Consider the following 72,089-nt stretch of genomic DNA (forward strand, 5'->3'; position numbering starts at 1 on the left):
CAAAGGGTCAAATGGTCAATATTTTGCCTTTGCAAGCCATAAGGTCTTTGTGGATACGACTCAGCTCTGCTATAGTAGCCCCAAAGAAGCCGTAGACAGTATGGAAATGAACAGTCAGGACTGATTTGCCCCGAGGGCTATTGTTTGCTGACCCCTGCTCTAGCACAAGAAACAGACATTACTCAAATAATCACGAAAAGAAATATGTGCATATAGACTATATTAGCTACTGTGCAGCCAATGCTCATCATGCTATTAGAAAGAATAATTGGAGGACCTGTCCCAAGCTGGTCATTCATTTACAGTGTCTTAGTTAGATTTCCCCAGAAGCAAACCCCGAGATAAGGATTTGAGTGTAACAGTCTGTTTGGGAGGTGACCCCAGGAAACACGATAGGAGAGTGGAGGCACGAGATAAAGAAGAAAGCCATTATGAAGCAAGTTAATGGGCAAGTTAACCCACTGGCAAGTGAGGCTTAGTCTGCTGGGGCCTCTGAGAGATGCCCTAGGTCACCGTGGGTTGAGGAAGCTGGGCTGTCTATTCTCCACTGTCCCACCCATCATTGTTGGAGGGTAGCTCCTGGAGGGCTTCACTCTCTGACGTTCTGGCCACAAGAGCACTTGGGCCGAGAGTAGCAGTTCACAGGAAGAGGTGGACCTGGTAGCGAGGCATGCCAAGGGCTGTGGGTGGACTCCAAGAGTGACTGCTGCAGAAGGCTTCCCTGTGGGAGCCAGGACTGAGTTAAGCTCTGGAAGGAAAGATTAACAGCCACAGCTGAAGCGTAGATGTAGAGAAGGTCCCCTAGGGAGGAGGCTATGCAGAGAAATAAAAAGAAGCCTAGAACTAAGTGTTTAGGAAAACCTACATCAAATGGAGGATGAGCTGGAAAGGGGACATTAGTTTCTCAGGCTACCATAACAAAGTACTGCAAACTCAGTGGCTTTAAGCAACAGAAAGTTATTCTCTCGCAGCTCTGTAGGCCAAAAGTCCAAAGTCAATGTGTCAGCAGGGACATACTTTTTCTGAAGGCTCTAGGGGAGGGTCCCTCCTTGCCTCTTAGTTTCTGGTGACTCCTGGCAACGCTTGGGAGTCCTTGATTTGTGGGTGTATCACTGAAATCTCTTCCTTCATCATCACATGGCCATCTTCCCTCTGTTCGTATCTTTGTCCAAATTTCCCTCTTCTTTTTTTTTTTTTTTTTTTTTTTGCGGTATGCAGACCTCTCACTGTTGTGGCCTCTCCCATTGTGGAGCACAGGCTCTGGACGCGCAGGCTCAGCGGCCATGACTCACGGGCCCAGCCGCTCCGCGGCATATGGGATCTTCCCGGACCAGAGCACAAACCCGTGTCCCCTGCCTCGGCAGGCAGACTCTCAACCACTGCGCCACCAGGGAAGCCCTCCCTCTTCTTAATAAGGACGTAAGTCATTGGACTAGAACCCACCCTAATGACCTCATTAATTTGATTGCATGTGTAAAGACCCTATTTGCAAACAAGGTCATGTTCTGTGGAAGTTAGGACATGAATATATCTTTTGAGGGAACATAATTCAACCCATGACAGAGACCGACCAGCAGCCACAGAGAGGAAGAAAATCCGGAGAGGACGCGTTCATGCATAGCCACAAGAAAGCAGCGCTTTGCGGAGGAGGGAGAGAGTGTCATAAATAAGGTGAAGACCGCTCATTGCATTTAGAAATGCAGACAGCATGGTTCTTACCAAGGGCTGATCCTGTGGAAAAATGGAAGAATAACAGCAGTGAATGCGAGATGAGGAAATGGAACTAGCATTCAAATCTATCAAAATGCTGGACAGTGAAAGGGAAGAAATAGACAGAAGCAAAGATTTACGGGGCTGAGGGAGGATATTTTTTAAGATGGCAGAGATGGGAAGGACCGAGTGTGGAGGGAGATATTGAATGTGGAATAGACCAGCAAAACGCAGGATCCTGAGGAGACAGGAAGGGATGGGTTCCTGGGACCAGGCGTCTCTGTTGTAAGAGGCGGGGACAAGTGGAGACGTGCAAGCCCCAGAATGATCCCCTCTATGCTTTACGCCCTCGTTCTTCCCACCTAATGGCCTCATTTGCCAGTCTTAGGACAATCCGCTTGGTAACAACTACCAACTGATCTGCCCCCAGGGAAATCTGTTTTTCCACATTTTCCTGGTATTTCCCTTCCGCGTGATCCTTTACCAATGTTTGTCAATAACTGTCTTTTGGGTCTACCAAGGCTCTGTCTAAAAGGATTATCCTGAGAGGAGTGAGCATAAGGGTGCAGGGCTTTGGTAGATGTGTGCATTATTCATTCATCTTGAAAACAGCCCCAGCAGGTAGGCAGGACGGCGTAGTTATTTTCACTTTACACAAGAGGAAACTTGACTCCAAGATGTCAAGGGTTTTAGACAAGATCACGTGGATTTAAACCCCCCATCCTTAGATATCTTGTTGGAGCTTTTTCCACTGCAGAGAGCTGCCTCCCTCCACGTGATGTCAATAGTGGTTTAAAAATTACATCAGAGGGCTTCCCTGGTGGCACAGTGGTTGGGAATCCGCCTGCCAATGCAGGGAACGCGGGTTCGTGCCGCGGTCCGGGAAGATCCCACATGCCGCGGAGCGGCTGGGCCCGTGAGCCATGGCCGCTGAGCCTGCGAGTCCGGAGCCTGTGCTCCACAATGGGAGAGGCCACAACAGTGAGAGGCCCGCGTACCCAAAAAAAAAAAAAAAAATTACATCAGAAAAGGAATATTATGGCCTCCAGAAGGAAATGGAATATATTTTTCTCCAAGATTTGTAGAGTAACAGGAAATATTTATGGCCTTGTTTTCTTGGGAATAATGAAGCAGGCTGGCATCTTGGGAACTAAATTTGCCTTCCTTGAGAAGGCCATATACCCGCATGATCCAGATGAAAGTACACAAGAACTATTTTCCCATCATCTTTGAGCATTATCTATCCAGCACACATTTACTGAGATCTACTATGGGCCAGGGATTATTCTAGGGACTAAGGAATAAAAATGAATTGGGCATCATCTCTGTTCTCAGAGACCTCAGAATCCGGGGAATAGGCAGGCACATTTGTGGGCAGGCTACCCTGATCACGTGGAACGGTGATCCTTAGGAATATACTCCAGTGTCTGGGGAATGATGATACTTCAAGGAAGTTGGGGGGGGACACAAACTCTGTGAGAAGAGAGGGGAGGGAGGAGAGCAGGCCCCAGGAGATCAGGCCAGGGAGGCAATAATAATAGCAATAATAAAATACACTTGTGTGGCATTTACAGTTTTATATAATTTTTTTCATTTAGTTTTTACAGCAACCCTTTGAGAAGTAAACAGTAAAGCACTCTCTCCCCCATACAGGTAGCTCTGGGAAATGCGCTTTCCCTAAGCAGCAATGTATTCAAAATGAATAAAGTAAGAAATCTGCCCATATTATGCCACAAATTCATTAGACTTGTCTTCCTGAGTTTCAATTGACAGATATTGCCTAGTTTGGGGGGCTCTCATTGATCATGTGTAGCCCAAGCGGGGCTCCACAATGTCATCTCTTAAAGGTTCCTAATTCTGCCAGCTAAACTCTGAAAGCTGGTTAAAGTCTCAAGCCCTGTCTTCCCCACGTTCTGCTTCCTCAGCCATGCGTTATCTGCCATGACACAGCTGCAGTCCTTCCTGGTATTTTGTTAACTGATCACCAGTGTGAGCGCCAAGAATGGACAGCTTCAACTGGAACACTCACTTAGGTGGAGTTCTAGACAAGTCTGTTAACGATGAACTCCCTTCTTAAGGAAGTGATTCATACCCCACAGTTCATCCATCCATCCTTCCATTCACCAAATGTATTGAATGCCCGCTCTGTGCAAGACACACACTGATAGACTATGCAAAGGACTCAAATAGCAAGACATGTATTTGGAATCTATTGGGAGGAATAGGATCAGAACACAAATAAATAACTAATGTGCAAATCCAAGTGAGGTAAGTGAGAAAAGGGAGCTAGGATCATCTGTTCTTTTATTTCTTCAGCAATCATTTATTAAGCCCCAATTATGGGAAAGGAACTATGCCAGGTTCTCTCCCATATGTTGCCTTATATAATCTTCACAACAAGGAGACAGAAGCTCTTAGCTCCATTTTATAGATGAGGAAACCGAGGCTCTCCTTCCTTCCTTCCTTCTATGGAAGGGCTTCATGGGAGAAGTTTTTTCTTTCTCTGTTTGGGAGTTTCTTTGCTTGTTTTGTTTATTGTTGTTGCTGTTGTTCAAGTTTGAGGTTTGCACATGATTTTAACATTTGAATCTAGGAGGATTTAACAGGAAGCTGAAGAAGCTTGGCCTTCAAGGACCCAACTTTTCATGGGTTCCTTTCAAGGACTCCTATGAGGAGCCATAGACAAGTGTTCACATTTTCAGATGTTTCTGAAAAATTTGCCGAAGTAATGTATTTTAGCATTCTTTTTAGAGAGGCTGTCCCAAAATGTGTACACTTCAGGTCCCACAAAATCTGGACACACTATTGCATTTAAAGAGAGAATGAAGGGCACGTGAAAAAAAGGAAGCTGCTGACAAATGCAGTGAAGTGGAGAAAGGTCGATCGGGGCACACATGGGAGGAGTGTGTGTGGCCCACTCTGCGCAGGACCAATTCAAGGCAAGCCTAGAAAGGATGATATAATGGCTTCCTCAACCTTGCATCTGCCCCCTCCTGTCCTCCCCTTGGCAACACTGAAAGAAGGACCTTTCCTCCACAGGGCTGATCTCTCCACCCAGGCTCAGATTCCTACTGAGGGAGGGAAGGAAGGGAGGGGAGGAAGGAAAGAAAACCTCTTTGAAAGATTTTTCCTCTCCAGACTCAGTCCTTTCTTTTTCTCTCCATTCTTGGCCGAAGTTCTTGACAGAAATCATCTTCACTTAACTGTTTCCATCATCTCAGCTCGGATGACTTCTCAGCCCACTGCAGTCTGTATTCTTCCCCCACCAGCACCATCTCCTCCTGCAAGGAAACTGCTCCTGTCAATGTCATCAGCAACCTCCTTGCTGAGACAACAACCAGCTCGTGCTCTGTGGTCCTCATTTTCCTTGGCATCCTGACTTTGAGGACCAACTCCCAGGATTTCCTCCTGCCTCTAGGCCTCCTCCCTGTCTGTCTCTGTGGCAGGCTCTCCTTCCCACGTCCAGCCTTGACCACTGCTGTTCCCTGCTTGTCCCCAGTCACGATAAATATTTCTCCTGCGTGTCACAGGCACTGACTCTCATCATGTCTGAAGCTGAGCTCAGCACCTCACACCCCAACCCGGCCCTGCCCAGACCTGACAGCTGCCCATCCGATGCTCCGGCCCAGGAAAGGCACCACTGTCCACAAGCTGCCCAGGCCAGAAACCTGTGGAAGGGACTTGTCACCTCCCTCTCTCTCACCCGCTACCTCAAATCATTGCCCAGACTTGCCCTCAACATCTCACGTCTGTCCCCTTCCATCCACCCCCACTGCCACGATTCTTGCCTGGGTTCCTGGACACACCCCGCCACTCGTCCCCCTGCCTCTCTTCCGTCTTCTCACCGACCATTTCTCCAAACTGCAGACAGAATGGACTTTCTAAAACACAAGTCTGTTCACATTACTCTTCTGTTTGCACCCCTCAGTGGCCTCCCGCTGCTCTCAGGACTGGGTCTGAACCCCTGCCAGGGTTTTCAAGCCTTTTATAGTTGGGACGACCTCCATCCTGCTGTCATGCTGCTCTCATGGACTACAGCCCAACTGCACTGCTCATATGCTCGGGCCTCTGGCCTTTCACCGCCCTGCGCCTCCTACATTTTCCTGCCCCCCACTCCCACCCCCCAGCCTGGTCCTTATCTGGATCCCTCCTGTGCATTCAGGTGACGGCAAATGATTTTAGACAGGAAGCCTTCCCTGACGTCCTAGGGATCAGGCTACGTAGCTCCACAACACTTCCCCCATGGACCCTACCATACTCTCAGGTCCTCAAGAGAGGCACCAGGACTTTGTCATTTTGCATCCACAGTGGCGGCCCCAGTGCCTGGTGCATGGAGAAACAAACATGTGTTGAGCGAGTCATGAATGAAAGATTGGAGGAAACTAGGTGCCCGTGTGCACTGAATGAATGCCAGGCTGGAGAGCTTGGGTTTTATTTTGTGCGGGAAGTGGAGCCAATACAGGGTTTGGACCAAGGGAGAGCGATGACCTGACCTGTGCCTTAGAAAGTTCGCTGTGGTGGCACAGTGGTTGGGGGCTTCATAAAGACAGACAACTCCTAAAGCAGGAAGCCCAGTTAGCAGGCCCTTGGGAAAGTCCAGGCAGGAGGTAGCCAAGCACGGGTGCAGGCAGGGAGACGGCAGCAGGGAGGAGAAACAATGCAAAAATCACATTGACGGACCCCATCAACTGATTAGCCTGGGGCTGGGGGAGTCCAGGTGACCAGGGATGGTCTTAGACTTGTTCTCTTTGTCCCCCGAAGTTTCAGGCTCTGAGACTTTGAGCCTCTGCCCCAAACCCTTATGTGGAGAGCAGATACTTGCATAGCACTTTTTATTATTACCTACCCAAACAGGACTTGAATGATGAAATCGACAGCAGCTTGCACTGGTGTCTCTTTACACAGAGAGCATGTCCCCGACCCCACTGGGGCTGTAAAGAATATCTACGGCAGAGGATTGCGGGTTTGGCGTTCTGCTTTGTTTTTCAACCTTTAAATGCTCTGCTCAGCGCTCCGCAGTGGAGCTTCCCCCGTGCGCCCTTCGCGGGCAGCGGCAGCAATCATCAGAGCGTGTGCCACTACGGCACAGCCAGCCTGGGGACAGCCCCCACCACGCCCCCTAGAGACCAGAGCACAGCCAGAGGCCCAGCAGCCGGCTCTCCACGGGGTGGGACTGGCAAGGAGCTCATGTCTTCTCTGCTTCCCACAAATGAAAACTTCAGGGCACAAGGTTCATTGGAACATGATTTATCATCATCCGGCGTAGCCTCACTGGGGTTCAGGTGTTCAGCAGTTTCACCAAGCTCAATATTTCTGAAACACTTATCCCTGTTGGACAGGCTATTACTGATGAAAGCAGGAAGGCTAAAGACAGGAATGTTTTCACTGAGTTCAACGGCACTGTGCTACACTCACAGATCACAGCACAGGACACACAGGTCTATGATGTTGGCAGTGAAGAGTGTGGACCTGGAGGTCCGACCACTTGGAATCAAAGCCCAGCTTTGCCATTTACTGGCATCGGGACCTTGGGCAAGTCTTTCAAGCTCTCTCACCTTAGTATTCTTCTCTGTGAAATGGGTGTGGTAAAAGTAACAATGCCCAGGGCTATTACAAGCATTAGAAGAAACGATCCCCATAAAGCACTTAGATAGTATGATTTCTCAACCTGCAGACACCTTCAGCAGAGTAAGTAATTCTAATGGCCGTGTGGTTCCCTTTCCAGGTCTGTATGGTTCCCCATCCCCAAGGGCTTCTTCTTATTCTTTTTTTTTTTTTTAATTCATGATATTATATCCCTCCTTAAAAAGAGCTTCCAAAATGTAATTGCCCCCAGAAATGATTAGTAACAGTTTTTTCTTTTCTTGTCTTTTTTTTTTGCATTCTTAAAAATTGTGGTAAAATTACAAATATAAAATTTACCATTAGTGGGACTTCCCTGGTGGCGCAGTGGCTAAGAATCCACCTGCCAATGCAGCGTGCACGGTTTCGAGCCCTGGTCCGGGAAGATCCCACATGCCGTGGAGCAACTAAGCCCGTGCGCCACAACTACTGAGCCTGTGCTCTAGAGCCCGTGAACCACAACTACTGAAGCCCTCGCGCCCTAGACCCCGTGCTCCGCAACAAAGAGTAGCCCCCGCTTGCTGCAACTAGAGAAAGCCCACACGCAGCAACGGCAAGGCAGCCAAAAATTAAAATTAATTAATTAAAAAAAAATGACCATTAGTGACTGTTAGTACATTTACAATGTTGTGCAACCATCACCGCTATCAAGTTCCAGAGCATTTCATCACCCAAAAGGAAACCCCGTACCCATAAGCAGTCATTTCCTATCCATCACCCCCACCCCAGCCCCTGGCAACCACTAATCTGCTTTCTGTTTCTATGGATTTGCCTATTCTGGGCATCTCATATTAAATGGAATGCTTCTTTTATTCCTAAGACAAAGTTTCATTTCTCCTTGGAAGCAGTAAGTAAGCTCTGTCAGGCAGGGACTTTTGACTGTGCAACTGTGGGCGAGTTACTTAACATTTCCACAACTTGGCTTCCTCCCCTAGAAAGCAAGGATGACAGTCATGGGACCCCTACCCAGGGCTGTGTGAGGAACGAATGGGATGGCATATGCCCAGTGCTTAGTAAGTACTCTCGACTATCACTCATGTTATTTTCGATGACACAAGTAATGCAGGTTCTTTGGAAAACAGAAGTGTACACATAAGAAAAGAAAACTGCCCCCGTCCCCCAGCTACACTGGCGGTTGAAGGTCAGTGGCCACATCCTACCTTAGTGTGAGCAGTGGCAGCCCCAATAGCCGGTACTGGGGTAAGTGGACCTCAGCCTGCCTCTCTGCACTGTGACAACATGGGTGACCTTGGACAAGTCACTTAGCTCCTGTGAACCCTATTTCCTCATCTGTCACCATGGGGAAACATCCACTGCAGGAGGCCAACGTGAGAAGCAAAAGAGATGTTCAAGGCCAAGGGCCTGACACATAGTAGGGTCTCAGCAGCCAAGGGCACGCTTGGGCGCCAGAGAAGGCAGCAAGTGAGGAGAGGACTCGGTTACAGGCACTGCACACAGAGGTCATGCAGATCCGGGGAGAAGGTGGGGGTCTGAGGGGCCGTCAGGATTTGCAGAGGCAGAGACACGAGGAAGGACCGTGCAGGCGGGGGGACGGAGCTGAGCATGGCAGGGCTGGGGGCTGTTTTACTCCCTCACCTTCACGCTCGTCGCTTCCATCCCTCTATCCCGTTCACTCTTCTCCGGGTCCCTGCATTCCCAGGAAAGTGGGCACTGGGTGGTGCAGAAGACATGGAAGTCGTGGGTAGCAGCAACTACAGCAGTAGTAAGGGCTGGATTCATAGGGAGGGTTCCCGTGGGCCAGGCGCCAAGCCCATTGCCCTTTCTCACTTCATCCTCAACTCCAAGAGAGGGAGGGATGAGAAAGCTCCTGCTGTAACAGCTCTTGAGGACGGAGACAGAGACAGCAGAGGGTCTGCCAAAGGGCTGAAGTGGAGGCACCCGGTCTCCACAGGCCTCGGCTCTCCCAGCCACACCTCCTTGGAATCTGAGGAACCATAGCTTCTGAGAAGGGAACAACAAAGAAGAAGGCAAACACGCAGACTTATGTTCAATTCAGAAAGACCCTAGAAAGTAATAGGCCAGTTGCCTCAGGTATTGGAAACTGCCATATGAAACTCAGAGTGCCAGGCCAAAGTCACATGCTTCTTTCAGAAAGCCAAAGCAAGGCCACCTGGGCTCAGAATATGCCAAACGTCAATTAAACGTAAACTGATCCCTCAATGCACAGCCGACCTGAAACAGGGCCAAGGTTGTTCACTGGGTTTTGCCCACATGGCACCAAGGAAGTCTGACTCCTGGCAGAGGGTACGCGTAGATTGGCCGTGAGTAGAGCCACGTAAACTGTTGTAACAATTGCACTGCAGTTCGCTCCATCAACTAAGAGATGACTGTGATCATTCCCAGCACTTCCATGGGCCCCAGATGACTAGGGTGGAGCCACCTCCTTTACCGTGCTGAGTAGCTCAGATGGTGAAAGGAACGCCAGGCAAAACCAAGTTTTATCTCCACACCACAAACCAGCTGTGTGACCTTAGGCCAGTCACTTAACCTCTCTGGGTCTCAATTTCCATACTTGATAGTGAAGGATTTGACTGAAAGAATCTAAGTTCCCTTCTGGTTCTAAATTCCTTTTTTGGGCCTTCTTGCATTGACTTTTGGAATCAGCAACTGAGGCCAAAAGAAGCTGTGGCTACATACACTTCCAGATTGAGCAACAAACTCCTCAGCCAGCAAGGCCTCCTGCAGCCCGCTGTGGGTGTTCCTAAAACTGTGGAGGTAAGTCAGATGAGTGAAAACTGTATCATAAAAGTTCTAGAATCACTCAAAATTAAAAAGAATTAAGAATTCTTTTGCAAAAGGAAGAATACTTCTGTAATGCCTCTAATTCCCTTTCCTCTGCATTTTAATTTGAATTTTCACAAGTGGATTTAGTGGACTTTGGAGTCAACAGAACTGGGGTGGAACCCTGGTTCCTGGAGGAGTTACTCTCTGAACTTCAGCTTCCTCATCTGTAAAATGGGTGTTTATACCTTTCTGGAAACATTGTTGGAGAGATAAGCAGGGATTTATATTGAGTGATACAGAATGTGTAAAACATGAGGTGCCCATTAAATGTGTTTTTGTGCCAGTCCTAAAGCAAGACACGTGGCATGTGTATTCACTTTTTTCCCCCCAGTCTCTTTTAGGTCCTCCAGGATAGGGACAAATTCCTTCTCCTCCTTGGTAAAGCCCACAGTGTTTTGCATGGCACTGAGCAGAATAAATGAATTCATCAATTAATGAAATTACTCTTTTGTTCTTCCCTAAGGTTCTGCCTTCCTTCCCAGAGTTCACACCATTTCGCCCTTCCTCTTTGAGGTGGCAGGTTTAACGTCTCTCCTGACCTTGGCAAGTCTTAGAGACTGTCCTTTTATGAAGAGGACTCCTGGCGTTTGCACATCACAGCAGAACACGTGTCCACTGAGAACCACGAGGCCCCAGGCAGCCTGAAGGTGGAAAGCAGAGATCTCCTCAGTACCCCAAAGAGCAAGCCCAGCCCCCTCAGTGGGGTGAAATGGGGTGGACCCTTTACACTTTGTGCTTTTCCAGTCCCAGGAAACCACACAGGTCTTTATGTTCATATGCTCCTACAACATCTTTGTAGGTACATACAGTTTCAGCCCCGCCCTCTCCATTTCCCAGACTAAGAGCAAGGGGTAGGAATGGGAAGGAGGTGGCAGAAGACGGGGTGGGGAAACATGTTGCAAGTAAGACTGGAAATATGCCTGAGAGGTAGGGCAGGAAGGCTGCGCTCTCCAAGGGGAGCCCCATTCCACCTCCTGGGACTTGGGTAGCATTTCTGTGTCCCCTTATCCCCAGGTTAGACTGGAGAAGCTAACTCATGCTCCTCCTCAGTTTAGCTGCAGAGATTACCACACCAGAAGGAAACCAGGAAACCAGTGGATCAGGAACATCCATGAGCAGAGGGGAGGTTGGCTGCTGCTGGGATCAGCAAACAGGAGCTGGGAACCACAGTTACCATCAGTTACCACGTTCCCAGTGCTAGCTCGGTGCCTGGCCCGCTCGAAATGTTTGTTGAGTGAGCAGATGCATAAATACAAGAAGAAATGAGCAAATGAATGAATTGCAGCCGGCACTAAATTCAACAAGTACTTCAGGTCCCTTTTCAAGGGGCTAAGACCACCATTTCATACCTTGCGCTTCTTAGGAGGGTAAGTGAGAGAATATTTGTTGAAGGCTCCGGGGCAGTGGAGAGGGTAACTTGTGTGCAGGTCCCAGGAGAGAAGAGCTGCAGGTGGGGGGAGCCAGCTGCCCAGGAAGCAGATGGGGAAGAAGGAAGAGGTGGGCGCAGCTGAAGCCTGGGGGGGAAGTCCTGGGGGGAAGTGGTGGTCGAGCAGTGAGAGGAGGGGAAGCCCACGCACTGGGGGCGCCCACATGGTGTAGGTCGTCATCTAGTCTCCCCAGAGCCCTGTGAAGTCAGTATATCATCTCCTTTTTTTTTTTTTTTTTTTTTTTTTTTTTTAACTGTTGTGGCCTCTCCCATTGCGGAGCACAGGTTCCGAACGCGCAGGCTCAGCGGCCATGGTTCACGGACCCAGCCGCTCCGCGGCACGTGGGATCGTCCCGGACCGGGCCACGAACCCGCGCCCCCCGCATCGGCAGGCGGACTCTCAACCACTGCGCCACCAGGGAAGCCCTATCATCTCCATTTTATTGAGGAGAAGACTGAGGCTCAGAGAAAATAAGAAACATAACTAAAGTCAAGAAGCTGGAAAGTGGAAGTGTTGGGATTTGAACCCAGGTTTAGCCAATTCCAAAGCCAAGATTCTTTCCCTCTCCCAGTGCTGTCTCCTGGAGAACACAGAGCATAACGATGTGCACTGTCCACGAGGCTCCCTCGCCTCCATCCTGCTGTCCCTCACTCAGCCACTGAGGGACTGTAAGTAAGTGTGTTCCTACTTACCATATACTTCTCTTTGATACTTTGATCTCTTATGATACTTTACCATAATTTTTTGTTTAATTGTTTCATTAACCAGTAAGTTCTATGAGGGCAGGAACGTTGTACCCTCATGCGTACAGCTGTCACTTCATAAAGCACCACAGCAAGTCTCCTGACAGACCCCGCCAGCTTCTATCTCACTGCCCAGGCACAGCCCACTTTCACAGAAGAAGCAGAGGGTTTTCCAGAATGCAGATGGAAATGTCACTGGTCTGCTCTAGGATGCATCTAGATTCCTAGGACCCAGCATCGCCTGTCAGTCCAAACTATCCCTCCTCACTCTCCCCTCTGTACTGGACTCCATGGTACCCCCCAAAAAGGTGCCACACCCACATCCAAACACCCCGACTCTGTGAATGTTAACATCTTTGCAGATGTAGTCCAGTTAAGGATCCTGAGATGAGGAGATCATCCTGGATTACCCAGGTGGGCCCTAAATCCAAGTACAAGTGTCCTTATAAGAAGAAGCACAAGAGGATGGGCTTCCCTGGTGGTGCAGTGGTTAAGAATCCGCCTGCCAATGCAGGGGACACAAGTTCGAGCCCTGGTCCGGGAAGATCCCGCATGCCGCAGAGCAACTAAGCTGGTGTGCCACAGCTACTGAGACCGCGTACCACAATTATGGAAGCCCGCGCGCCTAGAGCCCGTGCTTCGCAACGAGAGAAGCCACCGCGGTGAGACGCCCGCACACCACAACTAGAGAAAGTCCACACGCAGCAACGAAGACCCAACGCAGCCATAAATAAATTAATTAATTAATTAGTTAATTTTTAAAAAGCACAAGAGGAGAAGACACAGACATGGAGTAGAAAGCCATGTGCAGATGGAGGCAGAGATTGGAGCATGTAGCCACAGGGAATCCCTAGATCCACCAGAAGCTGGAATTTAAGAGTGAAGGAAGGAGTGAGGCCCCGCTGACATCTTGACTTTGGACTCCCAGCCTCCAGAACTATGACAGAATAAATTTCTATTGTTTTAAGCTGCCCAGTTTGTGGTAATTTGTTATGGCAGCCCTAGGAAACTCATTCATCTTCCCCCCACGTTGCTCTAGCCATACTCACTGGCCTGAGAAAGAACTAACAAGCTCCTGAATGCTGCCTGGTTCTCTTTCTGGGCCTTTCACATACTGATCCCTCTGCCCAAAACAATCTTCCACCCCCTTATTGTGTGACTAACTCCTACTCTCCTATCACTTCTTATGAAAACGCTTCTGTGACACATCAGCCGGGCTGGGTGTCCCTTACCATGTGTTCCTACTTACTATATACTTCTCTTTTCACAACGCTTATGATACTTTACCATAACTTTTTGTTTAATTGTTTCATTAACCAGTAAGTTCTATGAGGGCAGGAACGCTGTACCCTCATGTGCACAGTTGTCACTGCATAAGTAGTTGCCCTCTACCGTATCACTTTTTCCTCCCCTCCCACACCCAACTCAAATTAGTCTTCCTAGGCAGGAACCCATGAATAGAAATTATCCTTTATCCTTGTTGCCCTGGTACAGTCTTTCTCTCCTGTGTTTGGGCCCCTCAAAATTTTCTGCAGTTCTACTTCCGGCTCTGGCAGGCTTGAATTAAGGCTCATCCAGCGGCTATAAAGAGCCATTGGGAACTCCCTGATGGCCTAGTGGTTAGGATTCCGGGCTTTCACTGCCGTGGCTTGGGTTCAATCCCTGGTCAGGGTACTGGGATCTCACAAGCTATGCAGCGTGGCCAAAAAAAAAGCCATTATATGGCCCCAAGCCTACCCAAGCATAGTACCCCCTTTATCGGGTCACAGTGATTGTCTTGTGGATAAGCCCACCATCTAGGTCAGGTTAGAGTTCTTTTATTAGGATTTAAATACAGATGTTCAGAGGATGCCATCCTCTTCCTTTTGGGGTCACTGGCTGGGACAAGGCCAGCTAGGACCATCTTTGTCTATGTCCAATTCCCCCATCGTGTGAGGAAAGCCCATTTTCAGGTATAAATACAGAAGTAAACCCAAGAGTGGGTGGGAAGGGAAAGAGAGCTAAATGTCACTGTCACCTGAGTCCTTGTACCCAGTCATCCCTGAGGCCACTGCCACCTCCAGACCTCCCCAGATGTGAGTTAGTGAATTCTCTTCTTTTGTCAAGCTAGTCTATTTCCGGTCACCTGTGACTGAAACGGTCCTGGCAGATGCAGTGCCTATGCTACTTGAAAGGTACCGTATCACCAGTCCACGTGGCCCTTCTAAAGGGGAGCTGCAGAAACTTCTGTTTTGGTGAGTCAGCACCTGCCTGAGCTCAAAGCACAAACTCTTCTCCTCTCCTGGCTTCCCAGGTGCCTTCATAGGCAGGCAGGAGGGGGAGGTCAACAAAAGCTGGAAATAAGATAACATCTTCTATCAGTCCCCAAAGTTCCCCCGATGCAGGCCACAATAATATGAGCAAAAATAGCAACAATGAAACCCAAGGTGCCTAAAATACTCATATCTGTTTTCTACTGAGTCTGTGACACCCTGAATCAATTAGCCTTATGCTTCTCCACCTTGGCATTGAGGACCTAACTCTAACCAGGAGCCTCCTTCAAACTCTGATTGTTTTGCATCTTTAGGGAGGGGGCAGTGAGTACCCAAGGAGTGACGAGCCACACGTCCAAACAGCCTGTGTCTGCCGTATAAAACAATCTCAGGCTGGGGAGCCACATCTCCCTGAGGCTCACTCTCTCCTTCCAACAGGCAGATGCACTTCTCAACTGCAACACTTTGACACTGTGACTGGGGAAGCACCTGAGAGGGCTAACGCAGCTTTGAGAGAAGCCAGCACCCTGGCTTGGAGGACCTCTTTCGCAGCAACCAACATTGCCGCCCCTACCCTTACCCTGGCCCCTCCGTACTCTGCACCCATGGATTCCTGTGTCCCAGGTTGAGAACACATGGCTCTTGCCTGCTGTAGAGCTCTTCATTGCACCGTCTCTTTCCTACATCCCAAACAAGAGGAAAGGGAGAAGCATCTTCTCTGTCCACAGTGCTCTGTTAACCGATCGCCCCTCTGCCGTGCCCATGGGGCACATGGATCACTGTTAAATCGCTGAGAGGCGAGGCCAGCAATTGAGTTCTGTGGCCTCAACAGGATGAGGCAGGTAAGGATTTCTTGAACATGCTCCAAGATTACCAAATGATAGGTAACTGGAGAGACATTAGATAAACTAAGTTAAATGAAAATTAATTTATATTTTACAGTATCTTAAAAAACATACATTATTTCATTTAACTACTTGCCCATGGGTTAGAAATTAACTGGTATTAGACCACAAGGGAGAATACATTGTTCTTACTTGCAGATAAATAATATTTTTTTCATAGTTTCCCTTGAATTTCAGTAGAAAAATGTAATGGGCCCCTATGATTTTGTCAGCTCAGCACCAGCTTCATTTCAGGGAACTCTCTGCCTGTCCGCTGGGGAGTTCGCCCTTGGCCTTCCCATACCTGTGCCCTCCACATGCATATGGCTACCATGTGGACTGCAGATTGGTACAATGGGCGTGACTTTGGCACAGCCCATTGGTCAAGCAGTGGGTGCCCAATCCAAAAAGGCCAATCAGAATTCTCCCCCAGGATTTGGGAACTGCAACTGACAAAAGAAGTCAGCCTTTCCCTGGGTGTCTGAAATTGAAGACATGTAAATGCAGAAGCAGTTGGCAGTCTTGTTCTACCATGTGGACTGAGGAATAGAAAATGCCAATCAGCAGAAAGAGTTCAGAGGCAAGGAAAGGAGAACAAATCCTGACAGCCTCTGAGCTCCCACTTCTAGCTGCTCCCAAGGCCTGTCCCTATTCCTCTTTTGGATTCCATTGAATCCATGTATCCTTATAATAAAATTTTTGTTTGGCTTAAGCTAGCTTAAGTTGGATTTCTGTTCCTTGCAAGCAAGAGTTTTAACTAATATAAGAATGCAGTCCTATTTCAGTCTCACTTACATGCTAATCTTGAATTCCTCGACCATTTTACTTTGTAACTTCAGGATGAAAAAACTAAAAGTGAAAATATTTGAGTTAGACTCTAGTACAAATTAGTCCGCCATCATTCTCTTGGACTGTTTTTTTCACACAACAGTCTGGTAGGGTTTTCCTCCATACTGGAATGGATTAAGTACAAGCTAGGCATACAGGGGATGACTAGGTCAGCGGTCTAGCTGCCAATGACAAAACATGGGATTTTTATAATAGTCACTAAGAATTTGGTCTTCCCTAAGTTTAGAGTCCATTTGTGAGCGCTGTGTGTTCTCTTTTGATGACCTACTTAACTCAAATGACCTCTGATTTGTTGACCTCACCAGTCCCCTTGGACACTCCAAATTTGGTGAACCACGTCCACAGCAATGGTCTGTGGTGCGCCCCTTCCTATGGAAGCCGCCTGTCTACCAGAATTAGCCTTTTCATTTACAAGGCCTGTTCTAAGAAGGTGGCAGGGAGCTGTCCAACCAAGACTCCGAAGAGGAGCTGAACAAGCACAAAACCTTTGCAGGACTAACAGGGATGACTCCTTAGCCAGGAGCCCTTAGCACTTGTTCACTGCTAGTTAAAATAGTGAATGACAAAAACAAAGGTGATACCGTCCCATTCACTATCCCAAAAGTATGTGTGGAACTAGATTAGCTCTTGCCTGATATCTGGCTAGGATCTCTCAGGGTTCTCCTATGAAAAAATAGAAATTAACCCAAAACCCACTGGGCTCGACCCAAAACAAGGAGGCCTGTGTCTAGCACATGCGAGGGAAAATACAGCTGGATACTAAAAGTCCCAAGGCAGGTAGAAATGCTCACCAGCCTTGCCCGTGCCCTCCCATCTAAGTGAGTGTGCCTTTGATCACTATGAGCCTCGGAAGCCTGAGTGGCAAATTAGTCACCATTTCTACTCTAACTGGAAAATATTTCCTTGTTATGAGCCCCAGTTGAATCAGCATTTCAGTTAAATAGGTTTAAAATACCCGAGGAATTTAGAGCTGGAAAGAACCTCAGAGTCTTCTGGCCCAAGAGTTTATTTTAAAGATGAAGAAAAAGAAGCCCAGAGAGCTACAGTCACTTGTTCAAGAGGCACAGCCAGTGAGCAGAGGGCTAGAGAGCAGAAGCGCGTCACCCCGCGCTGGCTCCAGGCTCTGAGAAACGAGCTCGGGGCCTTCTGGATCGCGCTGCTCCCGGGCAGCACTGCACGCGCCGAGGCCTAGATGTCCAAGAAATCAAGGGCACTGGCTCTTCTAAATTCTCCACGGAGAAAGTTCCAAGGCGCTGGGGGCCGATGCGGAGGATTTTCAAAGGCCTGCAGCGGAGCCCTGCTCGCAGGGACACGGGCCAGATGTCCTCACGTCCCCTCTGCAGACGCTGGGCTGCCTGCTGCAGTCCACCCCGCGCGGGCGGCACAGCCGCATCAGGCTCCCGCAAGCCCCGGGCGCGTTCAGAACACACCCAGGGAGACGCCGAGAATTCCTGCCCGGGGGAAGTGCAGGGGCGGCGGGCTGGCTGCGAAGGTCAGTCTGTCTCCCCTCCCTTCCTTCCCTGGTCGCTCCCTGTGGCGGCAGAGAAAACAATGAACCCGCGGGGCAAACAGAAGACAGCCTGACGCATCACCACACTGGGAAGCGAGGGCCCAATTGCTAAGCAGCTTGAGTGGGGTCGTGAGAAAACCGTGGGGTTTTCACAGAGCAGGTGGAGTTCAGTGCAAAGGCAGCATGTCTTGCCAATCATTGGAGATGACACTTTTGTTCGGATTAAGAAGTGCAATTCCAGGGGCACTTTTTTCCCTCGAAAAAGAGACTGTAAAGACAATATAAATTTGTTTAAGCTCAAGACGTGAAACTGATGCCATGCCTTCTCAGCTTTCTAAGTTAGGGATGACGGTGTAATTTAGCATCACCTGAAGCCAAAACTCACCTGAGTAGAATTAGGAATCGTCAGTGAATCCCCACTCACATCTCCAGAGATGAGTCTGATTCTTCTAGACTCACATACACACACACACACACACACACACACACACACACACACACACACACACACAGAAATAGTTATCCTTCTCCTTGGCCCTGGTATCCTATTGAACAATAGATATGCCCAGGACATGTGGGGTTTGGAGCTTCTATGCGGAGAAGAATGTGCAGGATTTCTCAATCCCTATTATTCCCCTCTCTGTGTATGGTTTGTGTGTCAGCTGCTACCTGAACAGAGGTGGCAATTCCATATAGGCTGGCCTAGAGGAGAAAACTGTTCTCACTCGGGTTCTATAAATTACTCATATTCTCACTTTAATATCAAGTACGATATGTATTAGAGTGCATAGTTTTGGCTAGAATCAATTTGGAAGGCAGTCAAATAAAAAACAAAATAGGAAAATAAATCCAAAGTAAAATTTATGACATGATTTTACTCCCATTACATTCCACTTAACAAATGCATATGTTTTACAATATCTTTAATAATAATTATTAAACATAGTAAAATACTTCCAAACTTGGCTCATTGCATAATTGTACTCCGAGTGAAAAAAAGTGATCTGAAGCCTTGTCAATATGCCACTTCCTCCTCCCCCAGCTTTTAACAGAAGCAGCCTCCAGTGGAATAATCCAAGCTGTGTTCAAGAAGTTGGCAAGTAGGTCCAATTAAATGTGGTTTTACTGTATTCTGGCGTTTGCATATCTAGTTTGCCAAGAAGTAATCTTTCACAAAAAAAAAAAAAAAAAAATCTGTACTGGTCCAGACACAGCCTGGATGGTGCAATGCATCACATAACTTTACCCCATGACTAAGATAATCTTTTTTTCTTAAATAGCTGTGGAAAACGTATCATACATCCATCATATTCCTATATGAATCACAAAACACCATCCTTAACGGAGCTTCTTACATTTATACATGACAAACTGAAGTTCATCTGAATAGCTCTATTTTAATTATTAAACTCAGAGGGGGTTACTTTTAGCCACCTGAGCTTGATGTATTTATTCAGGTGTACTCCAGTCGGATTATCTGAATGAGGCTATAAACGACCCTATTGACTATGAAATGCTGGCTTGTCCAGGCGGCAGTCATCCACATTCACAAACCAGGGACCTGAGATTCAGGGACGGACACGCTCCTCTGAGCTTTGCGAGTGAAATCCTGGGCCGCGGCTTGCTGATGTTTTACACACTCCCGATCCCTTCTGGAGGAGCTGACTCTCATAGCCCCTTCCAGCTAACGCACGCGCTACGCGAACAATCAGCCGTATCCAAAGTCCAGATGGAAAGCTGTCAACAAAGAGACTCCTTCCGCTCTGCCTACCGCATGATTCATCCCTGGCATGAAGACAGGCCGGAGATGGGCCCACCACCTTGACTCCCATAGGTGAGCCAGCAGAGGAGCACAGGTGCCCATTCCTCTGGTCAGCAGGGAGGGATCAGGTCAGAAAATGCTGCAAAACACACACACAACCTGGCCTTTGTTATCAACCGTCACGAGCTCATTAAAAACACATGCAGAAATGGTTAAACAAAACCCTCTAAACCTTTTACAAAATTGCCAGTCTATTAGAAGGACTGAGCTCACAGCAAACTCTCCCTTCCAATGTGTGCAATGGAGCAGCTAATGTCCTTTGGACTCTTGTCTATGGCACCAAGCAAAGGGAGGTGGGGGGGGGGTGTTTGTTTTTGCTTCTTGTTGTTGTTTTTTAACTTTTTAAAAACAAAACTCTTAAATATAGCAACCAAAAGGACTATTTTACCAAACGCATACTGTTGAAGTCATTCATTGCCTTGTAAAAAATCCTTGAAAATTATAAAATAAAAAGGGAGATTTGTGTCATTATATCAAGGAGAGCAAGAAGGAAAAGAAAACCAGATGACTGTGGCACGAATGCTTTTGTGAAGTGGCATTGCATCAAAGAGCATAGTGGACTCACTGAATGGGGAGTTTGAAGCCTGTTACGAGGAAAAGTTGGATCGTAAGCTTGATCGGGGCAATATTTACTCAAAGTTTCCTTATAAGGAACAGAGCGTTGCATTCCATCGAGTCGTGGACTTTCACCAGGTGCCTCTTCCTCCAAATGGATGTATTTGCTATGATGCAATTTGCCCATAGATTTGCAGTGTACCATAACATGGCTCTAACACATAAAATAGCACATCGGTGATGTGAGGCCTGAGATGGAGATGCTCTGAGCTCTGATCTGGCATGTGCCACCTTCTCCTGGTGAGAACGGAGTAACTCATTTAAATCTCTGATAAATCATTTTAATATGTGTGCTTCTCTGGGGAGCTGTGCTTGTTCGTTATCATTATATATATTAATCATACTGTTTTTTATATTATGATGCCAGATTAAACATAGGCTGAAGCTTTCGGTCTTGGTCTCTCCAGCCTTAAGAGAAAAAATATGTGTCCAGCTTAGGTTTTTGGACTAATCAGAAAGAGAGCTGAAAGGACTTTGGGAGATTCGTCAAAAAGAACCAAAAGTATGATGTAAGTTCTATAAGGTTTGTACGTACCTAAACATGTACAGACGTACAGACCTACCTGAGACTGTAGGATCTTTTTCATTCCTATGGTACTTGGACTTTCACATTTCATGTAGAAATTGCTTTCCTCAGGGCCTGCTTAAAACTGAGATGAAGTTGAATCTGTTAGTGCTCGATGAATTTAAATCATAAAAATTCACATTAAAAAAAACCCACGTTGGTAAGAAGTCTTTACGATAAGGAGAAACTTCATCTTGGTGTGAAAATAATAATCATTATAATAGTGAGGTCACTGCAAATGTACATAGCACTTTTCTGCTGAGAGCTTAATGCTTTTGCAAATTCATTTTCACACTATTCTAAGAAAGAAGATGAGAAGGGCATTATTTTTCTGGTCTTTCTTACAAGAGGAGAAATGAAGGTGTCAGGGTGGGGTTCCTCCAGTGGCGAGTTAGTAGACCTTCCCTAACTTTCTCTTGAACCTCCTTTCTCTCAAGCAGATGATACTGAGAGAAGGGGGTTAGAAACATTCCAAGTAACCAAGGCCAGTTTTCAGATTACGTGGAAAGTTATTCAATTTTCCCCTTTTAGCAGCAAACAGGTTTTGAGGTTCCTGTCTTGGCTGCCACCCTCTGCCATGCATCCGTGTTTCTTCTCTCCCTTTAGCACGTCCAGCAACAGCTCTGTCAGCCCTGCAGTTACTAGCCTGCAAGTAGCAGTGCCTCGTTGTGGTTGAACTAGTAACATATTTGGAAACCTAAGCAACCCTTTCATGGCTGGGAGCAGAGAGGGAGAGCGTGTCAGTTAGTAGAATCCAGCCAGGGTCTCAGCTCTGGGGACCCCGAGGTAGATGGGCCTAAACATGCCTTTCTCACTCACAGGAGAGAGTGTTCTGCTGTGATAATTCTTTTAATAGTTGATAGGATCCAAGTCAGGAAGAGAAATATTCAACAGCATAATTCCAATCTTTGGTTCAACTTGTAAATGTATATATCAGACAATAGTAAGTGCAATCATGGTAAATATATATTTACATATTGCAAACTTTACCATTTGGGCATAACCAGAATGTTGATTTCAGATACAGACTTGATCAAAGATGTGCCCCGAACAAGGAATTCAACTTCCATGTGCCTCTAAACAGAAAAAAAACCCTCATGTCTGAAATGATAGATACCTAAAGGTTTGGGTAATGTATGAAACGTTTGCAGAATGCCTTGGACCTCTTCCCTTCCCTTATGCCTTGCCCTGGACCTGCTCTTCCACTTTTAGGATGAATAAACTGGAAGTCACTTTTGCCCCTTCCAGCTCTAAGTTTTTGTGGTTTCTAGGAAGAACATGTGATACAGCAATTTGTAAGGGGAGAATATCAGACACACAATATAGGTCTTCAAATAATGGGGAATAATTGGGCCATTCTGGCCATTAGATTTTTGCAATTTGAATAACAAAATTAACTCATTATTTCAAAAGCAACCAGTCCAGAATGCAAATTTTAAAATTCGGGATACAGATGTAAGCTGGGAATTGTTTTTGTTTATAAGGCTTAAGAATTATGTTATTTTTGGAGAGAGAAAAAAATTATATATGTATTATTAAATAAGGATAACAATACGAGGATTGATTGCCTCATAGTTCGAGGGCGTTGTTTGACTGACTTTTAAACAGAAACACTTCAATCATTTAAAATTCTTCCATGCTGGTCAAGCCTTCAAACTGCCTGTATTTTGACTAAAGTATTATTTTTTACTGCAAGATAAGCACCTTTACAAAGCAAATTGAATAAACGATGACAAACCCGCCCTCCCTCCCCCTTTTGCACATAAGAGATTCTACTACTGCTTTGAGGCATCCCTCAAGTAAAATAACATATAAATAGAATGTGAGAAATTACCACGTTTTCTAGACTTCACACGTAGTGTGAAAAACAAAACGTCATTGTGCCTCAACATATCCTTTCATTTTTTTTCTCTTAACCCAAGGATTTCATTGAGTTCAACGTGGTTTATTAAAAGGAGCACCTGGAAATGCCTCAGCTCCTTGGCCCGCAGGCTTCGGACTCACTGACTGGATATATGTATGTGGTTTGCTGGTGCAGACTGGTAAATAGGGCCAAGCTCAAATGTAGTTTTCATTCAAATTTATTTCAATTTTTCAAAATGGTAGAAATTCACACACAAAAACAACTTGGTTGAAAAATTCCATTGTGCAATGGTATCAAAAATCACTCAATGCATAAAATTTACCCTCTTATAATTAATAAAAGGACACTGAGAAAAGCAGAGAACAGACTATAAAGTATGAATTTTAGTTTGAGTCTCAACAAAAATAAAAACCTAAAGAATATTCCATCCGCCAGCCTTCAGTTTCTTTTTCATTTATTTGGTTGCAAAATCTTCAGGTTTCTGAAGAGATACTAAATTTTACAATAAGGGCATGTGTATAATGTCTATGCTTTGAATATAAACCTATACCATTTCTCCCTGCTGTCATGTAAGAGACCCTCTTTCTCAAAAGCAGTTATAGAAATAACCTTATAAATTAGATTTTCTTGGAATATGGTTCTACGCTCAAATTTTTTCTATTTGATGAGGATTTTAAGTACACAGAGAAATAGTTATAAATGAGAAGAAGTGGATTTTTTTAATAGATGCCACAAACTTCTGTGGCTATGGCTCACAAGCAATAAATGCTTTTCTTAAATGTTTTAATTATCTATTATTGTATCATTGTGCTTTACTAGAACTTATCCAAATAGACATCCTAGGAAGCGTTGTGATGTGTCTAGTAAACATGCAATAGTCACTTCAATGTTACTAAACAGCTCATTTACATGACACAGTTCCAAAAAGTGGTCCACAGGAAACATATATACATATAATTTTTAGTCTGTTTTTAAGAACAAATTTAAAAGGTTCAGATTAAAAGCTTAAATGCTCCTACTTTGATCACAGATCATTTCAGAGCAATAGACGTACACAAGTAAGTGTCAGTGTGTTTAGTAATCCCCTCAAAGTTGAAGTGCACACTGTACTAAGTATGATTTTTTAAAAAGAGGTGACTCTGTCCTTATTTATACATCATTTTGAGTAATCTATATTTTAAACTTATACGTGGTTAATTCTTCTAAGCTCTATCTCATATGAAAAGTTAGCTCTGATTGGGCACAGCACGCGTAAATAAGGCTATGCTAGTCTTTCAACCTCAGTATCATTGTACTTACATGCATTATGTATGTAAACAACAGAGTTAATCTAGCCTATAAATGTTTACAAATATTCAAATACATTTTTCCATGTACCACTTCATATTAACTACAAATATACTTTTTACAAACTTGAGTATTTAGGCCAATATGACTTTTAAAAATTCCTATATAGTCATATTAAGCCTGCATATGGACATTGACTAAAAGCTACTTGATTTAATGATTAACTACAGAGATTATAATAAACTGTAAATAAGTCATTTCGGTGAATGGACTCTCTGTGTCACACGGCCTCTCAAAGCCACTCTAAATATCCTCACTGAAACTGTTACTGACTAATGTGCTACATTTTAAAGCCAAATTGGGTTTTTGCTCCTCTCCTGCCAAACGAACTAGAGAGAATTGCCTCCTATAGCAAAATGCAAGCTCAACTGCAAACCCATTCCTGAAGACAATTAGAAAAGGGGGACAAGTGCCTGTAAACTTCAAGAAACATTTTAGTTTTGACAGAATTGTTTTGCAAACTACCCTTCAGCCAGAGGAAAGTACCATGCTCACTTAATCCTAGGGATCAAGAGTAACAGTAAATTAGTAAATGTTAGAATAGAATCAGGAAACTTAACTAGATAGTTCATTTCTCTCTCAAAAAAAAAAAACCTGATTTCTTTCAAGAGCCTGAATATTTTAGGAAAAAGCTATTCTATGAGCCTGAATTATCTGGACAATTAATTCAACAAATTATTTAGTGTAAGCAGATACTTATAAAGTAATTGGGCTTAAAAACTTTTCAAGTTATCGTTTCATTTCTATGACCTCACCCTTCCTTGTTACAATGTTTTAAATTTGGAGTTCAGTTTCTTCCACAAGAAGTTACAGAAATTAATTAGAAAAGATTTTTAAGGGATCAGTTTGCAAAATGCTAAAAGTTTAATTTCTAAAATGTCTCTGTAAATGAATGAATATTTCTAAAAGCCTCCAGCATCATCAGTATGATCTGACTGCTTTAGCTCTCCTTTTATAATACTAAGAAAATCTAAGGAGGGGTGGGGAAGGCTAGAAACATAAAATGTTTCTATGTAACTACATCGACAAAGTCAAAAGATAAATGGTTCTACATTTTGGACCAAAGGATCACATACAAAAGATACTTTGCCATGTTTCAGCAGGCCAAAGGCAGGAAATTTTTAACATAAGAGACAAAAATCCTATCAGTTTTGTAAACTTGGACTGTAGCCAAAATGAAACTCCTAAAAGTTATTTGCTTTTAAAAATAAAATTATTGCTTTTTTTAAAAAAATGGTATTATCTCTAGCATTTTAATGGCAAATGACTTTAAAGAGAAGGATTGAGCTCTTCGGTCCTGGATTTCAAAATTCACACTTACTCAATTCACTGTACCTTATCAGTAAGTTTCAGACATGGAAACAATTATAATGAAAAATTTAGATCAATATCTACAAATTAAAACTAAAATTATCTGAGTTTGCTATACAGATGTATGTGAAAGTTTCCCTTATTATACTAGAAACCAAAGAATGTTTTAAGCTTTATAATAAAATGTAGTCATACAATACAGGAAATTTTGAGATGGTGAGTTTTTTTTTTTTTAATTCTAATCTGGTACAATGGGATTTTTAAAGTCAAGTTTTTATATGTTTTGCGTTCTAGTGATAAAACTTTTGGGAGATTCAAGATTTTTTAAGTACTATTACTTCTTGGGTTAAAAAAACAATTGTTTTCTCTGATAACAGTTCAAAACTTTTGTTTTACCTGAAAAATAAGTGTTTCAGCCATTTTAATATGAGCTCTATAATTTTAATAAAATGTTTACCTTTTTCTAGTCTTCCAGTAACCTGTTTGTAGATCATTACGACAAGCGTATTTTAAAAAAAAACAAAACTCTACTTGATTCACCTATTAATCTGGTAGCATGATTAACTAGAAAGGAAATCCAAAACCAGTATCCTTAACATTGCATACTTCTTGGATCTCCTAGGGTACACCTTGCATACAATGCTGGGCCCACATTAATCTAGGGCATAATTGATTATCTAAAAGAAACAGATGTTTTCAAAAGTAAATGAAACCATATATTTAAAATATACTTATGTATCAGCCCGATGTCAAAGGGGAGAGCAAACTGAATGGTTTCCAACATGATTACGTGAAAAATTAATTTCCTTTTTAAAAAATGTAGTGAATAAACAACTGATTCCTTCACTTATAAAATGTGGCGATTTGTGTAATTGTTCTAGTTTTGCGAGGAATGTTTTAAGAAGTTATTTCTTCCAAAGTTCATGTCAAAATACTGTTTTTATAAGTGGATCCAGTTAAGATAATGCTCCTCATTTAAAATTAGATGCTAGTCAGTGGAACTAAATTACAACTCTCGATATCCTCAGAAAGCTTTGAGATGCTGTGACCCTTTCATGTGAAACAATGTTTGGTTAGTTAAAACCAAGTGAGTTTCATGTAACAGAAAGCCTGTTTCAACAAAAAAAGGGAAACGTAGGATCCCAAATAGTAAATTACTGATTGCGCTTTATGACAATCTTTCGGGATTCCCATCCAAAGCCATCAGGGAACTTACAACTGGTACATTTTCAAGCTCCAGACCTTATATCCCACTTCCAACAAAGTTAAGAATATTAACCTTACTATAGGTCACTAATATAAATGTATTTAATTTTGACAATCATGTAAAACTGTATTTTCATAGATATCTTTAAGGCTGGAAGTTATGGACAATTATAGATTCCAGGATTTACAAAAACTCTCAGGTCGGTGCCAGCCGTGCTCACACTTAGGACGACGGCGTGTAACAATTCCTCTATAGAACTGTCTGGCACGTGTGAGTGCTCTGTCAATTCTTTAGGTCAACCAGCAAATGTTTCTCACCTTGACAAGCCCAATGAGGCAAGCATGAAGTTGGGACGATCACAAAAATTACGGAACAGTTTTTTTAAATGGTTGCATGAACTTAATTACATTTTAGTTAAAACTTAGGAATTAAAACCTGGGAACTTCTGAGTTCTCCCAGGAACAAAGAGGACGTATACAGCTATTCTTGAACAGTCGAATGCCTGCTAATTCGATTGCCTAGAATTCCAGTCGTTAGCCAAGCATTTTTCCAAATTAAGACATCCGGTCTCCTTCAATTTTCCACTTAAACCAGAACACAGAAGAATAGATTTGACCAATCAACTTAGGATAAAATTACCCATCAAAATATGACTTATGGTGTATGGATTAGTAGTTGTACAGCACACTACAAAAAATCTATGCTACCACTTGAGGTTTCACAGATTCACAAATTTCTAGAGTTACCTTAACATTCCTGATCTAGGCTATAGAAAATGGGTCACATTTTTTAAATGTGCATTTAGTATCTTCTTAAATGACTAGAAGCAAAATGTTTGCACACTTCCATTTGAGTGATTTAAGGCATTCTAATAATTCATAAGCTCTGAACAGAACTGGTATTAAAAAGAGAGATGCCATGTATGATACATATTTAGGATCTATGTAGTACACAATCACAATTTAAAAAACGCACAAAAATTCTCAGTTCATATAATTTATTGCAGTTAGCACACAGTTTAAAAATTCACCAACACACCAATAGTACAAAACTAAACAGCATTATAAGTTATTCCCCCCTCAGGAAAATAAAACATACTATGATTGTCAAAGCTAGATGTCAGTCTAAGTTTTAGAACAAAGGAAGAATGTGAAACTAATAAAAGGAAAAAGCAATCACTCACAATGACCACAAAAAGAAAATCCAAAAGAAAGTCCGTTTTCTCACAGACATTGATTGTCTTCTCTAAATTAATAAAAATTATTTTAACATAAACTGTATTTAAAAAAAACTAGAAACTCTTCAAGTAACTAAAGATAATGCTCCAAGGCCATTTTCACAGCTTTTTTTGTTTGTTTGTTTGCTTTAAATGCCATTACAGCCAAATTAACACACATTTGACCAAATATTTCCAAAACAGTCCAGCAACACACAATGGAGTTTTCCATTCAGTATCTTAAGCACAAAAATAGGCTATGTTTACAGTAGTTAAGGCGATCAAATTTTAAACAAAAGCAATTAAAAAAAAAAAGGGAAAAACAGCAAACGTTTTCCATGCTACTCCCATAGACCTTATTTGTAAGTGCAAGACAGGAAAACAAACACTGTGCAAAATGCTTTGCCCTGCGTGCCGGTCATTAAAACCACACATTGGGCTGCAGCCTCTGCTGCCGCGATACACATAGTCTACTAACCCCCTTCCCCATGTCAATCAAGGCAGTCCAGTCCTTTCAGCCTGGGGCTTTTTCAGTCCATAGAATCTTTTCATGAGTTTGGGGGGGGGGGATGGGGGAGGGGCGGGAGGGAAGGAGGAAGGGAGGGAAAGGAAGAAGGGGAGAAAAAGAAAAGGGGAGCAAAAGAAGAGAATGACCTATTGTCAATTTGTGCAGTAGTTACTCTAAAAACGCTCAACTGGGTAAATGTGTACATCTAAACTTTGAGCTGGCCTGGGTTTTGTGCAATTAGAAGTTTTGTTATAAAATGCACACTGCACATGCAAATCTTTAAGCCTTTTGTAAACATTTATATTTTCCTTGTTATGTAGCGAAGTTATCAATTTGCAGCTTAAGTTTTTATTCAGCTTAACAGTTTCAACTTAAAGACAGTGGGAAAGTCAATTTAAATTATATAAAATAAAAACAGTGCATTAACGTTCTTCATAACACCAGGTTTTTTTTTTTTCCAAATGGTGCTATTTTTCTAAGGAAATTAAATAATTTTAAACTCACTCGTTAAAGTTATACAATGCAAACAAAGACAAAAAATATATTGAAACTCATGCATTTCTGTAGCGTTAATATTTACTTTTCAAGACTCAACTAAGAGCATCAACACAACCTGTCAAGTCCTTTGACACCCCCCCAGCCCATGTAATCAATTACAGTATACAATAACAGTAATTCACATTTTTCAACACACAGTTCAACACTGCTGAAGCTGCAATATCCTTTTTCATCCCAAGCAAACCTTCACAAAGACAGCGTCCCAGTGATCCCAGTGTACTTTCAGAATTTCTCTCATTGGGAACCGTCAGAAAACCAGAAGTTGCCACAGAAAGTTTTAAGTCAACTGCTTGTTTAAAAATAGATAATCCAGCATTTCAGAAATTTTCCATTTGGGTCTAAAAGCATTCAGGTTTCCAACAGCCAGAAAAGATTCATGCAATTTGAGACATATAAAGAGGCTAATAAAACCGGAGGGAATTTCTACTTAAAAAAAAAGAAAAGGTGGGAAAAAAAGAGAGCTCAAAAGACACCGCAGTGCTGACAAAATAGGCCCTAGGAAAGCATTTTGTGATAGGACGATTTGTTTCAAAGGTTCTTATTGGCTTACTTCCCCTACCCCCCTTGAAAGAAAGAAAAACACCTCTCTATTCTCCGACTTGCTCTAAAGTTTCTTTTACCAGAATGCTAAATTAGTGAGATTCTCATGCTATTCTAAAGTGCAAAAACAAGTTAATACCCCAACCTTTCAGTTCCAGGAAACAAGACTGCTTTTAGACCGTACCACAACTATATAGAGATCTATTTATATATAGGTATATATATATTATTTATATATATATATAAAATTATTTCCAGAGTTCTTGAGAGCTATCTTCTAAGGTCCAGTCTCTGACAGCGGGCAGGCTCAGCGCCTCGCTTTTGACGGACAAGGAGTTCACCAACTCACAGTGGAACTTGCGGATGTGCCGGTACAGGTCCCCGGACTGCGTGAACCTGCGCTCGCACCACTTGCAGGCGTGCGGCTTTTCGCGCGTGTGCACCACGGCGTGGCGGCTCAGGTTGTGCGAGTACTGGAAGCTCTTGCCGCACTGGGTGCACGTGTAGGGCTTCTCGCCCGAGTGAGTCCTCTCGTGGCGCTTCAGGGTGTACATGCAGGAGAACGTCTTCCCGCACAGAGAGCAGGTGGGCACGTTGACGTCGGCGGCCGGCTTGCTGCGCAGGCCGTCCTGCTCACGGAAGTGCGTGCTCAGGTGGATCTGCAGGATGTGCGGGCTGGGGAAGACCTTGTTGCACAGGGGACACATGAAGATCTGGCCCGCCGGGCTCAGGATGTTGGAGACGTAGGGCAGCAGACCGCTCTCCATGCCGCCCTCCACCTGGACCCGCTCGCTCTCGGGGGTCATCATCTCGTCGTCGCTGCCTTTGTCCTCCCGCTCCAGCTCCCTCAGGACCGAGTCCTCCCTCAGCGGAGCCAGATGGGCAGGCTCATACTGTACCCTGTTATTAGTGCTCACACTCTCTTTCACAGTGCTATGTTCCATGTCATAGTCATTAGTGCCAACATCACTCTCATCACAGGAAGCCTCTTTCTCCACCTTCACCTGCACCAGGTTGCTTCTCAGCACGTCCTGTGAAGAGAAATAAGAGCTGTTCAGATTTTCAACTCCTGAAAGGCTGGACTTGACAGACAGGTCCAGCACACAGTCAACATCTGCCGAATCCCTCACGGAGGTGACAGACCTCTGGGACAAAGACTCTGTTGAGCTGCAGGGGCTGGCTACTGTTTTTCCAGCTGCTGTGGCGTGTGGCTCTGCCTCTCCGCCAGCCTGGGGGATGCCTGCTGAGTCCGAGGGCAATCGCATCCACATGTTCCCAGGCTCGGCCGCCAAGTCCCTTTTGCTAGGCAAGATGTTCAATTTTTCATCTTCCCCTTCATCTTCATCACTGGGCAAATCGCCTGCCATGTGGCTGCTGCCATCAGAGAGACTCTCGACTTTGTCCGAACAACTTGAAGCATCTTCTTCCTTTTTGGTGCTGTCTGCCTCTGTGGTGGCTTTCTCTTTCAGCTTCTTTTTGCAGACTTTGACAATGTCATACATGTGGAGATAACTGGCAGCTGCTAGCACGTCTTCAATGGGCAAGTCTTTGAACTGGAGTTTCCCTTCATACATGAATTCAAGCAGGAGAGCGAAGGCTGGGGCTGTAACAATGTCGCTGTTCAGATGAACAATGTCTCTTTTGTCCAGCTGGTCCTTGTAAAAGAGGTGGAAATACATGCTGCATGAAGCCAGTACAGCTCGGTGCGCTCGGAACTGGGCATCTCCCACCAGAACAGTGCAGTCACAAAGAAAACCCTGATGTCTCTGCTCGCTCAGACACTGCAGCAAATGTCTACTATGGTCTGGAAACTCCATACTGTCTTCATAACCTGGGAAGAGAGAAATTTCTCATGAGAGCCTGCTTAAGAACAACTTTTCAAGGCTCTAGTCCCCATTAAAAAAAAAAAATCAGCTTGGGCCACGGAGGTACATGTCCCTGAATTTTAATCAGGCTAATGACCCAAGCACTACCAAATCACACACACAGAACCAAATGCAAGAAGAAAAATGTACACTTTTGAAACTTCTTACCCCAGCCAAACAGTCTCTGATGCATCTCCACCTTCCTTGAACTTTTAGTCAAGTTTTAAAAGCGTTAATTTCAGTACAGTCTCTTACTGAGAATAAGAATTTAGGTCTCTTTCAGAAGAAATTTAATTAACTCTAATCATCAAATTATGTCCTACAAAACCTACAAAATAGCTTTAATTTCAAAGGGAACAACTCAAATAATGAACAAAGAAAAGTCCCAAACACATTCTGGAAGATTCAGAAAACTTGTTCAACCATCCTTTTTTATTTTATTACTTTTGATACTTGACTGCACTTAGCAAGCACAATTTAAACACACATTTGGCTGAATCAAGAAAAAAAAAATGAAACCGCATAATTAGTCCAGAAATTAGCAAACAACTTACTTTTAAAGTCAGAGTGTTAAAACAACAAAAGCCCTGTGTATAAAAACAGATGTTAATGCCTTAAGATTTGCAGGTATAGCACACATGTATGAGATCAGAAGGAACTACACCAACAGATGGAAAAGATCATCTCTACTATGAACAAATCCAAATTTTTTTTAATGAATTGAGAAAAAGAAATGGTTATATTTCTTTGTAAAATCTGTACATCTAGAATATTAAGAACCAGAAGGGCTTTATTTAACTCTGAAAATTCTCATCTAAACTTTGATCTGTTGCAAAGCAAAATGAGTTCCATATTAAAATTAATGCAAACTTTTAAATAAAGGCATATTACATTCAAATGAAACTCAAAAGCTTTACAGGTTCACCATACAAAAAAAGAAAAAAAAAGTCTTGCTAGTAAAAGAGAAACTATTCTTTTGACTCCCCGATACCTCAGTCAACAGAAAATACTTTGTTTCAACATAATTTGATATATTTTGTTTTCCCACTAGCTTTTATTCTTTCAAATATGCACTGTTGCCCTTATTTTCTGGTGAAAGAGGGTAAAATGGAGGCAGGAGAGACGCAGATGTACAAAGGGTCAAAATTGAACCACAAAATTCAACTCCTTAAACCTGACTTCCCCTTTCCTATGACCAGAAGCGAAGTTCCACACCATCCATCTCAAAAAGTGCATTTGGGAATGGATACATATTAATTTAATATTTAAAAATTACTTCCCTGCTTCTTCTACACTTTGCCCAAAATGGGCTAAAACTTTCATCCTAACCCAATACATTCTGCAAGACGCCACTGCTAGAATAAACCAAGATTTACAATACAATCACTTCAAGTGCCCCACAGCTAACATCAATCCTAATCCTTGAGAGGGCTAAAAATAAAGATTGGAGGGCAGCTCACAAGGTAGCCGTGATCAAATTAGGAGGCTGAGAGGACAGAGAGGGACGAAGAAGGAAGCTTATAAACATCTGATCCAGCTGACTGTGGCCATATGGCAGCTGCTGCCCAGATAAAGAGATTAAGAATAGAGGAGTGCGATTACAGCTGTCTGGCCAATTCAGGCAGCTCAAATCTACAAGTTCTAAATTAGTCGCTAACACAAAAACTCCTGCAAATAATTATCGTTATGCTGAAATAAAAGATCTCTTAAATATATATTTGAAAGAGAAATGAGGAAACCAGTCAAACTATTCTCCTGGGGACAAAAGTTTTTTTTTTTTTTCTTTTAAAAAAACCCTTCGGTTATAAAAGCACTACAGCTGTATGTTTCAGTCGTGCTGCTGAATGTTTTGAAGAATAAAGTTTCACAGTGGAATTAATTACACAACAATCTAGCTTCTTAACTAGAAAAATCTTCTCATATAAGTTTGAATGCTGGATTCCATACAGTTTACTATTTCTCCCCCCCGACTCCAAAAGCAAAAGAAATCTAAATAGCAGTGAACAACAACAACAAAAAATGGATTTTAATCCAAATTGATCTCAAAAAGCAATATTTCAAAGCCTTTCTTAACATTTCAAAACTTGAAATATTTCTGCATATTATTTACCCGATCGAGCAAGAGGGATAGAAATTAAAACTAAACAAACCCAAGACTCTCAACTCCAATAAGATGTTCATTTAATACTCAAGTTCGTATTTTATTCTTAAACTGGATTAGAAAAGTAATGTGATTTTTTAAAATTAAATAAACACTAAAACAGAAATATACTCCATCTAATCTCTTGCTACTCCTACCTTTAGGACACATAAACCTGATTAAGTCCTTTCCTCTGAGTCTTGCTGGCTCCAGGTCTGTTACATCGGTGGAAAAAAAGCAGACTAAGAGACAGATGCAAAGTGGAGATGATGTTAGAGAGGAATGAGATACCTTCTCCACCACAGATCCGCACACACTAACTCCCTGTCTGTGTGTTAGAATAAAAGGCTGAGGGATGGCAGGCTGTCAGCTGCTCTGACATCATGTTCAGATGGAAATGCTACCTCCAGCTGTGCTCCTTTTAATGCCATATGCTACTCCTCTACACTCCTGCCACCAGCTTTTTCTTAGGAGAACTTTTCTCTTCTGTTAGTATAAACAAAATACTTCAAAGTCTCCCTTTTTTTCCAAACTTTCTAACAGAAGAAATTGAAAAACTCAGCATATGGAGTTCTACTGTATTTATGGAATAGCAACACTTCTGTCTTAAGTTGGTGGACTGGCTTACATACTGACAGCACACTCAAGCCACGGTGCTATTCAGGAAATCCAGATTCACTTTTATTCAACTCCAACGTTTAGTTTCAAAGGCAGCTTAGGGATATTTTTAAACCAACCCGTTTGACATCTCCAGTCCCATTTCAACATTATTACGGCACTTCAATTTTTTTTTTTTTCTGCTGAGATAATGGTATACATGTCTCAGAATGCTGGAAGACTATTCAGAACTACTACTTCAACCTGGTTCACCTTATTATTTCACTCTTATATAACTACTTATCTAAAACTACCTTCTCAGTAAAATTTCTCACCCTGCCAGTTAATGCAAATTTCAACTCTCAATATCAACAAGCTGAAACTGCACTTTCTGAAATCCTGGAAAGTACTTCAGTTCAATGAGACAAATTAATAAACAGATACAACCTGCTACAGCCACTTAAAATGAATGCTGCATCTGCGTATCTGATCCGACTTTCTGCTCAGAAAGAGAACTTGGTCTTCCCCTTGATCTGTGTCCCATAACAATCTTTTTTTGGGTCACTCTGTAATGTTCATGATCACAAGAAAACCTTTCAGGGAGAAAGGGGGAAGGGGTGGGGGAAGCCAGGTCTAGCAAGTTGGGGAACTTTTCAGCTAGATTTGCGGGTCTTTTCGAATGGCTGATGAAATTGTAACGTAACCCGGGCTGGCCTGCCCAGTGCCCTGCAAGGGGCTGCGACATCTGTGAATGTCGAAGTCTCCACAGACTCTTGTGGGACAGTGCAGCAGAAAAGGCGCTGGGGCCTGAGGCGCAAGTGTCACAGTCCTGGTGATAACCGCTCCGTTCTCATTAGAAAACCATGACCAAGAGTTAAATAAAGAGTAACAAAGACCAAGGTCTCTATCCTGTGCTTCTTGCTTTCCCAAAGTCGCAAACCCAACTTTCTCTAACTTCGCGATGAATGACATAATTACGAATGCCTATTTCAGGAGGCACTCTTTGGGGATAAATTCCTTCTCAGCCACACCACCTATTCTGCACAAATGCCCTCGCCTCATTCCAATATATCAGACATTAATCACCCCATTTACCCAGTGGGGTGGGGGGCGAGTGACAGTTTAATGAGCCCCGAGCACCGCAATGGGCCAGCGACTCCCACTCCACAAATCAGCCCCTCTGCGCCTCGCAGCCTCAGGTCCGGAGAGGTTTTGCGAGGTTGGGTTTTGTTTTTCAAGGAGGTGGGGGCGGGGGTGCGGAGCAGGGAGGGGGGAAGAAATGCAAATCTTTACGTAGTTGGCTGTGCATAAAACACTAGGGGAAAGAGGAAGGTTAAACCACAGGGAAGGAGGTGGAGGGCGTAGAGCCGGTGCAGCAGGAAAACACCTTAAACAACAGACAAGAAAACAGACCCGGGTCACGGCAACAACAAAAGAAAAGTCGTAAGAAGCCGGGGGAGGGTGGCTGCTACTGCTTCCCTGCCGCCGCGGCGCGAGCCCCCGGCAACTGCCCCGGCCCGGGAGGGGCCTCCCCGCGGGCGCCGCCGCAGCTGCAAGGGTCCCCGGAGCCACGGCCGTCCCGGCGCCGTGCAGCTGCACCGCTCCCAAGCCCCCGCCCCGCGTCCCCCGCCCCCGAGAGGCGCCGCCGCAGCTGCACCGGCCGGAGCGCGCCCCGAGCCGCAGCTGCACCGGCCGCACCCCGCCCGACCCGCAGCTGCGGCGGCCCGGCCCCGCACCCGGCCCCCGCCGCTGCGGCGCCTCCCGTCACCCCTAGCTCCACCCGCACAAACTAACTCCACTCGCGGGGCCCGGTCGCCCGCCCGCCCGCCCGCCCGCACTGCCCCGCCGGCCGGGGCCGCACAGCCGGCGCCCCGCCCTCCAGGGCCCGGAGGGGGCGCCGGGTCGGGGCCGGGTCCGGCGCCGGGACTCACACGGAGCGGCCCTAAGTCACCGCGTCCCCACCGCCGCCGCGTCCTCCGCCTCCCGGCCGCCGCCGCCGCCGGACTTGGTGGGCTTCCTCCTCCGCGGGTCCCCCTCCCTCCCTCCCGGCCCCCCCGCCCCCCAATCCCGGCTCCGTCGCCCGCTCCCCCTGCCCCCTCCCTCCCGCCCACCCACCCCCGCTGGCAGCCGGAGGAGCGCGGCGGAGCGAAGAGGCCCCACTCTCAACGGCTCCCCATGGCAGCAGCCCAGCGGCGGCCGCAGCCTGCCAGACACAGCGAGGGAGCGAGCGAGCGAAGAGCGAGCGAGGAGCGAGCTCGGAGCCCGGGCCGGGGGGCGGGGGGGGGGGCGGGGGGAGGGGCGGGGGGACGCACCACGCACGCACGCGGCGGCGCCGGCCAGATGTTCCCCCCCCCGCCGCCCTCCCTCCCGGCGCTGGGCTGCTGCGATTGACCGAAAGCGGCCGGACCGAGTTCCCCGCCCGCCCCCTGCAAGCAGTCTCCTCCAATAGGAGGGCGGCTTTTCAGGGAGGCGGAGGCAGTGGCGGGCAATCGTAGGACTGACAAGAGGGTCCAGCCAATGGGATGGGCGAACCGGAGCTGCCTCTCGCGAGTGCCAATCGCAGGCAGAAACTGTTGGGGAGGGCGGGCCCTAGCGGGCGGGGCTGGTAGCCAGGCGGTGCGGGCGGAGTCGGCGGGAGGGCGCAGCGGCGGTGGCTGCAGCGGCGCCCCTCTGGGGGACTTGGCCGTGAGAAAGTGAAAGGAGCCCGCGGGCGGCGGCGACAGCTGCACTGGGAGGGGCTTGTTTCCAGGCTAGGAGGCCTCGCGCGCTCTGGGGGTGCGGAGCGAGCTTTTCGGTGTGCGCCTTGACAACCATAAATACAGTTTTGAACGTAGTGGGGCTGGGCTGCTCGAAGTTGCGGAGGTATCCGCGGAGGCAGAGCACCCGGGACACACATGACCTGAGTCCGGCATTAGGTGGCTCCCTCTGCTCCGGCTGCTGTGGGTGACGACGCCCAGGCCCTCGTCTCCTAGAGCGCAGAGGGTAGGACTAAGGGACGTCCTCGCTCCGTCCCGCGCTGACCCGTCAGCAGGTGCAGGTGCGCGTCGGGCTCAGCGGACGCCACCGGCTTAGACGGGCAGTTTCTGGGCGTCATTCTCAGGGCGTCTTGTCAGACACGGCGGAGCACCTGTATTTCTCGCAGAACCCTCATGTCACGTGTATTTGCAGTGTTACAAGTAGCCATTCCCGACTGACCAAATTCTAGAGAACTACAGTAAAAGTGATACTTGCAGAAGCCATAGCCTGATTTCTTAATTGGTACGTCTCAAGCCACAAAGTTAAACTATGGAGGGAAGATGTAAGACTGTTGTATCGTTTCTCCCTTCAAATAAACTTTTATTCGATTCCTGTTCTTTGCAATTAAACTGTGTTCATCACGGCCACCAAGAAAAGTAGAAACCTCTACCTCAAGAAATTGGAAATATTGTTGAAGAGGCAAGAATTACAAGTAAAAAGTTGAATAACAAGGGGGAAAACTGTTCTAAGAATATAAAATAGAAAACTGCAGAGTGAGGAAGTTAGTACACTAGTAATTGTCAAGTGAAATGTGTTTATTCTTTGCTAACTGAACTGAGACTGGCAAGCCTGTTGCTAACCAACTTGCCAGGAGACCTTTCAACTGGGCAGAATGTGCTTTCACTTTGTTCCAGGTCAGATGGGTAAACTAAGTTGAAAGTATTGTGTAGGCAAATCAGACATATTGAATTACTAATGAAGTAAAAACAGGAGCACACAAAATTCCTGCAGCTGATATTGGAATATCCTGTTAGAAATAGTAGTGATGTTCTCTACTCTTTCCTCAATGATTTCATGCACCCTCATGATTGATAACTGAGGTCAAGGCCATTCTATGACAACTAGAGCTTTTTATTCCATGGACTATATTCCATTTGTGCTTTTGGTGAATTCTAGATCTTTTAGTCGGTTGGTAGAGGGTCCAATTTCAGTCTGACCTGTTTAAAGTTAGGGAAGTTTATAAATATTCTTGATGAAGGAAATACACTCTTTTAAAAACAGGTGAAAAGAAGTACATGCTTTGCCAACAAGTTCAGGAAAGAATTGGAAAAAGAAATATTTGCATTCTCCAAGTTGTTTCTCACCTACTAAGAGTTTAAAATAAGAAAAGTAACATCTCTGAACAAAAAGACAAAGTAATTAATAGTGTCAGCATATGAAGTAAGAAGTTCATAAGAAAATTAGAACATTAAGATTATCCATAACAAGTTTAGAAACTCAGCTCTGTTGCATGTAAAGCCACAGCTCTAACAAAAATTTTTACAAAAAGCACCTACAGATAGGTTAAATCCCCAGAGATGTGCTGGTGGAGACATTGATGCATCAAAAGTTATGAGCATTGTTTTTTAGATATAATTGTCATCACTAGGATCCATTTTGAGAGCTGAGTAGTGTAGCCAGAAAATGTAGATTAAATATATACTTAAGGATGCAAGTTTGTAGTCCCTCAATTATTTAAAATATTTTCTAAATTCATGAAAATGCGTGGAATATTCATACATTGTCAGAACCAATAAAAATGTTTCTGGAGTATTTACTGTGTTCAAGAAAGGTACTGTGATGGATACAGAAGACAACAAAAAAGTATGAGACATCTCTCCTTCTTGGAGTTTAAATTTAGTTGGGAAAGAAATGGCATAAATATATAAAAATCTGAACCAATGGAAAAACTAAATAACAATATAATAGCATATGAATGTCAGAGCTAAATTTAATATTAAATTTTTATAAACATCTTGTCCCTGGTCTCTGGTTGCCGTTACATTTTCTCTGCCCTTTTTTTTACATTAAAGACATTTTTTTTTACTCTGACTTTTTTTTTTAAGTGTTATAAACTTACTGTAAAAAATGATACTTGTAATCATCTTTGGAAAGTCATCAGCCTACAAATTGTAAATAAAATAAGACTGATTTCTGAGGTATCATAATACAGAATGATGACTATTTTTACTGGGCACCCACTGGAACCATGGAAGGTAAGTTAGACTCTAAAGCACCCCTTCAAGTAAGCTCCTCAAAGTAGGGACTGTTTGGCTTAGCAAATTAGTAAGATACAGAGCTACTTGCCAGCGTTTGAGAGCCAATAATCTTTCTTTTTTTTCTCTCCCACAATGGAAAAAAATGCAAAAAGTATAGTCTCTAAACTATTAGAAAAATATACCATTGCTTCCCTCTGGAGGAATCCTGGTCCCAATACAATTCCAATTAGTCCATACTTTTCTGGGAGTCCTGAAATTTAGAATGATACCAGTCAAGTTAACCATTCATGGTTAGATTTCTTGCCAGAGAACAAGATTTATGTTTTACTAACACATGTATTCTGACCAATAACAATATAACACTATAAAACGTTGACATACCAAATAAAATTTAATTTGATGAGCAACTCCATAAAATGAATGTCTGACTTTTAAATGTGAACCACAGGTCAAATCTCTGAAAAAAAATCAGTGTTTTTGTTACACTTTGTGCAATAGGTCATGTTGAAAAAGTTATCTGTGAAATTAATTTTTGAATATTGACTTTTTATAAACTTCAAGTATAATTGGATTTTTTTCTTAAAAAAATAGGGAGGCAAGCATTAATAATAAAAGGCCAGATATTCCAAAGTGTAATGTCTTAAATATAAGAACTATAAAATGTGGCAAAATGTGAGTAGAAGTTAACCGGTTTTGAATCTAGAGAAAAAATACACTAAAATGAAAAATTTGTTGACGATTCTATTAAGCCCACTTTCAATGTCATAGCACACATGAAATTCTATTAACTTATTTAGATACTCTGTCTCCCTCTCTCTCTCTTCTGGCTTTTAGAAATGACCAGGTTGAAATGGCCTAAAGGGAGAAGGAGACACAGAAACACAGCTGACACAATAGTAAAAAAAGGAGTTGAGCAAACTGCAACACACACCACTATAATGAAATGAAGGAGCATATTTCCTAAAGCATAGTGTGTGTGTGTGTGTGTGTGTGTGTGTGTGTGTGTGTGTACACACACACACATATAAAATAATTCCACAAGCACATTATATACCAAATCATTTCTTAGGTTATAAATTCTGTAATACTTGAATCTATTAAATTCCTGAACTATGATAAGCCATAAATAGGAGATAATTCATCCTGATTCTCAGCCCTGAAGACAGAAATGTTATAAACACTTGAAGAAAGGTCCTTAACAGATTTACACAGAGCATTGGGGACAGACCCCCCTATACTGAAAGCAAAACGAGCCTCTACACCAGTAATTCAAATCTGTCTGAGGTCTGTTAAAGGGCAGAGAGGAGCAAAAGATACAGTCCTCCCAAAACTGCTTTTCCTGTATAGCCAGTTTTCAGTTGCTTACTGTAAATCAGTGCTTTTACGTGACCACCATAAATCCAGAGACAGCATAATGGCTGAAGGAGGCTGATAGCTCAGGCTTGGCTGAGACCAAGACTGGCCCCTTCAGAGAACTTAGGAAGAAAGCAAACAGCCACCCAACCCACACCCCTTTCCTCTCTCTCTCTCTCTCTCTCTCTCTCTCCATCCCTCCATTAAATTCATTATGCCTCATGGCATATGGAAGGCAAAACAATGCATACAATGACGCTCTTTACAGTTAACTTTGTACTATAATAGATTCATTATTCTATTGGCGTATGATCCCAGGTAACTTTTGAACCCCAGGTTGGTTCTCTTCCTTGCTACACAGAATGCCTTCCTGCCATCCACTGATGTCAGTTCAATCAGTTAAAAAGTATTTAAATACTATCCTAAACAAAATAAATTTGTAGAGACAAGTCTACCACCCTTAAAAATCACACAATTCCTCCAAAATCCGAATGTTGGAACTGTTCTATTGTTTTGGAAGTTATATTAATTAAAAGATGCCTTCATTTTATCTGTGGGTTTTTTAGATTAAATTTTAAAAAATAATCCGAAGAAACATATGACTTTTCCAGATGAATAGATTCTGTTAAAGAAAGATTTAATATGAACCTAGGATATTCATGCCCCATTTTTAAAATAACATAAATCTTTGAGTATTGATTGTTTTAAAATTCTGTAAAGTATATATAGAGAGAGGTAGTTTGTTTTTGTTCAAAATGAAAGAATAAAACTTCTAGATATTTAAATGTTCTTAATTATATTCAGTTGCTTAAATTTGGGTGCAAATGAACTTAGAAAAAGTGAAGTAAGAGAGATTACCAGAATTGACACCGCATACCTACTACATGACAAGTATTGTGCTTCTGACCAAAAGACAGAAACTTCATCTGTCTGCATTCCAATACAAGGATAAATTTTTCCTTCATTTTAGGCCTGCTCCACCCTCAAAAGCAGAATCTTTTGGGGCTTTAAACCGGCAGAAAGGAAAATGATACATCCAAAAATTATTTGCTGAGAACTTACAAATACATAAGAGAAATATGGAATTGCATTCTCATGGTTCTTGTAAAATTTCCATGTGCTAGGTGCCAAAGATACATGAAAGAATACCATTCCCCCTTATATTTAGGACTTCATTATGCATAAATGTCATTGTGAACCCATTGGACAAAGATAACATTGCATTTTTCGTTCATGGCTAATAAATGCATACCAACCCTAACTATCATAATAATATAAAATTGTCATAATAAAAACCTTTTCTTATAAAGAAATCCTTATGAACTTAACACAAAAGTCTTGATACATACCGAATTCAGACTATTCCTGGTAATAAGAGCAGACAGAAGGTTAAATCTCACTCCAGAAATTTATTTCACCCTTAGCGATAACATGAAACTCAGGAAGTTACTTCCCTTACAAAGAACTAGCATTTATGCTTAAGACTAAAATGATTATTTTTAAAGTACCCATTTTACAATGCAAATGTGTATCTAAATTAAACTCAGTAAAAAAAATAAGCATTTTAAGTTGAAGCTGCAGTAATGACTTTATGGGAGACAATAGGAAAAGCGGTTCTTGAATATGAACGCAGAAGAAAACAAATTTCAAATTCCTTCCAGGTGTCTTGAAGATTTCTTTGTTCCCTGGCTCTGTACCTTGATGTTTTGGCACATGTTTAACTGAGCACCCATTGCTCTGAAGTTGTTTTACAAAACTAAGGCTGCCCAGCAAGATCATAGCAAAAGAAAAAAAAAAAAGGGCAAAAAACTGACAGCTGCTCTACATTGCCAAGCCGTGCCTTAGCACTTGGAACATGGGACAGATGTAGGAGCAGAGGATTACTAAGACAGAACAGCAACAAAAATCTTTGTAACAAAGACACACGCACAGAAGAGCATTTTAGACAGAGACAAATGACAGAGACGAACAATATAAAGACAATAGCTTTAGAGAGGAGAGGTAGGGTGATAAAGGAAAGTGAGAAGATGGTGGCAGTGGAGAAGCATGATTGAAGAGAGGTGGAGAGAAGGAACGGTAGCCACGGGAAGTCTGTGGTAGAGGCCTGGGTGGTGGAGATGCTGGTGGACGTGGGGGCAGAAGAAATGTAAATACAACAGAGATGTCAGTATTTCTTCCTGGGCTCTGCTGATCCTATGCTACTATTATTTGTCAAATCGTATCTTGCACATTGTCCTTAAATAATGCTTTATGAAATAGCTAGCCCCAAAGTAAAGAGGATTAGAATATACTTTGTATTTAATCATTTCCAGACATTGTTGCCACAATGAGGGCAACTGTGTGTGCGTGTGTGTGTGTGTGTGTGTGTGTGTGCGCGCGCATGCCCTTATGTGCATCTAGGTCATTAGTTTGGCTGGTTTTTCTGATAAGACCTGCTCAATACAAACTAGGTTTTCTTAATATAGAGTTAGAGCTTCTTCACAGCAAGCACTCTCATTACTTAGATTTAGGTTGATCTTACAGAGAAATTGTGGGGATGTACTGACATTTCATTGAGAAGTATGACCTATTCATTAACCTAACTAATCACATTTTGGAAATTCATTCATTCAACAGACACTAAATAACATACATGGGGCCTGGTGCTAGGCATATCAACCTCCATATAAAACATCTGACCTGGATCATAACCAGATGCCTAAATTAGCACCGGAAAGAAAGAGGGTTGAACAACTTCAATAAAGAAAAAATTCCCATGATCTAAGATACTGACTCCATTTTTTTCACTATCTTCCTTGATAGCTCCCTCAGGATGAGAACTTTTTCTACAGCATTAGCAACTGTACCTTTAGCACCTAGTAAGAGTTCAAGAAAGATTTATAGGCAGGAAAGGAGGGAGGGAGGGAGGGGAAAAAGAAGGGAGAGGTGAAAAGAAATAACTTACAACTTTTCATTTCTCCAGAGGCCAGAGGAAATAACAGTGCTTTACCTGTTCAACTGTTCCCTTCAAACTCAGGAAAAAGTGAGAAGTACAATTTGTTCTGTAGACTACCAGAAAAAGTGTCCATTTACTTTCTTAGAGGTATTCTGACCCAGTATAGAAATAACCCAGGTGAATGTGGTAGAGACTTTACTCCTAGTGGAATCATAGCAGTTCTCTAGCATATGTAAAGAGTATTCCGTCTGTGAGGCATTTTAGAAGTGAGTCACTCCTCAACAGATCTGTCATAGGCATGGGATGTGTTGTGATTTTTGTTACTTGGAGGAGAATGTTGATACAGAATGGCTAAGTGGCATATCCGAGACCCCAGATTAAGACAGACGCATTGCAGGGCTAGTCATCAATTCCTTAAATCACTGTTCTTCAGATATTTAGGCCACTCTGAAACTAAAAGAAAAACCTCCATTGTTTTTAAATGAATTTAAATCTACTAGCTTTGAAAGAATACAACCTATCGGGTCTTTCTCCTTAAGGAAAAAGTCCATGATCTCAATTGAACCACACAGACAAGCTAAAAATGTAATGAAAGAAATTATTCCTGACTTTTCATGTATAGCTCCAATAAAGACATATGCCATTGGTGGATATAAATGAAGATGCCTCCAAGCAAGAAATGTTTTCCCTTTCTGGACACCCTATTAAGACAGTAGGGTCCTAACGCAGTAAATCTGGTGCAGAGTTATCTATAAAACTGTATATATGGGTGCATCCTGTGACTATGAAAGATAAAAGATTATATTTTTCATTTGCATGGTTTGTTGGGTTTTATTTGGCAGATACAATAACACAGGCTACTCAGAGCCCGTAAAACAAAGTGGGAACAGCAGCTCATTTGGTGGCAGAATGTAATAGTTATGGCTAAAGGGCCATAACTCATCTCAAACCCTTATGCCTATATTGACTGTTGTTTAAATGAAAATCAAACTCTCATGGCCATAAGAAGGGATCTAGTCAGAAATTTGATTGAGATCCTTTCTTCTTACACAGCTTCTGAGATGATCAACCTGCAACACTTAAAAACAGCTACAGAAATGTCCAAGAATAAGCATACATTACCTAAGCACATTAGTACCTCATGTCTCCAATCCTACTTCTCTAAACAACTCTAAAACTCCCACAGAACGAGAGTGAGTGAAGAGAGAGGACCTGTTCTTTATTAAGACTCGGAAATCCTAGTTAGACTCAGGAAAGCCTCAGAGCAATTGTAAGGCATGGTTAAGAAATAATGTTTAGCTTTCAGATGATGTTTAGTGCAAGATAATACTTTGGGGGAATGGGGTACAGCAAAGGGGGACAATACAAAAACAGAGTTGAGGCATGTGTCGTTTAAGATTATTAAAAGTATCTATTAGATCATAATTCTAAAAGAATATTTTTAAATTTGGGATTTTTAATAACTTTATTCTTTTTATGTTGCAAGAGTGAAAACTTTGGCTCTCAACTGTGACTGCTCAAGGCTTCTGTTTGGGGGGATGTTTTCCATTTTTGTTTTGATTTTTTAAGGATCGGACCTCAAATAAAATTTGTTAAAGAGAAGTCTGTACCATATTATCAAACGTACACCAATTTAGTGAAAATGGAGCTATATGACTTAAAACAGCTGTGTAAAATAACATTATAGCTTTGTTTTCTGCAGATCTCATAGAGGTGAAATATATAAATATTGATATATAAACATATATTTTATAATAATGGGCTATTGTAATATTTGTGATTAAAGTAGTCTTGAAAATAAAAGAATTAACTCAATCATTTTTAAATGACTAGCTTACCTTCTCCATGTAAGTTAAAAAAGTATGAAAATAAATAAAAACGTGACCTAAATTTTACCCACCATTAGCAAGTAGCTATTTTTGAAACTGGGTTATTCCTCTTGATTTTAGAAATTCTTTATTATTTTTAAGTAAATCGATATGGATATTAAAGTGATTAGCTCTAACTTCCCAATCTGAAAATTTTATGCCATTTAAGATGTCACTATAGGGCTTTCCTGGTGACGCAGCGGTTAGGAATCCGCCTGCCAATGCAAGGGACACAGGTTCGAGCCCTGGTCCAGGAAGATCCCACATGCAGCAGAGCAACTAAGCCCGAGCACCACAACTACTGAGCCTATGCTCTAGAAACCACATAGGCTCAGCTATTGAGCCCAAACGCCACAACTACTGAAGCCCGCACGCCTAGAGCCCGTGCTCCGCAGCAAAAGAAGCCACCGCAATAAGAAGCCCATGCACTGCAACGAAGAGTAGCCCCCGCTCGCCGCAACTAGGGAAAGCCCGCATGCAGCAAAGAAGACCCAACACAGCCAAAATTAATTAATTAATTTAATTAATTAATTTTTAGAAAAGAGGTGTCACCATATACATACATGCACCAATCTGGAGGGGAAAGACAAATTTTTAAAGTTATTTTAAACCACTACTGAAAGCAAATAATTCATTTTCTATATAATAAGATAATTGATAGACTTCATCTTGCTTTGGTAGTAAGCTCAAGCAGTTTGTGTGTGTGTGTGTGTGTGTGTGTCTGTCTGTCTGTCTGTCTGTCTATGCAAGCATAGCTTTAATTGCATATACCTCAAGTTTAATGGAAAACAACTACAAGAAAAAAAAACAAGGAACATTAAAAAACAAATGGGATATTATACATTTTCACTTGAAACCAAAATGTTGTTGTCATAAATATATTATAACCTTGTATATTTACTCTTGTCGGGAAGATGTTTCATTACTAATCCATATTCACATTTCAATCAGCTGATTTTCATGGCCTTCTAGTGGCTGCAGGGAAATCTGACAAGTAGAAAGGAAAATAAATGGTAAGCTAACACTGACTAAGAGAATTTCAAAAAGAAAGAAAAGAAAAGATCAAAAGGGGAGAAAAATGAAAAAAGGAGAATGGAGAGAACCAAATAAAATTAGGCCAAGTTTTAGGAATAAGACAATTATACAAATTTGCAGTTACTTTATTTTTCCCAATATATAATTTTTAATTGGAAAACTATGCTTTAATATTTTAATTAAAAAGAAACTCTCCCTTTATTAAATGAAAAACAGTCACTTAATGTCTTGTAAACATGAAGAATCTAATTCTAAAATCTTGACAGCTAAAGGGGCTCTGTTGCTGTTTTGTATTTCCACTCCACTAAGAGGTATACAGACATCCAAAATAGGAGAGCAGCGAGTAAGAAAACAAAAAAAACTTTTATTCATTCAAAGACATTCCAGCATGAAGAAGCATCACTTTCTGAACTGCCTGTTATCAAGGCAAGTAGACGTTAGTTTGGTCAGAGCAAATACCCAGATTCTATTATCCTAGATGAGTAAAAGAATTGATTTATGTTTTTCTCCCACCTCCATGCTATGTGCCTTCAAACCTCACCTCATCACAAATATTTTCCTTTTCATTCTTTTATTTTTGAATTCTTAAAGCATATTATTATTATTATTTTTAGTATTGCAGTCTCCAATAGTCCTTACTTTCACTCAAAATTACAATACAGGGGACTATGGCCAATGCTATGCAGATGGCCAAACACATAATAAAGACTCAGTTCATGAATAATATCCACTCAGAAAGAGGACAAAAGCAACAGGAAAAAAGAGCCCAAATTGGACAAAATGTGCATGCTATATTTAAAAAAACACACACGCAATCATTGTCAGAGATCATTAAGGGTGCCCTGTCGTTTTAATAATATGCCAGTGACACCAATTTGATGTGACTGTTTGCTCTTATAGTCAATAAAAAAAGTCATAACTGCTATCAAATTGAAATTGAATTTATTTTCTACACAGCCCTTTCTGTTTTCCTTGTTTTTTTCTTTTATACCATTAACACTTTTTTGTTAAAATATGTGTGAAAGATTAATTTGTAGAATGAGGGGAGCTGTGGGTACACAGCACAGGACAGATGGCGTGGGTGGGACGTGACAGTTTTCGTCTGTGGCATCATTTTGTTGTTGCTGTTGCGAGTGAGCAAAATAAAGCTACTGCCATCACGATCATTTCTTGGGAGCCCCTCTGATAAGGTGTGCTGCTTTTCCTCATGTCTGGCCCTGCCGCTTGGGGATTCAGCCACCCTCTACTCTATAATCAGCCCGTTCGGGACCATTGTTATTCAGCCTGAGAGCCCTGGAATTTTAAAATTGTATTTATATAGAATTCCACCCGACTTTTTTATACAACGGAATGAAATATACTCTTTCTTGGTGAGCTATTTTGAAATGAATTAATGATCTGTCCTCTCTGAGATCCTGTATTGTAAACCCAAACACGTGAAACTGTAGATGCAGAAAAAGAATGATTTTTTTTTTAAGGAGAGGATTTTTTGGTTTTTTGTACCAGTCTAAAATTCACACACACTCATACTCAAGGGGAGGGAGAAATGGTGCAGATTCATATTCAAAGATTCACTTTTTGCCTTGGAACAGCCCTAATTTACACATAAGTGTTGTAGGAGTTCGCTATTGTAAAGGTTCTTATTGAAGAATAAAGCAATTAGCACAGAAAATCACTGTCATATGGCACACACAGACATTCTGAGAAAAAAATAAAACTTTGAGAAGGAGGAAAAGGGGAATTCAGGACAGCTCGTGGGAGGGAAGATGCGAGTTCTTTCTATGTACAAAGAGATCCATTAACAATATCCTTATCAGTGTCCTTCTTCCTCGTTAATTGAACCGACTTGCAGTGCCCAGAACGTGTGGATGTGATTGCAAATAAAAGGGGTGAGGGTAAATAAGGGAGTGCAAATGAAAATGGCTGGTGGTTAATTCATGGCAAGAGAAGATTTGCCTGAAGAAAAACGTTCACAAAACCCTTGCCTCAAGCTAGTGCTTCTGTCAGAGGAAGGCAAGATGGTCCACAAAAGGATGTTAGCAGTCACAGGGTGGAACGTGTAACCCTTCTGCAGTCATGAGGCCGCCTCAGACTTGAGATTAATGTGTTCTGGTGGATAGGGTATTGATATTCATGTCACTTTATATTATTATTTTATTTTCTTAAATTTACTGTAGGCTTTCCCAGAGAGGGATTGCTCCACATCAGGCAGCCTCCACAAGTGCACTTTGTTGGCAACCAGCACTATGGGATCAGGGATATGGGGAGGGGCAATGATGGTCGCAGCAGGACAGAGTGGTTACAAGCGTGGGTTCTGGTGGCAGACCGTTTGCACTGGATGTCAGGCTGCTCCAGCTATGTAACTGTAACCAAGTTACTTTAACATGTCCAAGCCTTAGTTTCCACATCTGTAAAGACAGGGATGACAATAATAGCATGCACCTTCATTATACTGCTAGTCCTATAGAGACAGTCCTTTGTAAAGCATTTAGACAGTGCCTGGAAGGTAGTTAATTAGCCCTCATTTCCTAGGAGTCCCTTTTCGGCCTTTGCCAGCACCTGATGCCCAAGGGCACACAAAACTCCAAATCTGTGGTATGAAACATTTCTTCCTCTGTTTCATTAGGGGGTAGTGCAGGAAAATACAGTGTTGGAATGTACATGGGTGGATGGGGAATGAGGGAGAAGTGGATATAATTTTAAGACCAAATATACAGTATTACAAATATACAGTATTACACAGAGGATGGGGAATGAGGGAGAAGTGGATATAATTTTAAAACCAAATATACAGTATTACACAGAGGAAGTGTGTCACCAGTGTCATAGGAAAAGTGGGGGAAATCTGGTGTATGTGTCATATGTCTGTAAAATAGAGTACACAGAAAGGAAACGTGATGATGAAAGGTGTCTACCACATATCTAATTTAAAAAGAGTTATTTATTTTACATTTTATTTGTTCTACTAGTCTTTCTCCATGATTCAATATAGTAGTGGGCATTATAGAAATGGAGGACAAGTTCTTGTTGTTCCCTCAAACACACGTACAGACATAAACAGACTCAGAACAGACATGGATCTATCCATAAATCAACACCATGATCACAATACTAGCCCTGCTTAAATTTAAACAATTGCAGGGCTTGTTATTTATACTCATATGTTCATGTAATTACTTCTTTCTATGCATCCTGATTCACAGATGTAAAGTATCCCTATTCTTCCTTTGTCGTCTGATGCAGTTATGTTTATGTCCAAAACACTGGAGAATAGTTAACTCACTGGCTTCAGAGGAATTCTGATGGGCTGAGACTAGGGTGGAAATGATAAGCTATAAGAATTTCATATTTTTAAAATATAAACAAAAATTTGTGAGGGCTTCCCTGGTGGTGCAGTGGTTGAGAGTCCGCCTGCCGATGCAGGGGACACGGGTTTGTGCCCCGGTCCGGGAAGATCCCACATGCCGCGGGGCGGCTAGGCCGGTGAGCCACGGCCGCTGAGCCTGCGCGTCTGGAGCCTGTGCTCCGCAACAGGAGAGGCCACAGCAGTGAGAGGCCCACGTACCGCAAAAAAAAAAAAAAAAAAAAAAGAAAATTTGTGTATATGTAAACAGATGTATGTTTAAAATTGCATTTTGTATAAGTCAATTCTTCCTTCACAGTAAGAAGTTTGTACTTATTAAATGTTGTAAAGTTTTCTGGAGGTGTACCCCAATAGCTGTTCTTTCTTTTTTCTTTATTAATAAAACTCAACTTTTACCAAGTACACGACAACTCAAAATAAAAACTACATTTCCCAGCTTCCTCTGCAGGTAGATTTATCCATATGATAAGTCTGGGACAATGAAATATAAGTAAAAGTGTTTTGTGACAGTTTATAAAAAGATCCCTATAAAGATAGTTATTATACCTTTTGACCCCTTTCTTCTTTGCCCCTTTCTACCATCTGGAAAATCGATGTGATGGCTGAAGCTTGGGCTGATATAATGGATCACGAAAATGAGAGCCACACTACAGGGAGTGTGCAGAGGTAAGCTAAAAGAAGCTTCTGAATTTAATGACTTCCTAAAGTAACCATATCAGCCCAGGACTGCTTACTTCTCAACTTTGTTTCTGTAAGAGAGAAATCATGTTTAAGGTCTGGTTATTGAGAGTTTCTTCACATGCAGCTGAATTTAATTCTAACTGATGCTTTACATACGCCTTTTCCTAAAGCACAATGGAAGGTAGGGTGTATATTACCACCAGAGTTTGCACCTTTAAAATGGAATATAGTATCATGTAACTATAGCAACATAACAAAGGCTATATTTAAATAGTAGGTTCTAATATACTTACAAAACATATTTAATACATATAAAAATATTAGTTAGGGTAAGTAATGTTAGCTGTTGAAACAACCAATCCCCCAAACTTCAGTGGCTTAATTTTTAAAAAGTTTATTTCTGACATAGTCTACTGTGGACTGGCTGGGTTGGAGGAAGGATGTGGAGCCCCTGTTCCAGGCAGCTATTCTGACAGCTAGGATTTTTCTATCTGAACCACCAGAGACCTGGGCCATTTTCCATACATGGCTTCCCAAGTCTCAACAGAACAGAAAGAGAGCGTGTATGATCAGACATAGGAAACATTTAACAGTCCAGGCCTGGAGTGGCATTTGACACTTCTGCCCACATTCCATTAGCCAGAACTCAGTCAGATGACCCCAAATTAACTACAAGAAAGCCTGGAAATGGAGTTTAGCTGTGTTCCCAGGAAGAAGAGAAGGAACAAGAACCCTAGCTCTCCCTTACCTAAAAAATACACAGAAAATATAGCTTCCAATATCCCTGTTTCTAACTTCTTTGTTAAAGGCCAAATTAAACAAGGACCACATGCTCAACACAGTTCATTGTGTAGCAAAATATTCTTCATAGGTCATTTTGTTGTTGAAACATATGAGTCAAACATTTCTGATTATGGAAGATGAGTTCCCCAAATGGTGAAGCTTCAATCACAAGCCCTGGCCACTACTATTCTTTTGATTCTTACTATTGCTCTTTCTCCTTGTTCAAGTGCTTTTCCTGTGATGAAAGGTAATTCTCTAACATCTATGGAAGACATTAAGAAAAGTCTCCATAGCTTTATACTGCTGAATAAAATAGTTAAAATGCATTTAAGTGATGGTCTGGGAATATAGTGCTGGAGATAACAATGGATCATTAAGGCAGAGCTTTTCCATTTTCTCTTATACTACTGTTGTATATTTTGTAGGCTTTGTGATTATGTGCTACCTAATACTTGTGTAAAATAGGATCATTTAGGGTATTTTTAATATGGTTAGACCCTCCAAAAACAGATTGAGAGAGAGAGATGATGTTAGATAGATAGATAGATAGATATAGATAGATGGATAGATAGGGCTAGGTGGGTGGGTAGGCGAGTAAGTGGGTGAATAGATAGATAGATAAAACTCTATTGCTCCTTGGAAAATTAATCATTATGGTTTTATTGAACCAACGTTTTCCTCGAATTCTGGGTAATTATTAATGATAACCCATTCAAGGAAACATGATTGAGATAAAGAATAATAGATTCAAGAGGAATAAAGTCCAAGATCCCATTTCAACTGAATTACTACTTTGTGGCCTGCATAATAGGACAAGTTATTTCATCACATTTTATTTTGAGAATCCTTTTTTAATTTTTTTTTTTTTTTCCTGTACGCGGGCCCCTCACTGCCACAGCCCCTCCCGCCGCGGAGCGCAGGATCCGGATGCGCAGGCCCAGCGGCCACGGGCCACGGGCCCAGTCGCTCCGTGGCATGCGGGACCCTCCCGGACCGCGGCGCGAACCCGCGTCCGCCGCATCGGCAGGAGGACTCCCAACCACTGCGCCACCAGGGAAACCCTCTTTTTTAAATTTTTATAAAAAGTTTGAAACTTCCTTTTCCAGAACTGTCCTGAAGATATTGTCACTATAAACTATTATTTCCTTTCATGGTTTGATTTTGTAGTTCAGCTCTTTTCCAGAGGTTTGAGGCATACAATAGGCAGAAGGTAAATTTTAGAGTATCTATTTCCCAGGTGAAATATAAAGCAAGATTTAATGTTTTGGATTAAACTTCACGGGAAGCATAAGAGTGAATTTTGAATTTTTGTGTTAACAGAAGAAATCTGAAGCATTGGTGTTCATACAGAATAAAAGAGGAAATTGGTACAAAAATGCTTTTGTAAAACCAGGAAGAATTTTAAGTTAAAAATGAGAAGACTTTCAATCAATTTCTGTATGTTTCAAGGAAGCCCCAGTTTAAGATTGTTGGATTTAGGAAAACTGGGGCCACACGTTAGGATTACTTGTTACATGTCTAATGAGCCTGGCACGTAGTAGGCACTCAAATAGATTTTGAATGAATGTATGTGAATGACGAGGACCCCAGAGTTCTGGGAGAAGAAGAGGGTGAATAGGGAGACAAGAGTTGAGGTGGTCTTCACCTTCAGTGAGAAATGAGAGGGCCTTCAAGGCTGCCCAGTTCTGCAACCCCAGCAGGAAGCTCTCCTGGATAAATAGGACTCCGGCAACTCTCAAGATACGTAGTGAATAATTTTCCTGGTGTGAATAGAGTGAATAGTCCACTCTTATCTACCACAAGGAAATCACCAAGCACTTGCCAGTGTTTTGTGACTTATGGAAGGAGAGACTTCTCAGCTCTAAACCTCTGAGGTTTAGGAAAAACATCAGGAATTCTGCCTTCTGGTGCTTTTCGGTGTGGAGCCAGAACTGAGCTAATCCTTTTTCCCTCGAATTTTTTTCCACATATTCAGGTTTGACAGTCTGGCCACAGGCATAGGTCACTAATTCACAACATTTAGTACTCATTAGAACTATCTGGGGGCTTTACCCAACATATTGTTGCCAGGATTCCACCTCAGACTTACTGAATCCAAATCTCTAAGAGGGTCCTGGACATGGGATCTTGGGATGCATGCCTTAAAAAAGCCTCCCTGTTGAATGTTACTTGTCAAAGACTGAGAAACTCTGGTCCACCTTACCTCTGCCATTAAATGAAACTGAGTGTTAATTGGGGCTTTGAGCGCAATTGTCGCAGCTTTTGGTCACCAGCTTGATAGAAAAGGACTAAGCCCATGTCCTTGCTCATCATTGATCATGAGCAAAATGCTAACCTTGCTGCAGTCTCTACCCCCACCTCTAAGGGGTAGAGTCTGGGCATTTTCATATTGTACCACTGTGTTAAACACTTACAACTTACCTATCTCATTCCTAACCATTTGGGCTAAGTTCCTGTGAACATATGAGCACTAGAAAAAAGAAAGTTTGAATGCATGTAGTTGGACTATTAATAATTATAAAACCATAACTAACAATCTGGAGACTCATTTAATACCATTAAAAGAATTAGGGCATTTCTCAGTATATAAATAAGAGGCTAGAGTACAATGAAATATGATTTTCTTCACTTAGAAAATCCAGAAAGTAGATTATATCTAGTTAAGAACAATCTGGTCTATAACCAAAGATACTTTCAAACAAGAAGCCAAAGTCAAAATATTGGATTGCAATTATGAGACTATCAAATAATTAAAAAAAAAAAGGGATCATTTCCATCACCATTTTCCAGGTTCCTTTTATTATTGCCAGTGCTATAATAAATTGCAGACAGAAAGAAAAAAGGACTACTTGGGATTAATGTTGTATGGTATTTTTTTATTTAACCTCCTGTCTTTTTGAAACACTGATTTCCATCTATTCTTGAGTCTTTTGATATAGATCAGTTAAACTTGAATGAACAGCCTTCTCGTGCAGTTTGCCTTATCCTAATGACAAGAATGGAGTGTGCTTTTTTCCCCTTCAATAGTTTATAAATAGTCCATATAAAAGTGCCCATTACCTTTTTATACATACTAAGCTCATTATTGAAAAATTACACCTCCTCAAACCGCCAGGCTTTTTTGCATCTGAATGAAACTCTTTGCATTTAAATATATATGGCAGGGGAAATCAGTAAACACTAATGTTCAAACCCCAAGGGGGCAGCCTGCACACAGATGAAAATATGACCAGGCATGTATACAGTTTTTGTTGCATGGCACCAGGCCTAGAGGAGAAAACGAAAGCCTGCGTAAAAGAGTTCACTCAGAGAAGTAAAATGAACCCAGTATTCAGGTGTATCTAAGCACATATGTAAACTCAAAGGAGTCAGTAGAAATCCAGACATTGTTTCAAACCACAGCATAAGATTAACAGTGCATAAACCACAGCACATTTTTGTTAAATTCACATTTACTTAATAATACATATCACCAACTTTGCACTCAGACATCAAGGCAGCAGGCAAAACAAGTTAACTTTAGGAGTCTAGCCAAGGACCATTTGCTCATCCATGAGTGGGTTCTAAGAAGGCCAAAGCCAAAATAACAAGACGGGCCATTCTCTGGGCAGTGGTTGCTCGCCAAACCACCTCCCAAGGGGAGTGCTGTCAACCGCGCTCGATGAGAGACAACATGTGGCTTACACAGGCCCATTACTGTGATGAGAAAAGCAGCCACGAGCACAAATGCTGACGGTGGTCAGCGCACGTTGTATTCAAAGACTGGCTTACAGATTGGTTTGGCTAAGACTTGGCTAAGGTGTCTAACATGCAAAATTTATCTGAAGACTAATTTGTTTCTTACGAAAGAGATTTAGGTAAGGGGCAAACAACAACAGCGATTACATCTAAAACTGAAATGCAACTTATTGAGTTCCTATTGTTTCCTAACTGCTACCAGAGTGGCAAGACCACAGCTTCCAGTTCTCGTCACGATGAATTATAGCAAGTCAGAAGCTGTTTCAGGCTTATAAGGCATTCTATAGAATGCCTTTTCAATGTCATATGACTGGGGTCTGCTGGGAGAGAATAGCAATAAGTACCCACGCAACACTGTCCCTGCCTTCTAGGCACATTTATTCTTACTGTCATTGACGAATCAGCATCATCATGTAAACAAATACTCCACACAACAAATACTGGTCCTTGAGCTTCCCCTAAAGGAAAGGGGAGAAACATCTATCTATATACTTGTCATTGCTATTCATTTTTGGATAATGATTGTCATTTCGGCCAGTTCAAACAGAAACAGGGCTGTTGGCCACATCCCTTAGGTGGAGCCATGTGACTAATTCACAGCCTGATGAGCTGTGAATATGTGACTTTTACAGGTCAAAACTCAGGAGAAGCAATGCTCAACCCTCCAGCTGTCTCTTCCCTTGCTGGGACAGTCAAGGAGGACTCATGAGGAGATGACAAAGATGCAAGATCAGCCTTGATGGTCAAGCTACAGCATGTGGACAGACGTCTGGGAGGGTCATCCAGCCCACAGTGGACTTCCTGAGTGAGAAACAGACCTTTGTGGTATTAAGTCACTGAGACTTGGGGGCTGTTTTTCACTGCAGTATAGCCCCCTAATAAATGTTTTGCCTAGGACTGTTAGGTGAGACAAGAAATCACTGACTCTGGAGAAATGAAAGGGACTTTATGGGTTAATAATAGACTCACCTAGTACAGTTAAATCCCCCAAAGGAAAAAACAATTTCTCCCTGTGTTTTTTTCCCCCTGAATCAACCCCAGCCACACCGACACGTCCCAGGATGCTAGGCTGTGACAGTTGCTGCCTCCCTCATATGCCTGGTGTCTTGGGCTCCCAGATACCCCCAGGTATTCCAGTCTCAGTGTATTCATACCTCTTTTCTTCTAAGTTTAGTGGAAGCAATACTGGGTTTCGCTAAGTGAAAATTTGTTACTAAGAAATGAAGATAAAGTAAGTACAAATGTGTGGAAACAGATGGATTTGCTGAGTATAGATTTTTTTTTTTTTTTGTGGTACGCGGGCCTCTCACTGCTGTGGCCTCTCCCGTTGCGGAGCACAGGCTCCGGATGCGCAGGCTCAGCGGCCATGGCTCATGGGCCCAGCCGCTCCGCGGCATGTGGGATCTTCCCAGACCGCGGCACGAACCCGTGTCCCCTGCATCGGCAGGCAGACTCTCAACCACTGCGCCACCAGGGAAGCCCCTGAGTATAGATTTTTAACCAAAGTGTATTTGATCCTCCTCTTCCATAACATTGGCAGGATAGCTTTTGATCCTCGTATCCTGAATCCATTTAGTTAAGACCAACCTGAAATGGAAAGGAGAGACTTGAAAAGCCTCATGACTTGGCCAGATGCTAATTTTATTTATTCATCCAAAATTGTGACAACATAAGACACATTCCTTTCTATGGAACAATCATATTCCTTATGAACAATATAACTCTTCAAGAGCAATATTCTCATTAATAATTAATTTTTGGTTTTAAAGCACTTTGTATGTTCAAAGCTATAACTACAGTACTGGGAACAATAATAGTCATCACCATATTTTAAGCCTATTCATGCACAGAAGAGAGTAAGGAAGTTCTTTATAATGTAAATTATTCCTAAGCGCTAGAAATTCAGTTTATCCTTATAAACATTACTTAATTTCAAATTCTTCCATTAAAATATATACTTGTTGGGGCAACAAGCTCTATATTTAATTGCTAACTCTTTCAAAATAAAACAGTATTGAATCTTACTTTGGGTGAGAGAAAAGTGACCACAGATGGAAAGTTAATACTTTCAGGGCATGGTTTAACACCCTGGAAGAAGTAAATCACATGTATTTCTTGTTAAAAAAAAAAAAAATTAAGCGCCTTTCTTCTTGTGTATACTATGTTTTAACTCACTATAAACCCCATATTTAACAGGGGCTGTGGTATAGTGGTTAAGAACATAGACTCTGAAGTTGAAGTGGGTTTTAATTCCTCCTCTGCCACTTAACTATCTGTGTGACTCTGACCAAGTTCTTTAACCCTCCAGGGCCTCATCTTACTTGTAAAATGCAGATTATAATTGTCCCTACTTTAAAGCAGTACCTGATATAGTAATGTAATTATAGTGTTTGTTGAATAAAAATGAATTCATAAACTAGCTGTGAAGTAGAAAAATGGTGAAAAATACCAATCCCTGATTCTCTATAATATTCCAAAGTTGAATGCAGAAAAGTTTCTCATGCCAACCCCCATAATGGCCACCAAAAAGCAATGGGTACAGAAACTGGCTGTTTGGGGAACTCAAATTCAGAGGACTCTCAGACTTTGGGTAATTACATAAGGGTGAATTATTCCCTCCAATATGCCAAAGTTAGACTAAAGATTTTCCAGGGCTAACAGGGTCTACTGGGACACTGCTTGTGGAAGTGAACCCCAAGCCCAGCACAGGGACTACTGAGTCCTGGCATTGGGAGTGGAGGTCCACACTCACATATCTGTAGTTACAGAATCCAGAAAGCTCTGACAACCAAATGTTGTCTGTTTGTTCTTAATAAGGGAAAAGCAAACTCACTTAGCATCAAAACTCATCCTGAATGAAGATGAGGCTCTTTGGAGTCTTTATTTTTCCTTCTTAGTGTGACTCTTCGTATGTTTACCACAGAAACAGTAATACACCTTTTTATGGGTACTTCCCCAGACCTTGCTGGGATGTTATATGATTTATGCACCACGTTACCTTCCTAAAGTTGGAAAAGTCCTGAATTCCAAATCCCATTTGGTCCCAAGGATTTCAGGTAAGGGATTATGGACCCAGACCTTCTCACATGTGATGCTTTCTGTTTGGAAATGGGGAGGTCATGGACAACTCTAAGCTCTCTCCAGTGTTGAGATGTGAGCACCATGGAATCTTTTCTGTTGCCTCCTCAAAGCCAGAAGGTGGAAAAAGGAATGAGAGTCTTTGACCAAATATTAGAATCGTTCTGGAAGTCTTTTCTCCCGGAACTGCTGCAGGGAGGTCTGCTGTAGAGATTTACAAGGAGTGGCTGGATGAGGACCAGGACATAGAAAGCACAAATGATCAAACCCAAGAGACTCAGCAGCAGCAGCACTATTCCCTCCTCAATAAGCCATGCGCAGTGAGTTAGTGCTTAGGAGTAAGAGGGCCACCCCAGGGATGCGTGTGAAGAGAACATCGGCCAGACAAGGACCACATGGAGGTCTAACAGAAAGGCTCCACTGCCACCCAAACCATGTTTGTATTCGCATCTCATCACTCAGCTCTCCAATCTTGACACAGGCTGGGACCAGGGACCTGGGACCCTTTGCTGCAGTGCTTGCACCTGGACACACGTCTTCTGGAGCAACAGAATACAAAGAAACTATAGGGGACTAAAAATAACTGCGTGCAGGGACAGTTGGGACAAACTATGGACAACAAGATACAAAGAGGCCAAAAAAGCCCAACTGCCACTTCAAAGAGCCAGGAGCGAAAACAGGGTTTCGGGAGCAAAAGCATTGTACTTCACATGCCCCCTGCACTCAGCACCACCAAAGGGGTGGGCAGACCACCTAAGCCACCCCTTGGGCCTGAGCCCTGGACACACCTCTACCCTTACCCCACATAAGGAACCAGCTCGCCTCCACTTGGGGAGGAGGCAAAGGAACCTGTTACTTGTTTTTGCTCTCTCCTATGGCCACAGGAGTCCCAGTAAAACCTTGCCTGAATTTCTTGACTGGCTTCTTATCAATTTCTATTGGTTGGGGAAGGCCAAGAACTCTGGTCGGTATCAGCAGCACATCTCAGTTTAGGTACATTTCAAGGGCTAAGTGGCCATATGTGGCTGTGGCTGCCTTATTGGATTGAGCAGGGCTAACCTGGTCTTGCCTCCACCCCACCTCTCTTCCTGATCCCTTCCTCACACCCCCACAAAAAGTCCCAGGCAATTCTGAATTCCTCTGGATTATATGAAGCTCTTCCCCTGTTTCTGCTCCTTTATTCCAGGTCTGTTTCTACTTTGTCAACTTCTATTTTATTTTTTTAATTTTTAATTATTTATTTATCTATTAATTAAAAATTTTATTGGCGCATAGCTGATTTACAATGTTGTGTTCATTTCTGCTGTACAGCAAAGTGAATCATCAACTTCTATTTTAAAAGAGCCACTTTCCTTAGAAGTAAGTTGGGCGTTTGATAGCAATTTCTTTTCTCCTCTTACATTATAGAAACTATTATTATATCATGGTCTGACAGATAGAGAAATTTAAGTTCAAAAGTTAAAGATTCATCACAGACACAGTGTGAGACTATGGCAGTGCAGGGTGAGCCCACAACTCCTGAAGGGTTGCCTTTCAGCTTTAGAAGTTAAGAGCACATGGCCACAGACTGGCAGATTTGTTCTCCTTTTTCCTTCTCTGGGTCTGTCATTGGCCTCTGTCGGATCTCCAAAGTCTTGGGTTTAGTGGGACTTTTGTTCTTTTCTCTCCCTACACTCTCTCTAGTGGCTGAATCTTTTCTCCAGCCTTCAGTCTGCATCCCCAGCTGTCTGCCACAGTTCACCTTCCCCTCCCCAGCCCCACCCTCCTTGCCAGGTGCCCACCCCTGCTCCTCTGAGGCCACTGTCTCTATTAACCCAGAACCTGGGTGTCCTTTTGTCTTGGACCTCCCAGGCCCACAACCTGCCAGTCACCATGCCCTACTGACTACAAGCTTACAAGTAATTTCAAGACTTATAATGGAAATTTTAAGTGTTTAAGTTTGTAAGCAATATTCAAATGTCTGATAGAACTTAAAAGCCATAATATTAAAACTCCCAATTTACCAAGTTTAAAAAACTTTAAAATCATTGGAAGGTTTTGCTTGTCAGAATCATTAATTTGCAAGATCAGGCATCTGAAGTTGCTTAGAAAGAAAATTGTGTTAAATTGATTACTACATTTTAAGAGAAACTAATAGTTAATGAAAATGACACTAATGGATTATGGGGAATTTAGTCCTTTCAACTTGAGTCAATCAAAAACTAATCAAAGGCGTCTCTTTTTATTTATATAACATGTACTAAATTTATAAGTAGAATAACTAGATTTTTAACATAAACTTAAAGGCTTTAGGAAATTGGGCTTTTAAGTGTGTAATTTTAGTAAGATGAATATTAATTTAAACCTCCAGGTCTATTGTGCTCCTTGAAGGGGGCTGGGCAGACTCTCAACACTTTAAGCATCCATGACGGTTCCCCTCTGGGCCTCCACACGGCTGAGTCTATCAGAGAAGGCCACAGGCAGGAAGTTTCCGGTGTGAACAATGGCTTGGTGATGCCACAGGGAGGCAAGAAGAGGGACCAGCAGGGCCGGGAGCAGGAGGTGGAGCAGAGGAAGGTTGGTTACCCAAGCCCGACTCCCCTCAACCTCGAGGGGGGCTGGAGTCCAGAAGCAGAAAGAGGTTTTTATCAAATGTGCCCTTTCTACACATGTGGAGGCTTGGCGTTGTCCTCAGAGCTCTTCTGTGGGTGCTGTCTTATCTGCTCTCAAGGACACTCATTAGATCCAACTGTAGAGCTGTGGCAAATGAAGCTCTGTGAGGTTCAGGACATGCTGTTTTTGTCCATTTAAGCTACTGTAACAAAAACATCAGAGCCTGGTGGCTTAACCAACAGGCATTTATTTCTCATAGTTCTGGAAGCTGGGAAGTCCAAGGTCATGGCAACAGCAGATTTGGCATCTGGTTAGAGCCCACTTTCTGGTTCATAGATGGTGTCCTCATGTGGTGGAAGGGACAAGGGAGTTCTCTGGAGTCTCTTTTAAAGGGCGCAAATCCCGCTTATGAAGGTTCCACCCTCGTGATCTAAGCACCTCTCAAAGGCCCCGTCTTAAAATACCATCACACTGGGGATTAGGTTTTAACATAAGAATTTTAGGGGAACAGAAACGTACAGTCTATAATGTACACTCAAATCCCAGGACAGGGGCAACAGAACCTGAGCTGAGTTCCGTGACTTGTGGTTCCTGGTTCTAATGTCACCAGCACACTCCACTGTCTGTAGAAAGCAAACGCAAACTTTAATGGAGAAGCAGAAGGGTCCTATCTAGCAAACTGGATAAATCCATAAGCACATATTATGTAGCTATCCTGAATTAAGGCCTGAAAGATACTTGTCATGGCTTTAGTGCTTCTATTCAGTGAATGTGACTATTGTCTCTCTCAGTGGATTCCATTTTAATGACACAGCACTGTCCCCAGCAGGAGACTGTCTGGTGGCTGCAAGTAGGGCCAACAGTATTTAAATCACATTAGACATCATAGACACTCCAAGATGGAAGGAGAATTCCCTAATTAAAGTTTTGTTAGATGGCTGTTTTAACCATTATTAATTTTTATCAAAGCAGGCCTTCTATAGAGTGATTAAGGGCCACCACCTTCTCAGACAAAACTCTGCTTTTGAGGAAAATGGGGGGCACAGCACAGAGTAAAGGATATTTCACAGATGCTTAATGAAATATTGATAAAAGGTGGAAAAGGAAATAAAGCAGGAAAGCATTTAATCCATTCATATTTTTGTTTGTTTCAAATCAGTTGTAGTTAGGAGACAAAATAGAAAATTAATAAATTAGACCCATTATCAGTTGTCATTTTAGTCATCAAGCCATGTGCCCATCATGCCTCTTTGATAATAGTTGAACACAAGAATTGGGACAAGAATGACGAACTGTCATGACACCAGGAAAAACAATTTTTTCTACCCCATTGAGCTAAACTTTGTCACTTATCTGAGTGATAAAAACAATGTTATATGTAGGGTTGTTAGATTTAGCAAATAAAATATAGGACACTCAGTTAAATTTGAATTTCAGGTAAAAAATAAATAACTTTTTAGTGTAAGTATAGCCCAGATATTGCATGGAACATAATGCAATATTTAGAACACAGTATACTAAAATTTCTTAAAATCTTTCCATAGTTTGTGTTAAATTCAATTTTAACTGGGTGTCCTGTATTTTATCTGGCAATCCTAACTGTATAGTCATTGGGCTTATGCATACCTAATATGCATTTTTTTGAATTAGCATTAATAGAAAAAAAGAAAGAAAGAAATGCAGTGCAGGCACAGTCTTCTTTAGTTCTCATTTTACAGTTGGATAGAAAGATCTTTCGTAACCTTACGGAGTTTCCATCTTAGGGAAATTTTGGATTATGGAAGAACTAGCCCAGGGCCACCCTGTCAATATGCAGTGGAGCTAGGATCCAGACCCAGGTCTGCAGGAGTCCAAAGCCTGCTCTTCACCATTACCCTGCATTACCTCTCAGATGCTGAGTTAATAACATAGGAAAGCATTGTTCTTTTTAAATTCTGATAAAATACACATAACATAAAATTTACTTTAACTACTTTTTAAGTGTGAAGTTCAGTTATGCTGAGTACATTCAAACTGCTGTGCAATCAATCTTCAGAATTCTTTTCAGCTTGCAAAAATAAAACTCTGTATCCAGTAAACAACACCTCGTTTCTCCCTCCCTCTTCCCCTGGTAACCAGTGTTCCATTTTCTGTCTCTATGAATTTTACTATTCTAGGTCCTTCTTATAAGTGGGATCATAGAGTATTTGTCTTTTTATGACTGCCTTATTTCACTTAGCATGATGTCCCCAGAATTCATCCATGTTGTAGCATGTGTGAGAATTTCCTTCCTTTTAAGGCTGTATAATATTCCATTGTATGTTTATATCACATTTTGTTTATCTATTCATCTGTCAGTGGACACTTGGATTGCTTCCACCTTTTGGCTACTGTGAATAATGCTCCTATGAATATGGGTGTACAAATATCTGTTTGAGTCCCTGCTTTCAATTCTTTTGGATATATATTCAGAAGTGAAGCTGCTGAATCATATGGTAATTCTATTTTAATTTTTTGAGGAACTGCCATAGTGTTTTCCACAGTGGCTGCACCATTTCACATTCCCACCAACAGTGCACAAGAGTTCCAGTTTCTCCACGTCCTCACCGTCACTTGTTATTTTCTGGGTTTTTTTGTTTGTTTGTTTGCTTTTTATAGAAGCCATCGTAATGGATGTGAGGAACCACTGCTTTTTTTGTCCATGATAAAATCAAATATAAATCATATAGTTTGATTTTTTTAACTGATTTAACTATTTATTTTGTTGGAATCTGCAGAGACTATTTTACTGAGTTATTTGTTCTATTTGATACTATAATCTACACTATCATCAGCCATCATGAATAATAATGACCAACGTGCACTGAGGCCCTACTGGAGGCCAGGCGTGCCGAGTGCTACAAGCCAGTCTCTCACTCAAGCCTCACAACGACCTGCCAAGTGGATACTCACTCTCATTGTTCCCAGTTGGCAGATGAGGAAAAGGATGCTTAGAGAGAAGTTAGATATCTTGTTCAATTTAGCCATAAAGCTAAAACTCAAATCCAAGTAATCTGACTCCTACTTGACCCTACCTTTTGGTGGATCTTGATAAGAAAAACACCATCTGAATCAAGTTGACACATTTGAGGGGAATTAAAAATTTGTTGACTAATGGAATCATTCTAATATGACTCCTTTCAGAGAGCTTTAAAGCTTCTTTAAAAAAAAGAAAAAAGAAAACAACTTTATTGAGGTATAATTTACTTACCATAAAATTCACCCATGTAAAGTGTACAACTCAATGGTTTTTAGGATATTCACAGATCTGTACAACCATCATCACAGTCAATTTTAGAACATTTTTATCACCTTGAAAAGAAACTTTGTACTCTTTAGCTCCCACCCTTTAACTCCCACTCCCTCCCAGCCTTAAGCAACCACTAATCTACTTTCTGTCTCTATTGATTTCCCTATTCTGGACCGTCGTATGAATAGGTTCATGCAGTATGTGGTCTTTTGTTCCTGGTTGCTTACCGTTAGCATAATGCTTTCAAGGTTCATTCATGTTGTAGCATGTATCAATGCTTCACGCTCTTTTATGGCCATGTTAAAATTCCACTGTGTGAATATACCACATTTTGTTCATCCATTTGTCTGCTGATGTGCATCCACCTTTTGACTATTATGAATAATGCTGCTATAAACATCTGTGTACAAATTTTTGTGTTCACATATGTTTTCATTTCTAGTGGATATATACCTAAGAGCGGAATTGCTGGATCACATAGTAACTCTATGTTTAATCACCTGGAGAACTGCCAGACTGTTTTCCAAATCAGCTGAACCATTTTATATTCCCACTGGCAATATATGAAGGTTCTGATTTTTCCACATCCTTTCCAACACTTGTTATTATCTGACTTTTTATTCTAGCCATCCTTGTGGGTGTGAAGTGGTATCTCACAGTTATGATTTGCATTTATCAGCTATTTATATATCCTCCTTGGAGAAATGTCTATTCAGATCCTTTGCCCATTTTGAAATTGGGTTATTTGCCTTTTTATTATTGAGCTGTATGAGTTATTTATATATTCTAGATACAGATCCTTTGATACAAATCAAATATGTGATTTTCATAGATATATTTTTTCCATTCTGTAGATTGTCTTTTCATTTTCTTGATGGGGTCCTTTGAAGCATAAAAGTTTTAAATTTTGATGAAGTTCAACTTATCTATTTTTTTTCTTTTGTTGCTCATGCTTTTGGTGTTATAGCTAAGAATCCTTTGCCAAATCCAAAGTCATGAAGATTTCTCCTAAGAGTTTTATAGTTTAGCTCTTACATTTAGGTCTTGGATCCAGTTTAAGTTAACTTTTATATCTGGTGTGAGGTAAAAGTCCAATTTCATTCTTTTTCATGTGGCTATCCAATAGTTCCAGCACCATTTGTTGAAAAGATTGTTCTTTCCCCATTGAATGATCTTGATATCCTTGTTTAAAAATCAGTGGACCACAGATGTATGGATTATTTCTGGATCTCAATTCTCTTCCTTTGATCCATATGTCTATCCTTGAGCCAGTACCACACTGTCTTGATTACTGTTGCTTTGTAGTAAGTTTTGAAATCAGGAAGTGTGAGTCTTTCCACTTTGTTTTTCTTTTTCAGGACTGTTTTAACTATTCTGGGTCTCTTCCAATTCCATATAAATTTAGAATTAACTTGTCAGTTTTAACAAAGAATTCAGCAGGATTCTGATAAGTATTGCTTTGAATCTGTAGATTTTTTGAGGAATATTGTCGTCTTAACATTAAGTCTTCTGAGCCATGAACGTGGGATGTTTTCCCATTTATTTAGATCTTTAATTTCTTTCAAATATGTTTTGTAATTTTCAGAGTATAAGTTTTGTACTTTTTTGTCAAATTTATTCCTAAGTATTTTTATTATTTTTAACGCTATTGTGAATTGAATTGTTTTCTTAATTGCATTTTTGGGTTTTTTGTTTATTGCAAGTGTATAGGTATAAATTGATTTTTGTGTATTGATCTTGTATCCTACAACCTTGCTGAACCTATTTATTAGTCCTTACAGTTTTGGGGAGGTTTTTTGTTTTTGTTGGGTTTTTTAGTGGATTTTTTAGGATAAGAACTTTAAAGCTTCGTGACTTTGTGGAAGAATCATTGCTCTCATGAGATTTGTGTTAGAGAATAACTTACTGCTTTCGTAGACCATAAGATAAGACCCAAAATCTAATTGGAAAAGTGAAGAAAGTCTGAAAACCATCAATGCAAACTCTAAGATAAAAGTTAATAGGTCATTGTGGAGGACACTCTCATACTGAGTAACATTAGGGTTGAAGGTGCTGGTTGTTGCTTAGGAAAGGTAAAATTACACTCCAGAACAACCTATCCAATACAACTTCCTGTGATAGGAGGAAATGTTTTATATCTGCCTTGTCCAAAACAGTAGCCCCTGGCCACATGTGAATATTTAAATTTAAAATAATTAAAATTAAATAAAATTTGAATTTCAGTTCCTCAGTCACACTGGCCACATTTCAAGTGCTTATTAGCCATATATGTCTAGTATTGGACAGCACAGATATAGAAAACATTTCCATCATCACAGAAAGTTCTATTGGACAGTGTTGCTCTAGATTCTCCAGTAAAGCAGCCACTAGGTATATATAGTTGTGGGCTGGAGGAAAATAAGAGAGGAGAAAAAGGTATTTCCACATTTAAATGATTCATAAAAAGAACAAATTCAGCATATTAGATGATCCAATTAATGCTTGTATCCATAACTATCACAGAGATGTTAGAAGAAAAAAGGAATTCACAATTTAATGGTCCCTCTGTACTCTCCAAGAAAGGTAGAAATGTGAGTGAGGGAGTAAAATGAAAGAGTTGTAAATTCTAGAGAATCATGGTGTTGAGAATCTAGTGTTGGGCTTCCCTGGTGGCGCAGTGTTTAAGAATCCGCCTGCCAATGCAGGGTGCACGGATTCGAGCCCTGGTCTGGGAAGATCCCATGTGCCGCGGAGCAACTAAACCCGTGCGCCACAACTACTGAGCCTGTGTTCAAGAGCCCGTGAGCCACAACTACTGAGCCCACGTGCTTAGAGCCCATGCTCTGCAAAAAGAAAAGCCACCGCTATGAGAAGCCCACGCACCACAACGAAGAGTAGCCCCCGCTCGCCACAACTAGAGAAAGCCTGCGCACAGCAAAGAAGACCCAATGCAGCCAAAAATAAATAAATAAATAAATTTTTTTTAAAAAAAAGAAAGAAAGAAAATCTAGTGTTTAGTTTTAAGGGAAAGAGAAAAGTAAAAATCCATGGTGTTATAATACTTTTCTGTGAAATCCTGCAGACTCTCATTGGAGTGACTAAGACCTGGGTTCGAGTGCAAACTCTGCACTTACAGGTGTGACTTTGGCAAGTCACTTAATTTCTCTTTGTTGAGGTTCTCTCTTCTGTAAGATGAGAAAAGACATGTAAAGTACTTAGATGTGCATCTAGCAAATAGTAAGCGTTCAATACACGTTATCTATTATTACCAGAGGGTGAGATAATATTGTATATAAGTGTGATTTGTGCTAAAAACCCATGAAACAGCTTCTCATTGCCTACAGTGTAAAACCTAAGGTCCTCAGTGTGGCCCACAGGGCACAAGTCTGGTCTGTATTTAATGCTTAGGTTTTCTCTCTCAGGGATCCACCTTGAGCTTCAGCTTTATTAACCCCATGCAGCTTGTGTGTAGTTTTCCAAGCACCAAGTCGTTTTATATTTCTACAGCGTGCTCATGCCATTCCTTCTGTTGGAAGCCCTTTCCAGTATTCTTGGCCTAATCAACATGTACTGATCTTTTAGTACTCAAAGAGGTTGGGTAAGGGGCTTCTCCTATGGACTTTCCTTGCTTCTGTACCTACTGTTTTGATTGAAATGATCTGTTTAGGGGTCTGTCTCCACCAATAAGATGAAAACACTATGTGTTAGATACTGTGTTATGCTTTGAGGGCATAAGCAGGAATGACAAAATAATGGTCCCTGCCCCCCATTAAGCAGAATTTGGAAACAGGGAGGAATCTTATCTCTGGTGTTTCTATATCTTCAAAACACAGCACATGCTTGACACATGGTAGGTGCTTAAAAATCTTGAAACAGCCAGAACCTAACACGTAGAGAAAGGACAGCTTAGCCCAGTACCAAACTTCTTCTTAACATGTTATCTGTTGAGTGTTTTAAAGGAGGAATCGGAGCTAATGAGCAGAATGAAGACATTACCTAGTGTCTCTCAGGCACACTCCACACTTTCAGCTTTCTCTAGCACTTTGTGAGGCCACCAGTCCTCAGATACTCAGCATTGTCTTAGCTACCCATGGGCTCCTGGCTCCCTCTCCATCACAATATCTTCTCCCTTCTGTTGAAATGATTTTATTAAATAAATTAATTCCTTTCTAATTAAACAAAAACTCATTTAACACTTTATAGCCTAAAATTTAGCCTATGTCCCTCTTTCTATAGCATCATCCTTCCTGATACAGAAGTTCAAATGTAAAAATCTCCTCTCATATACAAACAAGGAGCTCTTGCTGTCTGGGATACACAGATGATGCTACCTCAAACAGAGAATTAGCCCCTTGCCCAGTACAGAAGCAATATCTAAACCATAGCAAATTTCTAACAGAAGTACTTGAGAGTCCTGATGACTTAAAGTTAATCTGTTTAATATAAAGTGAAACTGGTTAAAGAGATAAGCTTCTTAAAGAAGATTCATTTAAGAAGAAATTTTAATGCTGGCAGTAAAAATTGTCAGCCATATAGAGACGAGGCTGTATGGAGAGAGATTCTGGGAGCCAGTAGAACCTCTAAGCGGTCTCAATTATAGCAATTTGTATTTTTCCTGGATGGGTATTAGTGGATCAGTTTACACATATAATATTATGTCATATAAGTAATAATATTTTGTCAGATACTGTATTTTTACTAAAACAATCCAGGGGTTCCCCAGATAGTTAAGGTTACTTCCTAATGACTGTAGCCACATGACAACTTCTGGTTTTTTTTTTCCAGTACACAGACTCAGATAATCAAGAACAACAACTGTGTGCCACGTTGGATAAAGATGGGTAATTGTTCCCCACCACACTGTGAATCTCATGAAGGTGGGGCCTCAGGCTCATCCATTTCTGGACCTATAATGCCTAACATGGTGCTTGACCCAGAGGAAGAACCCAGAACTTCTTGTTGAATGGGAGAAGGAAGAAGCCCAAGAAAGAAGAGGAATAAAGGAAACAAGAATTATCTCAGGCCCTACAGGACCAAAGATAGTCACTATCCAGAGACTTACAGAGAAGGTTAGGAACAGTAAGTGGTATAATCCATGCCAACCAAATATAAATGGAATCCCATTTGGCAAAAGGTACAATAGTTGAATTAAACTGGTTTTACCAAAAGCTCTACTGTTTCATTTACTTATCTCTTCAGAAGTTGCATAGACTATTGTACATTTTATTGGCTATAAGAGCAATAAACACCTATAATTGAAAACATTGTCATAACAACCCTTTTCCAGTTGTTCATAACTTTCTAAACTTACAGCCTTTTGTTCAGCATTTTCTCCATTTGTTATCAGTCCCAAGGCAACTTTTGGAACTTTGAGAAATAACTCTATGTTATTTTTAATTTAATAAAAGTTAAATCATCATACTTCCCCCTTAAAATTAAACTCAAAATAGGAGTGAATTATAGAACCAAATATCTTCCCAAGGTGAAACAACAAGAGTTTGAGGTTCAAGTTAGGAAATACTAATGATTCACTTTTTCTGAATCTTCAAAAATACATTTTTGTTACAATTTTTACTTTGCCTTTTTACACGGGCCTAATGACATTTTATCTTTAAACTATCCCAAGCCCCAGTGCTAGGTTATGTTTTCCTTCAGGGAGGATATAATTTCATATTCAACCAGCACAGCATTTTCAGGCCTACCAATTAGGTCCGTAGAAGGAATTATCACTGTTCTAGTCATGATGTCTTACCTAGCAAAACTGCAGAATGAAATGGAAAGGCCCACAAAGAGGTTAGGGAAGCAATTCAGTAAAGTAAAGGAAACTGGATGCTGAATTTCAAGAGCACCATTATTATTTGTTGTGCTTTGCATTAATTAGTATCCTGCCTGGAGAGGAGATATCTCCGAACTTGGACTTTTGCAGTGATTAAATTTGGAGTTTAATTTTGCCTCTTAATCTTTGTTGGCGCTGGCACTAAGCTTGCTCTTTTACGGCTGGCTCTGTTGAACAATAAAAGTAACCATTTGAAAAGTCAAACAACAGGAGTGGTTTTTAGGAAACCAGCAGCCAAACTGATTCACCGCATTGGCCTCCTTCCCAGGGATAAAGCAAGGCTAGGTAGTTGTGGGAGCGGTTGTCCTGGGTGAGAGCAGAATGGTTACACTCAGGATTCTTGACTGTATGTCTGGTCAGGAAAGTTAAAGGATGTCTAGGATGAGAGCAATAATGGAGGTGACCGGACTAGAGCAAGCCCTGAATTAAGTTGGTACATTCAAAGTTGCCATAGAAACCCTGTCTGAATGTCCTCACTTCTGCAGAACTGATTTGATGGTTCAATGCTAATATGCCTTCTTACATTTAATGACATATGAAATAGAAAATAGATGAATATGGACAAAAGAAAACATACCCTAATGTCTGAAATAAGAATGAAATACTTTTCTGACACTAAGTCGTCTTTTTAAACCGATGACTGAAGAAGAGGTAGCGTGGGGAGCCGTGGCTGAGAACTGTTTAGCAGAGTCTTTATGCCTTTGCGTCAAATGCGGCACTCTGAAAGGCACTGCTGTAATTCAGCTACCCAGCTTGCACTTGAAGCCAAATGAAATGCAAAGTTGCCTTTCAATAGCAAACCTCACTGAGGAAATGCCAGTTAGCAATTGTGAGAAGTTTCAGCTACTGTATTTTCACATATTCAATTTTACCACTAAAAGTCCGTGAGAAAACATTTGGAGGCTCTTTAACGCTGGTTACATTATCAATTAATCCATAGTGTGTTTTAAATAAATATTTCTATTAACTGTAACAAAAACCGGCATTTGTATTGCTTGCACCTAAATTATCATCATCATTGCAAAGCAGATGCGGGTCGCAAGATGAGGCAGACAATCGGCACTGTAATTTGCCCAGTAACATTGTTTTAGATCTAATTAGTGCTTATGCAGATCCTTTACAAAAATGTGAAAACTGCACCAGGATGTAATTGTTTAATGAATTTAGTGCAAAGCACATCTGCATAAATTCCATTTTCGCTGAAAAAACTAAGTTCAACTGCTATTTGCTCCAGAGCCAAAACATTGTGAATTGTGCCCACTGTGCTTTAGCCCTGCTCTGCTGGCTTGGATATTTCAAATAAATACTACGAAGTTAAAGCCTCCAGCTGCAGACCAACCCATCTGTAGATGTTTGTTATATTTGGCAGTATTGTAAGTGATTGTGCCTTCCTGCTGGGGAAAAAAAAAAAGAAGGGAAAAAAACAAGGTTCTGTCGGCAAAAAAAAAAAGGGTAAATGTTTGAAATATGCATCACCCAACAAAAGTGCAGTTTTGCATCTGAGTCTAGTTTACCTAGCAGTGAATTTTAAACACCTGTTCACACTGAGCCTCCCATATAAGCTAAATAATATCCTTTTTCTCTGTTCTCCCCAACATTTAATTTCTGTTAAAATCACAGAAAATTAAATTGGACACAAGTTTGAGGAAAGTGGAATTTGAGCCTTTCCTTTAAGTTTTCAGAGATTTTGCTAGTCACCTTTTGTGACCAGTGTTTAAATATAAAAATCCATAAGGTCTACAAAAAGAGACGAGTTAGTCACGGATGTTTACGTGAGTGGCTAGAAAAGTAATGCTTTTCAGTGTTTGGGTTTTTTTTGTTTTTGTTTTATCTGTTTGGCTTCTGGGTTTTTTGTTCGTTTGTTTGTTTGTGTTGTTGTTGTTGTTTTTGGTGCAGCATAAGTGAACTGCTGAACCAAATCTGTTTGTTCTCTTAAATGACGCCTGTACACAGGGGATTGGTGTGGGATGGCAGGGCTGGGGGATGGGCAGGATGGAGATGTTTGGGTCTGAGCTGGAAGAATTTTCTCCAGTGATAAACTGCAAATATCATTCTCCATCATTCACCTGAATGTTCCAGCTTAAGATGAAACAGCCCTGAAAATCTTTCATTCAATGTTCTGATTAAACTAGCAATGTTTGTGATGTTTTTATTGGTTATCACTTGTAGAGCCAAATCTCAGGCTCTCTTAGGTTAAGGTTCCCTGGGAAACAGACTCCGAGGAAGCAGAAATGTGCCTGTAGGAAGTTTATGGGGGAATGCAGAGCGTGGGGGACCCATACCTGAGGGAGTGGGGGGGGGGGGAGGGGGACTGGGGAGAGGAATTGACTTTGGGTACAGTTATAACAGAGGCCTCAGCCAACCGCGCGGGGTGCTTTGAAGCTGGGGTGTCCCCTTCAGTTGGCTGAACTGAGGCAAGAGCCCTCAATTTCCACACCCAACAGCAAGCAGGCATCAGGTGTGGGCTGTCCCTTGTCGGGGGACGTAGGCCTGTGTGAGGCAGCTCCCTTTGGCGGGGGGGCTTCCAGACACTGATTGCCGTCACCACTCCTGGAGGCTGGGGAGATGAGTGCCTCGGTCCTGAGCAGGGATCTTGGTGGTGAATCACACGTGCACTCCAGTTCAGTC

At 42.0% G+C, this 72,089-nt stretch overlaps 1 protein-coding gene across 7 annotated transcripts; it reads right to left on the reverse strand.

Moving 5' to 3' along the window:
- Window positions 1–27,513: 27,513 nt before the first annotated feature.
- On the reverse strand, window positions 27,514–36,024 carry ZBTB18 (zinc finger and BTB domain containing 18). 7 transcript variants are annotated; one of them, XM_019920511.2, is made up of 3 exons: window positions 35,889–35,906; window positions 33,519–33,602; window positions 27,514–31,186 (listed from the first exon to the last, which is right to left on the reverse strand). In XM_019920511.2, the coding sequence occupies exons 2-3, from the start codon at window positions 33,529–33,531 to the stop codon at window positions 29,604–29,606; spliced, it is 1,596 nt and encodes a 531-aa protein (XP_019776070.1). In that variant the 5' UTR covers window positions 33,532–33,602; window positions 35,889–35,906; the 3' UTR covers window positions 27,514–29,603. The 7 variants fall into 7 exon arrangements, with proteins under 7 accessions (XP_019776070.1, XP_019776069.1, XP_019776068.1 ...); XM_019920510.3 differs by lacking the exon at window positions 35,889–35,906 and adding an exon at window positions 35,053–35,469; XM_019920509.3 differs by lacking the exon at window positions 35,889–35,906 and adding an exon at window positions 34,405–35,469.
- Between the last annotated feature and the right edge of the window lie 36,065 nt (window positions 36,025–72,089).

Source organism: Tursiops truncatus, chromosome 1 (genome assembly GCF_011762595.2).
Source record: "Tursiops truncatus isolate mTurTru1 chromosome 1, mTurTru1.mat.Y, whole genome shotgun sequence".
NCBI lineage: Eukaryota > Metazoa > Chordata > Mammalia > Artiodactyla > Delphinidae > Tursiops > Tursiops truncatus.

Coding starts and splice junctions, on each gene's coding strand:
- ZBTB18 (XM_073801391.1), bottom strand. CDS start 31,413: ATGCATCAGAGACTGTTTGGCTGGG. Junction 31,187..31,388: donor TCAGAGACTGTTTGGCTGGG/GTAAGAAGTTTC, acceptor CTCTCTTCCCAG/GTTATGAAGACAGTATGGAG.